This window comes from Rattus norvegicus, chromosome 7 (assembly GCF_021556685.1).
Source record: "Rattus norvegicus strain SHRSP/BbbUtx chromosome 7, alternate assembly SHRSP_T2T, whole genome shotgun sequence".
NCBI classification, from domain to species: domain Eukaryota; kingdom Metazoa; phylum Chordata; class Mammalia; order Rodentia; family Muridae; genus Rattus; species Rattus norvegicus.
The window spans coordinates 99405499-99477587 of NC_141540.1; the positions used below are offsets into that span (position 1 = coordinate 99405499).

Here is a 72089-nt window from a genome sequence, read left to right on the forward strand (position 1 = left end):
TTTGTGTTTTAGGTCTGGGAGTCCTGTGTGGGTTTGCCAAGAGGAATTCTATAGACTGTTAATGTCCTAAGAGCTTTGCTTTTTAACTCCCAGTACTTGAATGTGAGGCTCTGGCCATGACCTAATATGGATATCTTGCTTGCCCTACTTTCTCTGTTGCCACCCCACCCCCCAAACAGCACCAAAGATATATCATTTCTACTCCTCTCCCTCTCCCTCTCCACCTTCCATATCCTTCCTGTTTTCTGCCAACCAATGACAGTGACCAATACATCTTCCTTTCTTTTTCATCCTTCAAATGATTCTTCAGTTGTGCCACATACCATATCCAATGACACCATCTGCAGGCACCTAATAAATATTTCAGAAAGCTGTGACCTCACGCTTGGGGTAAGGGTCATTTTATGATGTAAAGGCAGATTGTTGCCTGGGGTGTATGTATGCTATCTGACGTTGGGTACTGCTGCCCATCCGTAAGATTGGCTAACCAGTTTATGCTGGGAGTTTAAAGCTGGCAAAGTTGATGGACCTGTAAACTCCAAGGTCCCAACAACTTCCCATCTCTGAACAGCACAACAGAGCAGTTGTAACAGGCTGAGGACATGCGAAAGGCCACGATCCGCTAACCTCAACACTGTCACTCAGAATCACTGTGGCTGGCCTGCCTGCCTGCCTTCCTTCCTCCCTCCCTCCCTCCCTCCCTCCCTTCCTTCCTTCCTTCCTTCCTTCCTTCCTTCCTTCCTTCCTTCCTTCCTTCCATCTACACCCTACATTCTTAATGTAAAACTGATTCTGGGGAGAAGAGTCAAAAAACCAAAATCAAACAGGAAACTCTTATCTGTTACGGTGTTTGTAATCTCCAAGGCTCAACTTTAGACTTCTAACTTTTCTATATAAAGGAAATCTTGTTCCTTTACATGTTCCTTTTCTCATTACAAACCTTTAAATTCAACTTAATTTCCCAGGAAATGGTGCTGAAAAAAAACCAAACATGGAGAACTTGTGGTGTAAGCACAGCTGTGAGATCCTGCCAGTCAGGGAGGCCCACAGTCTCCATTGGCCCGTACAGTACCGACCCGAGGGCGCTCTAACCACCAAGGAAGAGTGTGGACTGCCCCTGCCTTCTTCCTGCTCATGCTCGGCCATCTTTCCTCTCCTAGGACCACCCCAAGCATCAGTGCTTCGGTCACACCACACCTTCACATTTACATGGAACAAACGCCTATTTCTGCTTATTTTGCCAAGGGCATGCATAGTGGCAATTTTATTTGGAGATTAAAAAAAAAAAGCAAATACAGTTGCAAATATATGTACATTGTAGAAAAGCAACACTCTATAAAAAGTAAAAAATGAAAACATTTCCCCCACCCCAGGAATTAACTCCTTAAGCCCTGAGATCTCCTTTCTTCCACAGTGTTCATGTCTCTGCCTCGAAAGAACCCCTGGGATCCTTTTTCTTTTAATTTTCTTTGTTCTAACTCGGTCCCGAAACAAGCTTAAGACGAACACGTCTATCTGGCCGGAACTCCAGGCTTTCTTTTAAATCACGCCTCTGTGAAAAGTCCCAGTTCAGGATGACCCGAGTTTAATGTTGGACCTAAAGAACAGACAGAGCCTCAGCTCACTGCCCCGCCCAGGGGAAGCAGCCGCTGTCAGGATGCTTAACTGACTAGTATGAAAAAAACGTGTCTCTCAGGCCTCAGTTCACAGACTCCACTAAAGGTCCCAGATATTCACTTATCCATGAAGACACCCAAGAAGCCCAGACAGGCCCAGAAGTTAGAAGTTAGGAAGAAGGAATTGTTAAACTGGGAGTGTTGCAGAGCCTAATTCTCTCTTCATGGCTTCTGCTGCTCTTTAACTGGTCTCCTGGTTCCCAACAGGAGCTACACCATGGAAGGAAAAAAGACGAAGGTACTGAGAGGGGTTGGGGGATCAGGAAGTCAGAACGAGACAGGGCTCTTTTTTCTCTCTTTCTGCCAGCCTTCCCAGCTTAGAACACTTTACAGAGTATAGAACTTACATGAAACACAGACTTTGCCTGCTAGATAATGTATGTTGCCAGAGAGCACGCTATGCTTTTAGAGGTAGACCATTGTGTGGCATCTTCATAGGCTAAGGACTCAGGCCCGTGCAGATTTCAGGTGGGTGGACTTCTTTGCCTCTTCAAAGCAAACCCCGAATCCAAACCCGAAGCCCAAGGGTTTCTCAATCGTAGCTTCCTTCTCCTTCTCCTTCTTCCTTGTTTTGTCCCAACAACATTTTCACATTATAAAGAGTGTTCCATCTTGTCCTTGAGTTTTGCCTTTTTCTTCCTAGGGAACTTAAGAGGACTCCATGTTCATGGCGGACACAGAGTTCTTGCCCTTATAGTCTTGCTTGCAAATTGTTAGGGGTGGGGGGGGTGGGGAAACGTCTATTTACAGTATTTTTTGCTTTTCTGTACCAGTTGTAATGTGAAATTCACATTTGTAAGTTTCCATTGGCAACCGCATCTCTTCCCACCGTTGTCTTCTCCATGACGTATCCCAGCAGTTTCAGGCCAATGCTTCAAATGTACACTATTTACAAACGAAGTGTCCAGACTCCCAACCATCCAATCAGGGGCCTTCTGAAGTGTTGGCGTGTGCGTGTTCAGAACTTGAACAAGTTAATAAAGTCTTGGGGTGAAAGTGAGACGGAGCAGCTCTCTGGGTTGTTGGCCGTGCATGGATGGTCAGTGCCCTAGAAAGAGCGTCATGGTTAGAGCTGAGTGCTTGGTGGCAGTTCGCTGGTGCTGTAAAGCACTACCCAGTCTTTAACAATTCTCTGTCAAGAATGCCACTGTAGGGGCTGGGAAGACAGCTCAGTGGTTAAGAGCATGTACTGCTCTTGCAGGTGACCCACATTTGGTTCTTGTCCCTGGGTCAAGAGACTCACAGTCACCTGTAACTTTGGCTCCAAGGTAGCTGATATCCTCTTTCAGGGCTGGAGTTACTGATCTCACACATGCATAACCACGCTTAAATGTGTATGCATGTGCGTGATTAAAAGTACCAATACATCTTAAAAACAAAAGAATGCCACGGAATTAAGGGGCTGGGGAAAGCAGTTAGTGGGTCAAGTGACTGGTGTGTGAGATCACAAGGATCTGGGTTTGGATTCCTCGTACCCACACCAAATCTGGGCATGGAGGTATGCATCTTGAAGCCCTAGCACTGGGGGAGATGGGTAGGGTCAAGATAGGTGGGTCTCTGGAGTTCATTGGTTTAGTCAAACTGTCAATTAGTCAAACTAGTCAAAGAGTCTAATTAAACTGGTGAGCTCCAGGTTCACGAAAAGCAAAAAATTAAAAAATTGAAAAGTGGAGAGCTATTGAGAAAAACAGGAGACTGTGACCTCTGGCCTCAGCATGAGTATGTGCTCACGTGTGCATATGTGCACCTGTACAGATATGTGTATACACAAACAGAGCACATTCAACGATTGACACCCCCCCCCCCCCAGAATTCCAAGGCTCTGTGAAGCTAAGGAATTAGTGCTTGCCTACAGTGCATACAAAGACAGATGGTGAACAGGTCTCAGAGACAAATCAATATAAGGGGTAGAGGGGATGAAAGTCTTTGAGTTTCCTTCCCTGTCCAAGTATTGAATGAGTTTTACTCTCCTCATAAGTTGGGGGCTGAGATAGGCAAGAACAGCCAGCCTCATGTTGCTGGCACTGCTGCCTCAGGGTCTGGCTCAGGGAAATCAGGGCAGGAACTCAAGGCGGGAACCTGGAGACAGGGACTGAAGCAGAGGCTTCACCCACTGATTACTGGCCTGCTCCCCATGGCTTGCTCAGCCTGCTTTGCTATAGCACCCAGGACCACCAGCCCAGGAGTGGCACTGCTGACAGTCAGCTGGGTCCTTCTACATCAATCACCAATCAAGAGACTGCCACATGGACTTGCCCACCAGTCAATTTGGTGGGGACATTTTCTAAATCGAGGGTCCCACTTCCCAAATGACTTTAGCTTGTGTCAAGCCAGCACAGACCCGTACCTTCCAGGAGAGAATGTGGCAGTGTTTGCAAAGCTGCAGGGTGACCCCATACTGTTCTCTTCTTGGGTAACATCGCACAAGCTTAAAGTACATCTTCTTCCAATCCAGCTGCCCTTTGTCAGACAAGATCAATCGCTTGCGGATCTAAAAATGAAATGGAGAAACACTCAAGTTATAAAGCCACACTTCCTTAGCTCTTCCCACTCACAGTACTGCGTACCCAGCTCTCCAAACAAACAGGTAGCTATGATTTCTTTTTCCTACTGACTGTATTTATGATGCTTCTGGCTGCTCCTTCAAAGCTTAGGTCACGCCCAGAAGCCAATTCAATATTTTCTTTGCTGTAGACCTGAGTGATTATTTCTACGAAGACATGGTTATTAGCACCGTGGCTTTTTTTACATTGAAGTACCAGTGGAGTCATGAAAAGAACCCACTGGATGAACGCACACATATGAAGAATTGGAGAAAAACCCTGTGGCAGCATGAGGAAGAACACGTTGATAGGGTGTCCACAGGTCCAATTCAAATGTTGCATTCTGAGAGTCATTTCAATAATTTGAATACACTGGTCATTTGTGGCCTTGGTCTCTTCGCCTGGTAGAAGTGGGCATGACAATATCTACACTTCCTTGGTGGGTGGATAAAAGGAAGTAATGTTTATAAACCTGCTTGAATGTAAAGCAGCATAAAATGTCCTTTTTTTTTTTTTTTTTCCGGAGCTGAGGACCGAACCCGGGGCCTTGCGCTTGCTAGGCAAGCACTCTACCACTGAGTTAAATCCCCACCCCCACTCCTTTTTTTTTTTTAAGGAAAAGAGGAAATACTGATTTGTGAAATTTCGGGGTGATCCATAAAATATAAACTGGGTTAGGGATTTCTTTTTCCTCTATTAAGACAATGATGGTAACAACAAGGAACCAAAAAGTAAAAACCTCACATTGACTTAGAAACGCCTCGGACCAATGGTTCTCAACCTGTGGGTCCCGACCACCCAGGTCAAATACCCCTTTCACAGGGGTCTCCTAGACCATCAGAAAATCCAGGTGTTTACATTACGATTCATAATAGTAGCAAAATTACAGTTGTAAAGTAGCAATGAAAACAATTTTAATGTTGGGGGGCACTGCATGCTGGAGAGGGATGGGTCAGGGCAGGGAACACAAAGGGACAGGCCACTGGGTTTCACTGACCTGCCGCTCTGAGAAGTGGTACTGGCAGAGTCTCTTCCACAGTAGCCGGTCTTCACTGAGCACATGCAGGTCTGGGGCTGCCTGGCCCAGGCTGACCAGGTCCCGCCCATCGCTCAGCCTCTGCATGATGTTCAGTTGTAAGCACACAGGCAGGTCGGTGATCGTGAGACCTTTGAAGGCCGGCTGCAGAGAGAAGGGTGGATGATAAGCAAAAAAGTGCCATTTTCCAGGCAGCTTGCTCCCAGAATGTCCTGCTCTTCCAATCTACTACTAGATTCCTAAGCAGTAATGCTCCCGGTTCAATGTAGAAGCGGGAGCCATGGCAGGGTCTCCCAGAGAACAGCCTGGAGTGGCTTGGATGATGGCTGCCAGCAGGCTTTCCTTGTGTTTGCAAGCTTCTGCTCTAAAGAGCTCTCTAAATAGCACATGATGGAAATATATATATATATATATATATATATATATATATATATATATATATATTTGAGGGGGATAGGTGGGGAAAGAGTTTCTCTGTGTAGATCTTTCTGGCTGTCCTGGAACCTGCTCTGTAGACCAGGCTGGCCTTGAACTCAGAGATCTTCCTGCTTCTTGCCTCTTGAGTACTGGAATTAAAGGCGTGTGCCAGCACAGCCTGGCTATACTTTCCTTTATTCTTGAGAATTTCATGGATGTATAGAATGAAACTGTTCATCCAATTTCCCTCCCCTAACCCCCTGGTATCTTTCCCTAACAGGTCCCTCCCCAACTTCAAGTTGATGATTTGTTTTTATTTTCTGTGTATGTGTCTGCATGTCTGTAACTGCACCACATCCATGCTTTGTGCCTGTAGAAGTTACAAGAGGGCGACAAAGCCCTTAGAACTGGAGTTACTAATGGTTATGAGCTGCCATGTGGATGCTAGGAGCTGAACCCAGATCCTCTGCAAGAGCAGTAAGCACGCTTAACCACTGAGCCATCTCTCTATCACCTCATCTTTTTTTTTTTTTGTTTGACAACCCACTAAGTCCAATTAATTCTGCCCATACATGTATGGTGTGTAGCCATCCACCGACCCTATGCACAAGGTGTGTGGCCATCCGCTGTGATGGTATGGGGCCATCCACTGTCTTCATGTGTATGGTGTGAGGCCACCCACTGTCTATATATACATGTTGTATGGCCATCTACTACCCATATGTGCATGGTGTGAGCCACCCACTGTCCATCCATGCGTGGCATGGGGCCATCCACTGCCCAGTGCATGGAAACATGGCAGATTCTTATACTTCATTCACTTCACTATTAAGCTGCAAGACTCGCTACCTTCCAAAAGTGCTACTGCCCAGGACGGGTGACCCGGGCAGACCCTTGGCCTCCCATCTCACCATCCTCTGTGACCTCAGATTGTTCCATTTCGGTATATTCTCTGGCACCCAAACCACATCTCGACTACCTGTGCACAGTGCCCTCACCCCTCCTGGCCGTCTCTTGTCTCAGATTCACTTCAAACCCATTTCCATCGGGCATGGTGGCACATGTCTTTAATCCCAGCACTTGGTAGGTAGAGATAGGAGGATCTCTAGGAGTTTATAGAGAGTTCTAGGACAGTCAGGAGCTATCCTACACAGAGAGAGACCACGTTTCAAAAATCCAAACACCAAAGAAAGCAAAGCAAAACGAAACAAAAAGCAACCATTTCCTCTGATGACCATTTCTGTGTATGTGTTTCCCATAGGTCTCCTTCACCGCACCTTCCTAAGAATTGCTAAAAGCTCCTCCATGGCTGTCTGCAACTCTCTCTTCTGCACAACCTCTTCCCCTTAAGAAACACCCAGTTAATCTCATAAAACTGCAAAGCTTCTGTAAGGCAAAGGACACTGTGGTTAGGACAAAACGGCAACCAACAGATTGGGAAAAGATCTTTACCAATCCTACAACAGATAGAGGCCTTATATCCAAAATATACAAAGAACTCAAGAAGTTAGACCGCAGGGAGACAAATAACCCTATTAAAAAATGGGGTTCAGAGCTAAACACAGAATTCACAGCTGAGGAATGCCGAATGGCTGAGAAACACCTAAAGAAATGTTCAACATCTTTAGTCATAAGGGAAATGCAAATCAAAACAACCCTGAGATTTCACCTCACACCAGTGAGAATGGCTAAGATCAAAAACTCAGGTGACAGCAGATGCTGGCGAGGATGCGGAGAAAGAGGAACACTCCTCCATTGTTGGTGGGATTGCAGACTGGTACAACCATTCTGGAAATCAGTCTGGAGGTTCCTCAGAAAATTGGACATTGAACTGCCTGAGGATCCAGCTATACCTCTCTTGGGCATATACCCAAAAGATGCCCCAACATATAAAAAAGACACATGCTCCACTATGTTCATAGCAGCCTTATTTATAATAGCCAGAAGCTGGAAAGAACCCAGATGCCCTTCAACAGAGGAATGGATACAGAAAATGTGGTACATCTACACAATGGAATATTACTCAGCTATCAAAAACAATGACTTTATGAAATTCGTAGGCAAATGGTTGGAACTGGAAAATATCATCCTGAGTGAGGTAACCCAATCACAGAAAAACACACATGGTATGCACTTATTGATAAGTGGCTATTAGCCCAAATGCTTGAATTACCCTAGATGCCTAGAACAAATGAAACTCAAGACGGATGATCAAAATGTGAATGCTTCACTCCTTCTTTAAAAGGGGAACAAGAATACCCTTGGCAGGGAAGAGAGAGGCAAAGATTAAAACAGACACAGAAGGAACACACATTCAGAGCCTGCCCCACATGTGGCCCATACATATACAGCCATCCAATTAGACAAGATGGATGAAGCAAAGAAGTGCAGACCGACAGGAGCCGGATGTAGATCGCTCCTGAGAGACACAGCCAGAATACAGCAAATACAGAGGCGAATGCCAGCAGCAAACCACTGAACTGAGAATAGGACCCCCGTTGAAGGAATCAGAGAAAGAACTGGAAGAGCTTGAAGGGGCTCGAGACCCCATATGTACAACAATGCCAAGCAACCAGAGCTTCCAGGGACTAAGCCACTACCTAAAGACTATACATGGACTGACCCTGGACTCTGACCTCATAGGTAGCAATGAATATCCTAGTAAGAGCACCAGTGGAAGGGGAAGCCCTGGGTCCTGCTAAGACTGAACCCCCAGTGAACTAGATTTTTGGGGGGAGGGCGGCAATGGGGGGAGGATGGGGAGGGGAACACCCATAAAGAAGGGGAGGGGAAGGGATTAGGGGGATGTTTGCCCGGAAACCGGGAAAGGGAATAACACTCAAAATGTATATAAGAAATACTCAAGTTAATAAAATAAAAAAAAAAAAAAGAAACACCCAGTTAAGTATTCCTTTCAGATCCTAAGGACCTCTGGACAGCAGGAATTTTGCTTTGTTTCCCTATTGTGTTTTGGTGTTTGTAACATCATAAGCACTTAATAAAAATATTAGTGCAATGGACTAAAAATCCAAATAGTTAAACAAGAATAACGCAGAGACACTGTGTTTGTGCGTGCGTGCGTGTGTGTGTATGTGTGTGTGTGTGTGTGTGTGTGTGTGTTTGTATGTGTGTATGTGGGTTTGTGCATGTTTCCGTTTGAGTTTATATGTATGCATGTTTCTGTATATGTTTGTGTTTATATCTGTTTGTACACACTGGGAATGGTTGGCCCCCAAACCCTTTGAGCTAAGCTATGCTGTAACTGAGGCAGTCCTATTCATATCACGGAACATTTAATTTTTTAAAAACCCCTTTATTTATTCTACATGCATGAGTGTTTTGCCTGCATGTATATATGTGCAGCCCATGGAGATCAGAAGAAGGTATCAGATCCCTGCAATTGGAGTTCAGATGGTTGTGAGCCACCATGTGGGTGGGTGGTGGGAAGTGAACCCAGGTCTTTTGCAAGAGCAACAGTGAGAGAGCTCTCCAGCCCCTGCAGGGAATGTTTTAAAAACAGCTCATCTACATATAGTATTCACCTGCAATCAACCAGGAGCTTTTGAAGGAACCTCCTCTATACCCCCAAGCTTAATGCAAGACCTTTCTTATTTTAAATTTTAATGATCTCAAGATACCTCACCTAGACCTACAGCAGGTGTACCTTGGAGGCCTTAGAGACTAGTCCAGTACAAAGAGCCCTTGTGGCATTTACTGTGACCAGGTGCAGAGCTGTGCAGGGGAAAATAATGCTCTGGGAATAGGGATTATTTTTCTCATCCAATTTCTGGGGGGAGAAACTGTAGGAAGCAGAGCAGAGCCCGATCACATGGGAGACTCCAGGGTTTTCTTGGTACCAGCCTCACTGTGTCAGTGTCAGTGTCATTGTCTTGGCAATCATCTGAGTCCCTGGGCAGTCAGGACAGGTACCAGTGGGAAGCCACAGAGGGGCTTAAGCGGGTAGTGAGAAGAATGGATGTCACATGGGAGGGTGTCACGTGGGAGGGTGTCACGTGGGAGGGTGTCACGTGGGCAAAGAGCAGATGCAAATAGCATCTTGAGGAGACTGGGTCTCAGTCTACCCAGCTCCCAAAGCCTGTGTTTAGAATACTGCCAACGATCCTTCTAGCTCCCATGATCTTGGACCTGCAGTGGACTCAGGCCTCCTGTTTCTTCAGAAGTGCCTGTGACCTGACAGTTTTTACTGCTCTCTTATACCCCAGGCTGTTGGGCTCAACTTTCAATTGTTTGTAACATTTAGGGCTTGGTATTGCTGCAGAAAGCCCTCGACCTCTCTGCCGTTTATCATCTGCTGTTGATCATAAGAGCTAATAAAACTGCCATGGGGTTTTCTTTTTGTTTCCAACACTTCAAAGCCTCGACTTTTTTGGTTAAAACTCCCAGGCCAATTATTACATTAACTCCCATTAAAGGCACACTTGCTTGGCAGAGTTTTGCTCTGTCAAATTTTCAAACCTGAACTTTTCCAAAACCCTTGCCCAGACCTCGTGCCAAGCCCTTACTCCTGATAAATGGTTAACTGCTTGCATGCCTTCTTCCTTTTGAATATAAACATATAAAAGGAAAAGTACGTCACTCTTGCAGCCCCAGTCAAGCAGTTGGCTAAACTCCATTTGTGTCTACCCCAGCTCCCATTTTCCAAAACACTGCTTTGCCCACAGCACCATAATTATATCTTATTTTTCCTACAAACCAGAGCCCTTAATTTTGTCCTTCATCCTTCATTATATAAATTATGTCTGCCAATAAAAGTTGGCTTGAAAGAATTAGATATGAAGATTTCTAAGGCAAACAAGGTTATGTGCTGGGACAACGGTGGCAGGACTTGGGCACAGAGGAAGCATTTACTACGAAAGACACTTGAATATTTTCATGGATTAACATACTTCTCTTTCTGACAAATATAAAAACAGTCCAGACTGAAGTGGAGGGTTCTCATTTTCTCCCCACCCCCTGCCTTCCCTCTCTCCCCTCCCATGACCCACAGGATCTCATAGCCTAGGCTGGTTTCAGATTTGTTAGTAGTTGGGGATGGTCTTGAACTTCCCGTTCTCCTGACTCCGCTTCCCAAGTGTGCTGAGATTACAGGCCTGAGCTGCCATGCCCCTTAAGAGCGGGGATTTATGTGGGATGCTTTTCTTTAAGCTCTCAGAACAATACAGCTCAGAGCCCCCTAGTGGGTTCAGGGGAGGACAGAGTGTAGAAAGGACCAGTAGTTAAAGGTGTAGCTTCCTGAGCAACCTGGAGTCTGATGCCAGACCTCCTGTGTAGAGGCCCCAGTGCAGTCACACTCTGCTCTCCATGTTTTTGGTTTCCATATCCTTGAACTCAATAAGCCACAGATGGAAATACTCATAAAAAGATGCATTTGTACTGACTGTGTGCAGGCTTTTTTTCTTGTGCTCCTGTCCTATGTCCAGAGCATCCTACAAGGTTTTACAATGGGGCTAGAGGTGATCCCGCAGTGCCGAGGAGGATGTGTGCAGGCTATTGCATGGTCATTAGCCACTGTGTGCTGTGTGCAAGACCCTTGCATCCAGGGCATCCTCGGGTGCCTTTGAGTCTATCCCCTGTGGACACTGAGGATGATTTTTCTCATTTACAAAACAAGGGAAGGAGAATCTTGAAATGTGGCTGGGTAGAAGCGATGAGGTCATGTACAGACACACTCAGCACAGTGGCCAGTAAATTTCATTCATTTATCTTAATTACAATTAATTACTGGATAAGTTAATTATCACATGGGAAGGATTTACTCTGTGTGTGTGTGTGTGTGTGTGTGTGTGTGTGTGTGTGCAGGCAAGCCTTTGATCATAACACCTAATGCATCTATAATAATGCTTACCACATACCAGGCCCTGTTCCAGATGCTGTCTGTACACTAGTTTATGCAAACTCATGTTAAATCTCACACAGGGCTACGAGATGGGCATCTCAGACTCTGTTTTCCAAAGGTCGAAAGCGAAGCATGGGGAGACTGAATACTATGTCCAAATCTTGCAGTTGCTAACTTATCTTTGTCATCCAGAATCTAGGATGATATTCTCCAATCCTGCCCCTCCGAGCCCTGAAAATGAACTTCAGCAGGCAGCGGTGGGGAGCTGCCTCTTCAAACAAACATTCACCTCTTTGACTGAAATCAACTGACTGCCTCTGCCAGGTATAGAGCAGGAGATGACAGTGTCTTTTCATCTGAAAACTATAAAGCAGTGGGTAGAGACAGACGTGTATGTGCACGAGATCATTTTACCTAGTCAGAGTGGTTCTGGTTCTGAAGAATGAGTGATAGGGGCTTTAAGAGTTGGGCTGGGCCAGGAAGGCTAGGAGCTAAGGGACCCCGATGTAATGTGTAGAGGTGTGGCGGTCTCTGAAGCATCTAAAGCAGATGTTGGAGGAGACGCACGTTAGTGTCGATCTCTTCTGTAGAAGACTTCATTGGATTAAAGAGGTTTTTTTTTTTTTTTAAATAAGCTGGATCAGTGGATAAATACATGGAAGGGAACTAGACGGGGAAACGTTTGGAAGCCAGTGATGCTAAGCACACTTTGCCATTTTAGGAATAAACAGTCCAAGCTTCTGACCTCAGCTCTTAGCCGAATTGCTGTGTAGGCTGGGAAGGTCACTGGAACCCTCTGGTCCCCACTTCAATGCCAGCCTCTGTAGGGTAATAGTAATTACAACGGCTGCTTTTCAAGAGTGTTTGGGCATTAACTAAAGAGGGTTTTAAGGAAGAAAGGACACAGAAGTACAAGGAATGGGCTATCAGTGTAGGTGACATGCTCATCTGAGGTAGCCAGAGGGAGCAGAGCTCAGGGCAAGCATGAGTATCGAAATGGATGCTCCAAAGTTGCTAGAGGGCAGCTGTCATTAGGACAAATGGGCCTTGTTCATTTCTGTCACTGGCTGGAAATTTTCTTTGGGAAATACTTCTTTGGGGAAGTATTCAGTGCAGGCCATAGAGAATGCTAGAAATCATGTAGCAGGTCTGCTCCAGTTTTTTTGTGTGTGAGATGGAATTCTGGTCTTAAATGTACAATGTTAAGCTCTGCCTTTCTTTTGGGGAGAGACTGGGATAAATCATTACATCACACTGTTCATAATACATGCTTAATTTTCTTAAAACAATGCGACAGTGGGGCTAATTTCTGAAAGGTGCCCTACATTCGGGCTCTGCTCTGTGCACGCATGTGTTTGCAGGCATGTGCATGTGTGTGCGTGCATGTGTGTGCCTGTACGTGGATACGTGGGTGCTCACAAGTGTGGGTTTTAGCCTAAGTGACTCTTAGGAAGCCACGTAGAGGTTTCTATCTTTCAGAATTTAAGAAACCAAGGCACAGAAAAATCATTAGTTGTAAAGAGGGAATGCTTTTTTTTTTTTGGAACTGTCACATGGCAACTATTTACAACAGACCATACGGCTTTCTGCAGGTCACCTTCACCTGATACATGGTACAGTTCCAAACTGTATGGGTCCCGGAAGCCACTTACCCAGCCCAGGGTCTGATAAGATAAGTAAGCTAAGTGTCCTGTGAGGCTCCCGAGTGTGCCTGTCCACCGGAGAGACTGAGATCACACCAATAGCAGTCACAGGTTTCTGTATGTCTCAAGTCTTCCTGCTCACCATTAAGACGACGGGAGCCAACAATGAGGTTTTAATTCGGAAAGCCGAAACAAAGGTCTGATACATGTGGCCCTATGCCAATAACTTACAGGCTCTGAGTGAGTCTGACTCAGTATTTTCTTACATGTACGCTCAGGCTTGCTTCAAAGGCATCCCTTGTCATCACTACCAATAAATGGAACTGAGATTTTAAAAGGCCGGTAGTACCAGTTCTCCAAGCCTGTCTTCTGGGGACTAACCCCAATCCACAAACAGCTCATTCTTTCTGAGGAAAGGAGAGCTCCCCCAAGCCACACTGAAGACTTCAGCAGGACAGCCAGCACCCTGCCCCCAACGTCGTTCTGCGCGATGCTCCGGTTGTCTGTTATCCTTCACATTCCTTCCACCTACTTTTGCCAAGTTTCTCTTCCCACTCCCCTCCCTCTGGATGCCCCTCATGCCACCCTCCGGGACGAGGCATCAAATCAGAAGTGCCTTAGCTCCTGTATCACTGAGTCCTGGACTTCTGCTCGGTGGCTAAGTGGAGGGAACCATGGCATGGGGGGTGGCTGGGTCACTTACCCTGCTGATCTGGATGCTGTTCAGCTGCTGTTGCCAGTGTAGAATGGTCTCCATTCGATACACCCACATGTTGATGTTGCCCACCAGCACGGACTTGCCGACTCTCTGGACCAGCGTGCATAAGGATGTGTAGAGGGTCTGGAGAAGTTCCCGTATGAGTCTTATGTTTTGCTGGTCTTCAAGAACTTGAGTGGAAAAAATGAAATCAAAGTTATGTTACTGAAGCCAGGCATATTACAAGTGGGCTTTTCTTCTCCCCTGTGGGCTCCTGTTACTGAGTGCTGCCTCTGTCTTTCTTTCTCGCCAGTGTTTATTCTACACTCGGCTAATGGGTAGAGTTTCTCTCATCTGGGTCCCTCTTTGTTCCCTTCTCCTGGGTTTCTAAAGAACTCGTTTCTGTTTCCATTGCCCCACCAGTGCCAAGTGTCCACCTGAGCAGAAAGCGGTGTTTTTGTTCAGAAGATGACATCTTTCTAGATCAGTAGAAGACTGCAGTTTTGGGGTTCAGAAGGTTGGGTTCTAACCCTGTCTGTCACTTCTCTAGACAACCATTTCTCATACGCCTCAGTTCCCCTATATGTGACATGACTCAGTCGAGCCAGAGGTCTTAAGGTTCCCTCTAGTTCAGTTTATGCCTCAATTCTGCTTTTGCGCACAGCTCCATTTCTTGGGAAGATAGAAACTCCATGGTGCAGGGTGAGGTTCATGTCCTCATTGAGAAGCCAGCCAAACTCGAAGCAGGGCAAACATATGATCCTAGAGGAATGACAAGGGGGCAGTGCTCTTGCCCTTTGCCAAGGGCATGGGTGGCACCGCTTGTCTGAGCTGGAAGCTTTACTCCTGAGGTTCAGCTGGCAGTCTTCACTTCCATAGGCGCATGTGTCTTTAAACCCAGTGACATCTACTTGAGATGCCTATTCCCACACCTAGAAAAAGGGCCGAGAGAGGGCAGGGGAAGCTCACCTTTCAGTACTACTTTTTCCAAAATGTTCATGAAGTTCTTTTGGGCGATGCCACTCAGGGATGTGAGCTGTGACTTTGCTATCAGCTCCAACAGCTGTGGATAAAAATAGAAGTTGCCAGGCTTAGAATACAGAGATATTTTTTTTCCTCTAATCTTCACTTTTGAGTCACATGACATGTAGATACAGACTGATGACTGATGGGGGTGGGGAGAGAGAGAGAGAGAGAGAGAGAGAGAGAGAGAGAGAGAGAGAGAGAGAGAAGGCAAGGCCACCAGGAATTAAAAAGCAGATGCACAGAGTGAAAGACAAATGGGTGGAATTCAAAACCAGGAGTCAGGCTGAATATTTAATTGCTTTTTTTTTCTTTTATATATCAAGGGTTTGGGGTTTAGCCAGGGCTGATCCATTCTATTCAGCCCACTTTGGAAAGGAGAGCTGACACTATTCCAAAGGGAACAGAACCTCTCATGACCTGTGAACAGCAGAGCTCTGCATAATCACCCCCAGGGGGATCTGTCCTTGTCCGACTTGAACCTTCGTCCACTTCTCTCAGGGCACAGCAAAGCTCACGTTTGGTGTATGTCCCAAGGAGGGGATGATTCTTTTTTAGACAGTACCTGCTTTCCATGTTCAATAACCTTGCCTGATTATTAGATTCCTCTCTCTCTTTTTAAATAGATGTCAAGGAAGAGAAACAGGGTGTATAGTGCATCTGCCTCTCCACAGAGGCTCAAAGAAGAACCCTAGAATCTGTCAGCTCTGACACAATCTTTTTTAAAACTTTATTTTATGTGTGCAAGTATACCATGTCTGCCTTGTGCTAATGGAGGCCAAGAGAGGACATTAGATCCCCTGGAACTGGAGTTACAGACAGTTGTGAGTCACCGTATGGGTGCTCAAACTGAACCCAGGTCCTCTAGAAGAGCAGCAAATGCTCTTGCTAGCTGAGCCATCTCTCTAGCTCCCTGCAATAGAGCCTTGATTGGATAAATTCTCAGCTCTTTGATTATGGGCATGCCTCTAAATATATTTTTCTATGTGGGTTCTTTATCTTTATGAATAATGTTCAGGGTCTTTGAGGTGGTGAGCTTTCAGTGAGAGAGTATACAAGGAACCCTCACCAAAGGACCCCATGTGAGTTAGATGCTAGGTACGTTCAGTTTGTTGTCAAGGGCCTATGTTAATTTCGATTACTCCCATTATTCCCAAACAAAAAGAAAAGACATTATAACACTGTACTGGCATCGTAGATACCATATCGGATGCTGGAATCAAGGCAGGCAAGGGAAGAAACAAAGAAGAATCTAAAACTCTGCCGTATAAAAACAAACTGTATGAGAACACAGGGACTGAAGCAGGACTGCAGGGGACTCACTTTGGACCTGTGCCCTACACTAATGGTTCTCAACCCATGGGTCATGACCCTTTGGCAACTCTCTGTCTCCAAAAATATTTACATTACAATTCATAACAGCAGCAAATTACAGTTAGGAAGTAGCAACCAAAATCATTCTATGGGTTGAGGGTCACCACAACATGAGGAATTGTTTTAAAGGGTCGCACACAGCGTTAGGAAGGTTGAGAGCCACAGCCTTACGTGGTTCAGAGCACCTCCATTGTCCCAGGCCCTTATTTAAAACATTTGTCTTTATTGAGTCCTTTGGACCGTTGTCAAACACAGACAGACCTAGTTCCTTGAATATAATTTTACTTTAAATTGAAAACAAAAAGTTCTGAACCTTGCGTGCCTTCGTGCTAGATGTGGTATCTTTCACATGTTCAGGGGAAGGAGGAGGAGGAAGAGAAGGAGGAAGAAGAAGAGGAGGAGGAAGAGGAGGAGGAGGGAGAGGAGGAAGAGGAGGAGGAAGAGGAGGAGGAGGAAGAGGAGGAAGAAGAGGAGGAGGAAGAGGAGAAGGAGGAAGAAGAAGAGGAGGAGGAAGAGGAGGAAGAGGAGGAGGAAGAGGAGGAGGAAGAGGAGGAGGAGGAGGAGGAGGAAGAGGAGGAGGAGGAAGAAGAAGAGGAGGAGGAAGAGGAGGAAGAGGAGGAGGAAGAGGAGGAGGAAGAGGAGGAGGAGGAGGAAGAGGAGGAGGAGGAGGAGGAGGAGGAGGAGGAGGAGGAGGAAACACTGCTGTGTTGTGCTTAGTGCTGGAGACCTAAACTTAGAAGTCAGGAGCCAACAAGAGTGATGCTGACAGGCAAGGCATCACAACAGTCCCCGGTTGTGGCGTGGGGGTTGAGGGGGTGGGGAGGCTCTGTCCATGCATAGTGACCGCAGGGCTCTGTGCCTGCCTGGTTCAGTTCTGCCACCAATCAGCGTGTGGCAGTGGAAAAAGAACACAAACCTTTCATTTTCTCCCTGAGCAACAGCAGGCTTAGAAGGCCAGGCTGATGGTTTATTAATGCCCAGAGCCTCACTCACATGACTAGCATAAAGCGAGATGAAAGACAGAGAAAGCCTGGAGGTCTGGAGCCTGCTCCTGCAGGGCGGGCGGCTGAGAGCTGTGACTCATCCTTGGGTAGGAGGTGAGGCAGGGGGCAGCCTTCAGATCAGCCAGAAATGCATCCAAAACACGGGTGCCATGTGACCCCCAGCTCCCCAGAGTGTCAGTCTTAATCTCATCTAAAAGGGCACCAATCACAAGGAAAAAATAAAATAAAAAAGACTGTGCTGCAGGCCCTGCCTGTACAGCTAAGAAACCTCTGCCACTCTACGTTTAGGGGAAGCAAAGAGCTCTTTGTGCTGAGCTTATCACCTGAGGAGGGAGAGGGACAGAGCAGCAAACTAGCGGGTGACAGGAGGGTGACAGGTGATCTCCTCTCTGTTTCACCATATCTTCAGGGAAAGCTTTCATTGCTAGGCAGCTGAGGGGCCCTGGAACAGGAGGATGGGATCCTCTGTCTGGGTGACCTTTCTATAACTGTCATTCATTTAGCAAGAATCTCCTGTAGCACTGAGGCAGATGACGGGGATGGTGAAGCGCCATCTAGCTTGTTCCTGGGTTTCTAATGCCAATAAAAAGACTCCCTCAGGGAAACACAAAACAACAATAAAAAGACGACTACCTACAGGAAACCCAAACCTGAACGGCAACAGCAAAAACTACCTCAGGATTGTTATGAGAATCAAGCGAGATACAGAGAAAAACAAAACTTGCTGTGAGTACCAAACATAAGGTGTTATTATCACTATTAAAATTATTCTCCTCCCCAATGCCGGGTCTCTTAGGGAAGTTTAAGGTTGACATCTGGAGTAGATGAACTTTCTAGAGGGCCAAATAGGAACTGTTTTGTTGTTGTTGTTGTTGTTGTTGTTTGTTTGTTTGTTTGTTTGTTTCTGTTGTTTTAAGGAAGGAGTTCTCTATGTAATAGCCCTGGATGTCCTGGAACTCACACTGTAGACGAGGCTGGCCTTGAACTCACAGAGATCTACTTGCCTTTGCATCCCCAAGTGCTAGGGTTAAAGGAATGCGCCACCATACTTGGCCTCCAAATAGTAACTATTTTAAGATCCGTGGGTTATACAGTCTTTATACTAAAAATGCTCTGCAGTTGTAGTACAAAAGCAGTCCTAGACAACATGTAAATTAATGTGCACACTTGTGTGTATCAATAAAACTTTATTTACAAAAATAAATGAAGGGCCAGATGTGGTCCTGAGGTCCCTTGCGATACACATCATAGAGAGTATAACGAAGGTCCCAGAGTCAAACTACTGGCTTCATTTTTTCCTATCTATAAATTTTGTATAGTGATATCCTTTCCTTAAAAATTGTTGTGAAGCTCAAATAGATCCACTATCAAGCACTCACAAGTGCTAGGTACCAAGAATAAACTTAGCATTATCACAGCTTTTTATCATAATACAGAAAAGACAGCTTGGTAAAATCATTGCCGGGCAGAACATAGGGAACAACTAAGGTAAATTATAGCTCATTTAAAGACTATATTTCAGTCGTACCTGTCGTCAACTAAGTGAGTTCAGGCTTTAACATTCCTCTGACATCGTTACTACATTTGTGATGCATTTAACAGCTCTCTGCTGATACGTGTCATGACTTGTAGAGATGCTTCAACCATGAAGTCATACTTTGCTAAAGACGACGGATATTTACTGTGCATAGAGATGGTGCCACACAGTTCACCTATCTGGTCTCAGTTTTCAACGCCAAAGAGGTTAAGTTCCCAGTTGGCAAAACGAAGACTCTGAGGCTCAGGGCAGTTAAGCAGCAGCAGTAAGTTGGTGAGTCAAGACTTGAGCCCAGATATGTCTAACTGGGAATATGTATTTGGATAATCAATAATTCAGCACGTAGGGCCAAATTTTTATCCGAACAATTGCGGGAACATCATGACTTGTTACAATCTGCAGAGAGAATCTGGAAATTTTACACCAACACTGTTCTGTGCCTGGAGATCAGCTTCCATGCCGAGGTGAAATAATGATCAGATAATATTACGGACGCATTTAGGAAGAGGCAATGGTTTTGGGTTGCCTAAGGAGTCTCCCTCTTACACCAATACAGCTTACTGCCAAGAGCCAGCATGGCAGTGCCACGTGATATTAATGATGGGAAGAATCTGTCGGTCATGTTTGTTGTTGAGAGCTGTTTGCCCCAGAGAATAGATCGTATCCAGTACTTTGTTTACCAAGACGACTGAGCCAACTACATCCTTTGCCCTTAGCCACAGGGAAAGGAGAGCAGAGGAAAATGTTTGGAAGTGGCTGTTTTCTCCCAGCAAATTTTAGCTCAGGTGCCAGTAATTTGTGGCTGTGTTGAAGGAGAGGCAGAGGTGTGGGAACAGGGGAGTCAAGCCCTAGGCTGTCCCTGGGGGCCATGGTGTCCCTGTGAGTAGGCAGTGTGGGGATCTGCCATTGTGTGCAGGGACTCACTGTGCAAAGAAAGAGCGAAGCTCTTCTACCGGAGGGAGGAGGTGGCCACGACTTGCCCAAACCACATCCTGCCCTTCAGCCTCAGCTCGTGCTGGCTTTGGAGATGATGGAGCGGAAAAAAGTCTAGTTGCAAGCTGTTATCCCAACAGCCAACTGTGGCAGATCTCAGAGTGCAAGAGTGCATATCATCTACAGTTTGATGTGATGATTGGAGAGTCACTGGGCAAAAGCAATTAATTACTTCCCACCATTCTTTACTGGAAACAGGTTTCCTCTGCAATTCATCCTAGTATAGCACTTAAATTTATTAATACACACACATACGTGTGTGTGTGTGTGTGTGTGTGTGTGTGTGTGTGTGTGTACCATCGTATGTGAGTGCACATGAAGAAACACTGTATGAGAGTTGGTTTGGTTCTCTACTGTTACCTGTATGTGGGTTCTGGAATTGAATCCGTCAGGCTTGGTAGCAAGTGCCTCACCAGCTGCACCATCTTGCTAGCCTAGCACTAATATTTAAAAAAAAAAATATGTCACTTCCCCACTCAAAATCCTCAGATGCTTTTCCTCTGCATGTGGGAAAATCCCCAAGCTCCTTTTCACAACTGACAAGGTCCTCCTGGACCTATTTCCTGTCCTCTCCCAGTCTTTTGTACAGTGGCCCCCAAGTTCATTCTGTCTCTGCTGTACAGTCCGACGGCGGCATTCTGTGGACAGGTCAAGTTCATTCCCATTTGTGGGTCTCGCGTCTCTTCCATATCTTTACATGCTTGGCTCCATCTCATCCACAGGTCTTAGTTCAAATGTTGCCCAGATGGAGTTCAGAGGTATCACCCCTGACATCTTATTTGAAGCCCCTCCGCCGCCCTCCCCCATCTAACTTTCCTGACCCTTCACTGTTGCTTAATGCACAGCTTCCCTGAGCGTCACACACTTGCTGCTTGTCCAATCAGAAGCTCTCCCTTAAAACCCTAAAAGGAACCAGGTTTACTATTTCACCTCTGCCTAGTTCATGCCAGTCACTTCCACACGCACTTGGTTTTGTTTTGTTTTTTAAATACATTTGTCTTTGAGAGTCAAAGAGTATGACTTCTGGAAGGGATCGGGAAAGAGTTGGCCTGGATGTCTTGTTGCTTGGGATAGTTAAATGACATGATTCTACATTTCATGAACTTTCAGGTTAGAGGTCATCCTGGGTCAGAATGGCGATCCAGGTGCTGCACAGAGGGCTGAGAAGGAAATTACCTACCATGGGGAAAAAAAATCTCAGACACTCGCTGAAGGACAAGCAAGCCCCACCTCTACAGGGAAGCTGACTGTCAAGCCTTCAGGAGTATTGGTAAAAATAGCAGCTTCTGTTTCCTGTCAGTTTAAAAGGCCAAATCCAAATGGAGGTCAATCATATACATTCTATCTCTCAAGACATATTGTTAAGACTATATAAGAATGTATTTGTGTTTTTGGCTGGGTGTGGTGGTGTGTGGCTTTAATCCTAGTACTTGGGAAGCAGGGGCAGGTGAATCTCTTGGTTTTGAGGCCAACCTGGTCTACAGAGCCAGTTCCAGGACAGCCAGAGGTACACAGAGAAACCCTATCTCAGAAAATTCAAAAAGACTATATAAGAATGTACTTGTGACTTGGCTAGGTGCGATGGGACGCTCCTCTAATCTCAGCACTCGGAAGGCAGATCAGGTGGATTTCTGTGAGTTCAAGGCCAGCCTGGTTAACATAGAGACCCTGTCTAAAGACAAACAAGCAATCAATAAGAGAAAAGGATGGAGTTGTGTCTACACTCCTTCGTCTCCCGGGAAGAGGAACTCCATACCTTGCATGGAAAATCTGCCAGCATGATCAAGGGCTATGTCTCACGTGCTCAGTGCCCAAGCTGGGTGTCCACTGGAAGGCAGCGTCATTTATAACGAGCCTTCAGTTACACTAGGCAGCGCCACTGCCTGCGCTGAGTACCGTGTACGTCCAAGATCCTTATTTATCCAATGGATAACACAGATCGCATACCTGGAAAGTTTTGCCCTGACTTTGAGCTTGAACACTGGCAGGTTGCAAGAAGAAAAATTTCAGCCACATTAATAATCTCCAGGCATGTCAAGATTTGGGTAAATATTATTTGCAAGTGAAACGGCTCTTGAACTAAGAGAGTTAAAATGGGGAGGAGGGCCAAGTTTATGTGAATTAGTTGTATCCTCAGCCAAGAGAAACCTGTCTCTCCACCTTTCGACTGTCTCAGAACTTACAAAGGGTCCCTGATTTCTGCTGTATATCTCTGAGCAGCCATGGTTACCACTCATTGCCACTGGTTACCCCGAGCCTCCCCAATCCTTCCAGCATAGCCTCATTTAGTCTACAATGCCCCACGTCTCCCTATGCTCCCGTGAGGCCGGATGTGATGTCTTCGGCCTCAAGTTTCTACCACTCTCCTTTGCTTCCATCCCAGGTTTCTGCACACACCTTTTGTTCCTGAAAGCCTTCTGCCTGCCTCTCCGTCTGGCCAAATCCTGGCCAAACTTGAAGGAAGCATCTCAGGCACTCCTTCTGTCTAGAAGTTCTGTGTAGCACTCCTGGACAGCACCAAACCCAACCAACCAATTGCTTACATAGTTGTAAAAACACCTGACAGCAGAGGCAAGGTCCCGAGAATTTCTCAAGGGCCGAGGCGCACTGGCACGTGGTGGGTTCAGTACAGAACAGGGCTTCAAAAGTATTCACTTGAAGCATTTTGCCACGTCCAGAATGAAGCAGGGGCATGACGTCAACTCTTTCACCCTTGTCATTGGAGACCTTTCACAGAATCAGGAGGCTTCGAATTCTAAGTCACGTATAGCATCGGTTCCTTCACAAGCATCCTTCTTGGATGGGCACTACACTCGCACTTAAAATTCAGTTCGCCTGTTCATTCTGAGGTAAGTATTGACTCAACCTAGAATCCAAGGTGGACTTCAATATAAAATATATTTCTAAGACCTATGTTCCTATGTGTTTAGATTCTGGGTCCCCACAAAAAAGAACATGTTTTTGAGCCAGTAGTTCCGAAAGCAGGCTAAGAAAAGTCAGTCAGAAAAATATGGAAGCACGGCCACTCCAATCATTTCTGAGAGTCATTTCCAGAGAGAGTCATGTTGCTGCTCTGTAGCCTTGCTGCCCCTGCAGTGGCTGGCCTCCTTCCTGCTATGTCAGACACCAGCAGCTTTAAGGCCCTGATGGCTGAGGCCCCCTTCCACCTCAGGAAGGCCGCCAAGTGTGTAAAAGCACCAATTTAAGCCAAGGTTACTGTGGCCGAGGGACCTGCATGGAGAGCCGGTCTATTATGCATCTCACAACCCACTGAGGCTTGGCAACCGCATGCCCTTAATTTCAGTACTGGGTTTAAATTTGACTCATTGGCTCGTAGCTGGTCTTCTGTTTGCCAAACCACCCATCGACTTAAACTGAAACATGTTTTTTGGAAAGTGCATTTTTGGGGGGTTGAAGGAATGCAGCAACTTGCTAGAAATATTCAAATGGACTTAGGGTGGTAAAAAGAATGTGCTTTGAGCTGGGGATGCTCTTTGCTGCAGAGGGACACAGAGAATGTAGGGTGATAGGCTTTCTTTGTCCTTCCTCTATTACTAGCACACAGGGGCTAGTTTACCCCAGTCAGGAAGTGGGTATTCAAGTTCTGCATGGCCTTCCTGGGTTGATAATTGCAGCTATGGTTGCCAGGCGGCTGGTCTTGTTCATCCCATAGAAGAATGGAGACCGATGGTCAAACTTATTTTGGCCTCGTGGTTTTTCCCTGTGAATGTGTCCATGTGCATGCAGACAGTCGTGTGATATAAGAGGCAGAGGGAAGTGTGAGGGTGCAACAGGTAAACATGCTTGCGGCACACAAGCCTGCTGGCCTGAGCTCAATTCTGGAACCCACGATGCAAGGAGAGAACTACTGCTCAGAAGTTGTCCTGTGGCCTCCATGTATGCATTGTAGCAGTACATGTCTGCTCTCATATGCACACAGCACACGCACACGCACACACACACACATGCACACACACACACCACACACAGACATACACACACACACCAAATTAAAGAATGGAGACTCCATTCTGAAGTTCTCCATCTGAGCATACAGGTGGACAGCACCAAGTTCAGGACCACAGGACAGAGGATCAGAGTTGGATGCCCTGCGTCTCTTCTTGGCTAGGCCCACCTCGTACAAGTCACTTGATTCCCTGATGTTTGCTTTCCCATCTTCAAGATGAGTTTAGCATATCTGCCCACTGAACAGCCTGACCTCATCAGAGAAGCAGATGTACAGGGTTGGAGTCAGAGGACTGCCGGGAGATAGCTGGGAACTAGTTTAATGTCAGAAGCTGCTCTAAATCATTACTTACTAAAATAACCTTTCCAACATTCTCTATTCCCTGACTTTCTTCCCCACAGATCCTTCCTGGCTACCAGATGACATCACATAAAGAAGCCTCGCACTCAGAGCCTCTTCTCAAATCCACCTCCTGGTTTAGACGTATTTCCCTGATGCATCATCGCCATCCACTTCTTAGGGATGATGGACTCACACATTATCTGCTTCCACACTAGTTACAGTTCTGAGAGGGTGGGGTGTCTATGACCATCACTCCCATTTTACAGGGGGGATGACAGAGGTTTGCCCAGGAACATGTGTAAACCAAGCAGGCCAACAGCCTCCGCTGATCCTGTCTGCCGGCCACTTTCACCCAGATGGAGTATTCTACTCAGTAAGCTTTGGACAGACAGGAGCTCTGCTTGCCTTCTCCAGGCTCCTTGAGTTTTACTGCTACTCAAAACCCATTCAAACCTCACTTACTCCTTCCTGGTTGTCCTTCTTGGATGAGCTGCTCACAAGGATCCTCCTTCCTGAGACTTAACAGGCTACCCCCTGTGTGCTACCGGCGTGCTCACACTGTCTTGTGAGGACAGCTCTGGTGAGTGCAGTATGTACTTCCCAACTCACCAACTAGATGCACCAACAGAGGGCAAACATTTTTAAAGGACACTAAGTGTTCCAGGCTTCCAGGCCACAAGAACTGGACTCTAACTGGACCCTAATTCAACTGACTTCAGGACATTTACTTTGAGCCCTTGCTTACAAAGAACCCAGGGAAGCAGACACAAGTATGAGCTCTTACGGATGCCCACTTTTCATGGCCACATTTAGTTCCTTCTACAGTCCTGTGACATCGGGTAAGTCAGTTGCCTGGCTGTGCCGTTTGTTTACATGGAAATGGCATAAACAGTCACAATTCACAGGAACACTGAAGAGAGTAAAGGTGACAAATGGTTGCTGCTGTGTTCTACTCTGGACCCTCTGCCTTATGTCTTCTGAAAAGTAAAGTAGGTGGGGAGAAAAGCCACCTAAAACCAGATCATTCTGATGATCGATTTGTAACATGAAATCAGATCCGAGAGTCTCCTTTAACACAGATGATGGAAACTAGTCATATTCTTAGCAACAGAAGTTTCCAGATCTCCCCGGGACCATTTCCAATCATCCAGACTAGTTTGCAGGCATTGCAAGGACTAGGTGACCTCTCTAGACCAGTGGAGTCGTGCTGAATGACAGGGACATTTTGCCCAAGAAGGGTTCTTATTTTTATCTCTCTTGGACTGAAGAGTAGCTCAGCCAGAGAGTGGACAGAACAGGCCATACGTCATGGACTCAGCCCAGGGCTTCCAATCTGCTGCTTGAAGGCCTGGCCTTTCGCCAGGTCACTCTGTCCAGGCAGCCTGCATCTGCCCAGATGACAGGTGAATGAACCAGGCCTCAAGGGGGCTTGAATGTCATCCCTTTGGCTGAGTCTCTTCAGTCATCTGACTGTGTTATGGGCACCGAGAAGCTGCACAACCCAGAGAAAGAAAACAAAAGCTAAACCAAGCAACCCCCACAGGAGAAAATTCCCCTCTCACCTAACTCAAACAGCTGCTTCCTCCCAGGGTGAACCATCAGTAAAAAATATCCAATGGCGTGTGTGCGTGCATGTGTTCGTGAAAAAACGATCACCCAGATAGACTCAGTAGCTTTACAGTCACGTTAAACTTACTCTTGCTACTTCATTAACATTTTCCAAAGGTTTGCAATAGAAAGCAACAGATCACAGAGGAGGTGTCAGCTTAGTGTAGATGGAGACTTAGTATGAGGTGGGAGGCATGGGTGGGCCGCACCGAGGGGCGTTGAGCTCAACTATTTTGTGTCCTAAATGACTGATGTGATCCAGAGTGAGCTGAAGCAGGAGAGCGAGAACAATTAGGTTTCCACACAAGTTTAATTTGGGGTTTATTTCCTTAGGCATGATCCTTCACCGATGTTGCTGCCTTCTACTTAGATGGGGTAGGTGTGAGAGGACCAGGAGTGGATTTTCACTTGGGGTAGCCTTACCCATGGACAGATTCACTGAGAAATTATGGCACACCATGTCTGAGGGGGTCATCTCAGAAATGACAGCACAGCTACCCTCAAGTATTGGGGTTTGGGGAAGTTGTTTTCTGCTTGTCCTGAAACTCTTAGAACTCTTGGGGCCATGAAAATCAATCAATCAATCTCTCCCCACCTCAACCTCCCAGGACAACACGAATGCTAGCAATCCAATTCAAGAGTGTGGTAAGCTTGGGCTCTTGAGACTCACCCTTACTACGTAGTTGAATCTTCTGGAATCCAGGATGGCAGTCGAGAAGTCCAGTCTGTTGAAAGCTTCCCCCAAAGTGCAGTATCCATGGCGCTGCACATGAGAGAGACAGAGGCATATGTTACGCCTGCCACACAGAGGCCATTCTCCAGTACAGTCCAGAGGACTCCACTGAACCACTGGCCACTCATCAATCAGGCTTTGCCTTTCCTCCTGCATCTGAGTCCCAGGAGACACAAGGTGGGTGGTACCGCCCACATCTTCATCGGTTGGGAACTGACCTGTGGATACCCCTCTTCATGATTAGACCACCCTAGCTCTCTGCGTACACTAGTCTGGAAGTGCTAACAAACTCGAAGTGTGTCAGAACTGAGTACAGGCTATTTGGGTTAAACAATGAGTTCTACTTGCCTCCCCTGCAGGCCACACCACAGCCCCTGAGAACCCTGTGCTTTGTGAGGAAGAAAATAAGTTTTGGACTTTTAGTATAGAGGTACAGAGAATTGGGAAGACAAGTTTTGGCATATCATCTTGTCCTGTCCTAAGTTTCTGGGTAATTCGTGTTTGCCACTGATCTCTCTTTGTGTCTGATGTCACAGAGAAACAAGGTGTTTTCCATGGTCCCCGAGAGAAACAGGGATGCCGTCACTCTATCATATTGCCTCCTGTCCTAGGGATCAAATTGTCTGCTTTATCAATCACGTGCCATAGAGGATGATTTTAGGAAGGTCTTGTACCTACCTACAGCTCAAAGAGCAGGTACTGAAAAGGCTTGCTGAATTTAATAGCTAGTTCCCTCAAAGCTAAGCTCTAGCCAAGCCGAAGTCCAAAGAGCTCTCTTCTGTCTCCTCTCCCCGACAGATAGCCGACACCCTCCCATCTTCTGTTGGAATTAAAGGACTGTTGTTGCCCAATTCTCTCTTAGGAAGGTACAGCATTACTAAGCATGGGGCTTTAGTAAATGGATGGTGACTTACCTCCTTAGTACTCCCTTTGTGAACATAGATCCACTTCTCCTGATGGAAATCTAGAAGCAAGAAAAAAAAAAAGGAAAAAGAAATATATCAGAAAACTTGGTAGCAGGCCTACCAAGAATTTAAACATGACTCATTATTTTATTAATTCCAAAGTTCGAATGTTTTGACAAAGAAGACCTCGCCAACAATCTAAGAGAATAAAAATACTCAATATCTGTGGGGTCTAAATATTGGATCTGTAACTAGCAATCTGAATCTTTGATATCAGACGTAGTGTTCCCAAACCTCCAGATTAAAAAGATAATCTAACACTCGAGTGCCTTTGTTTTAAATGCCAAGCCTAAAACTCACACAAGACCATAAAAAGTGGATACAGAACAGGTGACATGAGGGAAATGCAGACGGAGTGGATTCAATTAGAATAATTTATAATTCATGTTTTTAATAGAGCCTTATATCCTCTGCTAATATAGAAGTATCTAGACCACGTGAATACCATTTGTCCAAGAGGGACACACCTATTTCCTTCTTCCATCCTTTTGTATTTTGAGACAGAGTCCATGTATTATAGGTTGGCCTCAAACTCACTGTGTGGCTGATGTGATCTTGAACAATTTTAAAACATCTGTTATTTTGCCACCCCACACTTCTCCAACTCCCTGGAGCTGAGGACCGAACCCACCCATGGCTCACTGAGCTAATCCCGAACCCTTTGTTATTTTATCTTTTTTTAAACTTCTGATTCTCCCCACTTCTAGCTTCTGAGAGGAGAGCAGAGCAGAGAACCACAGCGCCTAGTTCATTCAGTTCTGAGGATGGACCCAGGCCTCAGCCTGGGAGGCCAGCACTGAGCTATATCCTTAGTCTCACAATTCTATTTCCAAAGCCTCACAGCACAGTTGAAAAACCAAAGCACTGCTGGAATGAACTCCGCTGGTCGAGTTCCTGTACCGTAACTGTCTTAGGTCACATGCAAGTGACAAGCAGGATAAACTCAACAAGCAACGACTTTTGAGCAGCAAAGAATATGCTGATCTTGCCTGGAAAATGCACAGTCAAGAAACCTCAGTTAGTGAAGTCAGAGGCATCAGGGCAGCTAGCTGTCTAATAAGAGAGGCACTAGTTTGTTTTTCAAGAACCATTCATAAGAATCGTCAAACAGCGGGGCTGAAGAGATGAGGTTTAGATCACTGACTGCTCTTCCAGAGGTCCTGAGTTCAATTCCCAGCAACCACATGGTGACTCACAACCATCTGTAATGAGATCTGATGCCCCCTTCTGTCATGCAGGCATATATGCAAGTAGGGTGTTCATAGACATAAATAAATCTTTTTTAAAAAGGAAAGAACCATTAGACAGCCTTTCCTTCTCTTTTGAGGCAGCCCCAGGCTGGCTTTGGATTTGCTTTGTAGCAAGGATGATGGCCCTGAACATCTGATCCTCAGGCTGGGAGGACAGGCCAGAGCCGCCATGTCTAATTTATGCAGTACTCAGGGACTGAACCCAGGACCATTTTGCTTCCTAGGCAGGCACTCTTCCAAGTGAGCTCTGTTCCCAGACACCTTTCTTCTTATATTCAAAACAAATGACTTACACTGAGTTTTGGTTTTGCTGTTCTGTATGTCTTTCTTTCTCTTCTTGGCTGCAACATCGTAGTTCAGGCTGTTGAACAGATTCTCCTTGTTGCAGTAACTGTGATGGGAGAGGAGAGGGCAGCAACGATAACTCTAAAGAGCTATAAATAACTCACTGGATTATAAAACACACCAACATATATGTCTCCCAAACAAGACCAAACAATAAAATCATCTAAAACCAAACCAAACCAAACCAAACCAAACCACGCAGACAGACTTCTTTCTACTGGTAAAAATACCATCACCTCCATGTGGAAGGCCGGGATAGGGGCATGTGTTTCTTTTGAATTCTCTAACAGGGCTTTCCATTATAATTTGATACAGAGCCCTATACTCTCTAAGAGCAATGCAGGCCATCACAACATCTCTTTAAACAAAAGGGTTGAACAGGGGGTGTCACTGTGCCACACAATGCCTGCATTCTGCAAGACACAGAGCGTCTGCACCAAGCTGCTTCTTTCTTCCCTCTCCCTAATCCTCCCTCCATCCCACTCTTCTTCTCGCCTCCTCTTTATCCTCCTTTCCCATCATCTCCAACCCTCCATCCCTTCCCTCTTTTTTGAGACAGGTCTCACTATGTAGATCAGGCTGGCCTCAAACTCATGTAGACTCACTTGCCTTTGCCTCCTCAGCACTGGGATCAAAGGTGCGTGCCACTGTGCCCAACTTGAGCTTTCTGTTCTTTTCTTTCTTTCTTTTTTTGCCCCTCCCCCTCTTCTGTTCTTTTCAAGATAAGATTTTACTACGTAGCCCAGGCTGGCCTTGAAATACTACATAGTACAGGGTAGTTTTGAACATAGTGGTCTTCAGCCTAAGCCCCCCAATACTGGGTGTAGAGAAGGCTAGGATTGTGATGTGTGCTACCACATCCTGCTCTTTATAAATGATTTCACTAGGCTATAATTCACGTGTTATACAATTCATCCATGTACTGGATAACCAGGCTGCTAAACTAGCATGTTCCTGTCCTGTCTTTAAAACGTGATCATAATTACAAACATCTGACTTACAAACTCCCTTTCAAGCAGGAATACGATGCTAGTTGTTTAGGTTTCTGACCTAAGACACTAGGACTCAGGCTGGAGGGTTAAGATGTTGGTTCCTAACAGAAACTAGAAATTTTTTAAAATTTTATTTTTCTTGGATATTTTATGTATTTACATTTCAAATGTTATCCCTTCCCCCCTTCCATATCCCCTCCTCTCTCCCCCTGCTCCTATGAGGATGCTTCCACTCCCACCCACCCATTCCAACCTCAACGTCCTGGCATTAACCTACACACTGGGGAAATGTGCCTTCACAGGACCAAGGGCTTTTCCTCCTATTGCTGCCCAACAATGCCATCCTCTGCTACATATGCGGCTGGAGCCATGGGTCCCTCCATGTGTATTCTTTGGTTGGTGGTTTAGTCCCTGGGAGCTCTGGTGGGAAACTTAGCGGGGCTAAAAAGATGTCAAATATACTAATCCAATTTGTAGATCATTGAAGGATGGGCTAGTCCAACTTTGACAAGCCTACTTCCCTTAGCAAGCTGAGGTGTCATGGGAATAAGGGCTCCAGTCTCCTGATTTAGGGGACCTCTCTGAATACTTTCTACAAAAATGATGGGGAGGAAATACTAAAATTTAATGGGAGAATGGGTTCCCTGCCTCCTTCAATCCCAAGAGGCAGGCAGGATTTATAACAGCAACCTGTACAAATTAGGTGTGTGCGTGTGTCCACTAATGTATTAAGAGACTTTAAGTTTTTCTGATGTCCTCTGCAGGATTTAAAACGTGATTTGTGCCTTTTTTTATTTTTATGGGGATGGATATAGTAAGCATATATGCTCTTTTCTGTTTCCTGCTTTGTGTAAATGATAGATGGGAAAAGAAGACTGGAAACAGTGCCCAGGGTTCTTTCATTGCAACTGGTGTCTCAGTAAGGAAGACTTGCCTAAGTGTCTTCCTGAAATGCCGATCACAACAGATACCCGGTGCTGCTTTTAGAACCTACAGGGAGAAACTTGATGAACCCCCAGTCAACCGTTCATTTTCCTTCTCCCAGCCATACCTAATACCGTTTATTGAGTTCCCTAATGTTTTTAGCCTTCTCTTTTTCATTCAGGGAAACAGGGTATTTTTAGGCTTCAGACTGGGTGTCACAGAAATGACCTCTCTCAGAGGCACTTGCTTAAGTGAGCCAAGGGTGAGTGTTTTGGGTCAGGCTTTGTACGACTCCCGGGTATGTCTGCTTGCATGGCTCTGTGTGTGTGTGTGTGTGTGTGTGTGTGTGTGTGTGTGTGTGTGTGTGTGTGTGTGTGTTGGGGGTGGGTGGGTTACAAAGTCACTGACCAGGGATTATCTGTTTCAGGACAGCAGGAAGAAAAGGGGCAAAACAAACAGTAGAACTCCGAGTCTCAGAGGCTGTCTTAAAGAATTTTAATCAAAGCTGAGGCAGAGGAAAAGATGGAGAGTCAGTCGAGTGGCCCCTGATGTCCCAGAGCTTCAGAAAATAGAGATAGAACATTCTGTGTACAAAATACCCAGGAAGGCTTATTTTTAAAGAAATATACACAGAGATGCACAGCCTACATCACCATACTACATGGTGGTGTAGTTTGTATGGCCTATAAACTACGGTAAAAATTCCATATGTAGGGAAGTACAAAACAAAGCTATCTTATTTTGATCCATATACATATGGGTCTGCAGCAGCTTTAGGCACAGATAGTGACCTTATGAAGGAAAGCGTTTAAGGGGATTTGAGCTTTGGCTTTCTCCATGGATACAAGAAGGAACTGCTTTAAGTTGGAGTGACGCATTTCAAAAACCAATGTGAAAAGGATCTCCAACCACTGCTGATGCTGTCTTGATGCAGCGGGTAGAAAAGTTTTAAGCACAGGGTTTGAATTCTGGAGGCTTGGGAGCCAGGCTGTAAAGTTTATTTGTGTTGTCTACTTATGTTTTCTTTTAAGCAATAATATATTCAGTGGCTATTTTGAGACTTCAGTTATGTCTCGATCCAGGAAATGCAAAATCAATGGAAAATTACAACTCAAAAATTTAACAGGAAAAACAACCACCACTTACAAATCATGGCACATAAATATATATAAATGCATTTAAAATAAGCAAAACCATGTCAAGGGGGCTGGTTTCCTCCACCAAATGCAATAGTAGTTAAGGAGTTGTTACTTTGTAACTACTTACTAATCCTCGAGTTTTTACTTTGTAACTACTAAAGTAACCACTTCTTACTATTCCCCGAGTTGTTACTTTGTAATTACTTCTTACGAATCTTGATGTTTACAGGCACAGGCCAAGAATAAGGAAAAAGTCCTCCCCCACAACACCCACATCACCATTAACACATATAAAATACTATAAGGCAACTGTAGAAGTGGTGGAAAGTTTTCAAAGTAAGACAATAAACTAAGGAACATTTGTGCAACAGACAAAGGAGGGGATGGGAAACATGAGTTTTATTTTGTATTTCATTTGTAATTAAGAAAAACACTTAAAACCATTTCCTGACCCAAAGCAGTTATACCACCCTGATTATATCCAGTGAAATTTTGATGCTCAAAGTCATATATAGGTTGCCAAACCTGAATAGGCTACTTCCTGGATTGCTTTGGGGGAAACAGGCTAGCCCATGAGGCTTATTACAATACTGTCCTGCACAGGGTAAGTGCTTGTAAAAATATCTCTATTATTTTTGTTCAAGGTATCAAGGCCAACTTCCTCCTTCCTGGGCCAGTCTTAGCAACAAACAGTATGTAATGCTGGGATGGGCTTTTAACAGCAGAAGTGCAGGCTTGGCTATGAGAGTTGAGATTACTCATCCTGGAGTTGGGGCGGAGCAGGGGTGGTTGGGGAGGAGGCAGTGTGGGTCATCTCAACCACCACTTCCTTGAAGCATTCTTGGATGGCTCCAGCTCATAGAGTGCTCCTTCCTTGAAATTCTAATCTGCCACACAAACCTAACACTGGCCATCTCTTCTTTATCTTACAGTTTCAACTTTTTGTTTGGTTTTCGGAGATGGGGTTTCTCTGTGTAGCCCTGGCTGTCTTGGAACTTGCTCTACAGACCAGGCTGGCCTCAAACTCAGATCTACCTGCCTCTGCCTCTGCCTCTGCCTCTGTGTGTCTGTGCCTCTCTCTGTGCCAGGATAAAAGGTGTGCACCACCACAGCTAGGTTCAGTTGCAACTTTTTAAGAGGTCAGCTTTAAGCTTATCTAAAATTTTCTACTATGTCAGGAGGAATTTGGCTACTGAGACTGTAACATTTGGCTGTTGGAGGGCAGCGCCCTGGACCACAGAAACAATGGCCAGTGGAGTCTATAACAGGTGTACAGTGCAGACAAGCCATGGTTTCCTCTAATCAATGATCTCACCAGACTACGCCTTTATTCTTCACTCTTGCTGGGCAACTTTCAGGACGGTGCATGGAATTAGAGAAGCCTCAGTGGTTCAGTTTACAGTCACTCACCCTCTTTTATGAAGGACCTGCCTTTTGTTTTCTTAGAATAAGAGGCCATTCAAGCTCACCTGTGCAGTCAGGCACTGGGCCCAAACCTTACATCACAGGAAAACCAAGACGGAAAACAGAGAGCTATCTGCGATCACAAACCCAGACTCAGAAGGCCACTGCTTTTGAGAAGTTGGCAGGCTCTTCTGCTATGGAAGGAGGGCATTGTTTATGGTTGCTGGGGGGGAAAATCCCCTGCAGACAGTCAGCTGCTTTGCTGAGGCAGATGACCAAATCATTCCTCAACTGTGACTCAGCAGAGAACCGCAGGTGGCTTTGGTATTGATCACTGTTGGGACCATGATGACTGAGAGTGATAGCTTCAGCTCACAGGTGTGACACTCAAGAAAAGAAAGGGGATCAGGGAGGGACAAAAGGACAGGGTTTCTCTGTGTAGCCCTGACTGTCCTGAAACTCAACTCTGGCCTCGAACTCAGGGATTCAGCTGCCCCTGCCTCCCAAGTACAGGGATTAAAGGCCTCCATCACCACCAGGCCTCAGAGGCAGGTTTAACTCCTCTTCAGATCTTTTGGATTAGGGAGAGTGAGGTGTCCCTATTTCTGTCTCCTGGAGCAAGGATGGAGTGAGCGACCAGATGAACTGGGATTTCTCCATTTTAGTTCCCAGCTTGCTGAAACACAGTGGGCTGTTATCCTGTTTTAGTGGGACAAGTCATTGTGATGCAGTGGGCTGGACCCCTGCATCGTCACCCTGGAAAGAACCTAAGCTTTTTTTTTTCTTTTTCTTTTTTTTTTTTCCCCGGAGCTGGGGACCGAACCCAGGGCCTTGCGCTTCCTAGGTAAGCGCCCTACCACTGAGCTAAATCCCCAGCAAACCTAAGCTTTTTATACAGGAACAAAGAACTGGGGTATTAGATTCGGGCTCCTAAGATGGTTGGTTCCAAGGAGGAGAAAGCTTCTGGTGTATCCCCTACTCACTTAGTCGAGGAAAAAGTATTAGGTATAACTGTTGACTTCATTCGCTGGAAAACAGTCAGGTGAGACAATGATTGACTATCTGATTTTCTGTGAATAAGATTTCTTTATTCTTTATAGTCTTTATAGTGTTCTAAACTTCTCTGGGACTTCCTCAAAGAACCTAACACAAGGCTAATGTATTTGATTCTCCTGGAAGGCCCCAAGTACAGTGATTTGTCTCACCTCATTAAGAGACAAAGGGAATTCAAGCATTACAAATCACAAACAAATGGGAGACAGTGGAGGTCACGCTGCGCACATAACCACAGTTTCTTGACAATTGCCAAAGCTTTATTCAAACAACCATTGGCAAATCTCACTCAGTGGGACCTGGCCCACTCACAGAAGTCTCTGCTGAAGTCAGCTTAGGGATGCAGGTGTGTGTGTGTGTGTGTGTGTGTGTGTGTGTGTGTGTGGTGTTAGCCAAAGGACAGTGGGAGGGGAAAGCACCTAAAGGTGACCTCAACTGCAAACAAACTTCTACCAGTTCCTCAGGTGTCTCAGGGAGTCAGCTGTTCAGGTTGGGAATTGATTCTCGACCTCATAATTTATGAGTGGGCACTTGTGACCTCAGATTTTCCACTAGATGACAGAGCTCAGGTGAGACTTCAAGTCTGGGTGGTCTTTCTGCGGCTGGCAAGCACCACTAAGGAGGGGAGTGTGCTCACCGTATAAAGACTGACTGGAAAGGGCTAAGGAGGAAACAGGTGCAAGTGTCTGGGCCTTCCTGAAGCAGAGCATTGTTCTCGCATTTCTTTCCTGCCTCCCTCAGTAGCCCCTAAGCTTTACCCCAAAGACCCATTCCACAAGTCTGCCCAGGAGGGCTGTTGTCCCAGGGTTCATCCTCTGCCCCTCCCAGTTACTCTTTTTTTTCTCGGCCCACTCAGCCGTCGCCTGTGCGTGGGAAGAGACTTCATGCACTCAGGGTAGGGCTCACGACCAATCCCATCATCCGGCTGGTGACTACTACGGTTCTTGTACTCTTTGGGTCCTGTCACAGGACAGTGAAAGGCAAACAGTCAAGTCGCTAGCAACCGCTTAAAGCAGTAACTGTGCGATTCTGGGATCTAAAGGAAGAGTCTGTGAGTTGTGCGCCTGTGTTCAAGTGTTTAGGAACATAATCCCCGATTGCCAGATTGAGGGGTACCAGGTTCTGTATGGAATCTTTTCTTCTGGGTGACACTGATCTTGATCAGTAGGAGACACTAAATTACTCATCTCTCACATTCTGGTGACCTTTGCAGAAATCCCGGCCCCTCACTCCTATCCCTTCAGCCGGAAGCCCCTACTTTATTCTGGCCCAGAGCTGCTTGCCCTTCTTCACCTGCCCCTGAGGTGCGCACCTCCCCCTTGCCCCCCCCCCCCCCCAACAGCTAAGATCGGTTTTGTGGAAGTCCTCACCTGCTGAGGTCGCTCACGAAGGTGCCGCTTTTCTCATCCAAGAAGCGCTTCCAGCCGTCCGCCGTCTTCACCCAGCTCTGGCCCGGGGACCGCCAGTCCTGACCAAGGAACGGCATGGTACCGAGAGCGGACGCGACCGACGGATAGGACGGATCGACAGCCAGGAACCGGCCTGGCTTGCCCAGGGGATGCGCCGCTCTGGGAAGACGCTAGGGAACGCAGGCGGCAACTGGAACAAGAGTCGGGGAACTGATGTGGAGGGTTGCGGGTCCTGGGTGGGCGCGAGGGTCCTTGCACTGGCAGGGGATCAGGCGCTGAGGAGGGTCGCGTGTCGCGTCCTGACTTCGGGAATGCTGCGCGGCTGCCGGAGCGCAGTATTTATCCCGGGCCGCTGCCCCGTCTCTTTGTTGCCGGAAGAGCCTCCTGCTCTTAGCCCGGCCCCCCCTGCGCCCCGAGGCCACGTGGCTTTGTTTATGGGCTCGCCTTGTTTTCCGAGGCGCCCGCGGCTCTCGCTCTGCTCGCAGTTGCACAACCTTGCGCCCGTGGAAACTTGAAGCTGCCTGGCTAGGCCAGATGTCCCGCTGACCCTCGGTGCCCTGGCACCTCTTGCACCTCCCCTACTCCCCTGTCGGGCGTAGCTGCCTTCACTAAGATCCTGGCTTTGCACTCAGCACTACGTCCCCCCCTACGGGTCCCGGACAAACTAGGTGCAACCAGGAAACAGACATAGAAAGTTCGGAACTGTCAGTCCCAGGGGGTCTGGAAACGGCGGGACCGATCTTTGCTGGCAGATCAGCCTTGGGGGAGGTCAGAGCGTCTGGGGCTGGTTAGGGGCGCAGTCTGTGAACCTCTTTCACTGCCAGTACCAACTCCAGGCGCCAGGGTGTGCTAAGTGAAAGAGGGGATCCAGTACGGCAGGAGTGGGGAGGGACTGCCCCCACCCCTTCCGCCTTAAAGCTGACATTTGATGCGCTTGCTGTCAAACTCGACTCCCCCAGTGGCAAAGGAGGGGGAAAAAGAGGCCCCGAGGAGTCTAGACCCCATGTTGTGGAAGTGAAGAACTGAGATAGTCTTAGGTCCCACTCTGAGGGACCCTGAGGAGGCAGCGCTGGCGTCAAGGCGCGGGGCCCAGAACTAACCCTCCAGGGCCGGAGTCCGGAGTCCGGAAGGAGTCTCTGGCTATGCTCACTGTGCTTGCTCTCATGCCCCAGGGCTGGGCTTTTATCCTGTGGAACTACAGGAACCCTCCTCTCTTTTCCTTTACCCAGTTCAATTCCTGGTGTCCTCTGGCTTCTAGCTATAAAATCCTCCTGGGTTTCATGTCCACTTCAGACAGGGAAGAGAGCCTGTTATGTACTTAACTCTCCTAGCACGAGGGGGTTGCCTGTCTGGCTGATACTCTGGTTTTCAGGTGAAAGGCTGTCGGGTCCTCAGAGGGGGTTAAGTCTATGATTACCTAGGGACTTATGACGGCTTCTCAACTCAGAGCGATCCTCTCTGGCATGCAGAACATAGCCCCCCCCCCTTTATTCTAGAGACATCTCAGCCTTACCACCAGGGTCAGAATTGGCCGTTCATAACCATCCTGTCTGTCTCCCTCCTCTGAGTGTGTGTGCATTTGGGCGCATGTGGAGACCAGAGGTCAATGTCAGGTGTCTTCCTTGTTCGCTTTTGGCCTTACTCTAATTTATTTTTGAGACAGACTCATTGAACCTAGAGCTAGCTGTTGGCTACACCGGCAGGCCGATGAACCCCTAGATTCTTCGTTTTTTTTTCTCCCAGCACTAGAATAAAGATATAGGTGCTTTAATGGGTTTGTTTGTTTTTGTTTGTTTACGTGGGTGTTGGGGATCTGAACTCAGACCCTCATGACTGCTCATCAAGCACTGTGCTCATGGAGACATTGTTAATTCTGTTTTGCACAAAAAACAAAATCAAAATAACAAACAAACAATTCCACCATGATGAGGCAAATTTGAAGCAAGCTTTAATTAAATACTGACCAGGATGAATTTTGGTCAGGACCTCTCTCCAGAATTCCCAGTTTAGCGGCTCCTAGACGCGTATTACAGAGGCTTTTAAGGCCATCATATTTTCTCATGTGACTTTTGTTATTTTCCAAGGACTACAACTCCCAGCATTTCAAGAAGTTACCTAGTCCTTGTCTTTGGGCTGGTGGGGCTTGCCGGTTAATTTTTGGGTCTTATGACATCTCCCTACCAAATCAACTCACCAGCCTCTCCATAGCCAATTCTTGTGTGAACTACTGCATTAGGGTAGCTTCTGGCCTCCCACCATCACTAGTCAGACCGGGAAGTCACATTCATTTGGATCTACATGGCACTGGGCAGTAGCAGAGAAACAAAAACTTCATGCTAGAGAAATAGCTTCCAGTTCTTTTCTTCCACACCCCTGCCTCTGGCAGTGTCTCTTCCACTGTGCATTGAGGCTGGGTAGGCAGAGGAACTGAGTGTGTCTTGTGGGCTCTGTGTTGCAAGGGGGAAGGAGATGTTTTTAATAAAGTCTGTCTTCAAGTAGCCAGGATTTTCTGATTTTGGTTTCCCACCATAAATAATTTATTTGTGCAGCAATAATAAAAATGGCTTGTAAAAGCCCTGCAGACGATCCCAAACAAATGTTAAAACACCAAGCAGGCTAAGAGATGAGGCAATGTTGGGTCTGAACTTTGTTGGGGGGAGCTGATATCTGCAAGAGAACACAGTTAAGGGATGCAGTTATTAAAGATGCAGGGGGCTACCTCCAGGAAGAAACCACAGAGGTCCGGAAGGCAGAGGAGTTGAATCTAATTCTGCTAAAGCGGCTTGCACTTCGTTGGATAAACAGCAAGAGGCTCCAGGTACTGAAGGCGATGTTGTTGGAGGGCAGAGATGCCTGCCTGCCTTTCAAATTGTTTAGAACCCATAGTAGTTGTGGTTATTAGTGCTGTTTCTTCTCTTCCCCCTTTGCTGTAGGAATATGTATCTACACTTTTGAACTGGCAAATTGCAGAGGAGAGGAGGAAGCCTTGGGTAAATGTGTAAAGAGCAGATGAAATTCTGAGTATACATTTTGGACATGTTTACAGATATGCCATGGACCCAAGTGCATTAAACTCCTGGGAGAGGCACAGCCTTCTCCAAGTTCAGCTCTGGGAAATAGCAAACTCTTGTTTGTTTATTTGCTTGTTTGTTTCTATGTTGTGTAACAGTTTCCTCCAAGATTGAAACATTTCATCTTGCACAGAAGGCTTTTGAGGAGGGAGGTGAGCTACTCAAAATAGCTTAAGGAAGTCCCTAAAACTGACCAGATTCATTAGGCCCCTCCCTGCCAGAGTAAGCAATAAAGATTACTGAAAGTCATTCTCAGAGAAGACAAGTTGCAAAGGAGATACTCAGCCAAGCCAAGCTGTAAGAAAGACTCTGAGACCAGACCAGCTGCCAGGAAAAAGCACAGACCACCTACCGGCCTGGAAAAGGTCTGGACAGAGTCACTTGGAAAGGACATTCTCCAACCTGAAGAGCTGCTATAGGCTGTGAAGTGTGCTTCAGGTTCCCATCCTGTGAGCTGTCACCCACGGTGGGTGGGCCTTGGTGATGTAGCTGTCTCTGAGTCATTTCTTTTTCTTTTTCTTTTTTTTTTTTTCGGAGCTGGGGACCGAACCCAGGGCCTTGTGCTTGCTAGGCAAGCGCTCTACCACTGAGCTAAATCCCCAACCCCTCTGAGTCATTTCTGCTCCTGTAAGTAACCCCTCACCCATATTCCTGTAAGTAACCCTGACAACACTAGTTGATTTACCAAGCCGGACTTTGGTGGTATTCATACTTTGGTCTGTCATGAGTGCTCTGTCTAGGGTGAGTAGATATGTATAGTGTCTCCCCAGAAGTTTTGTTACATATCACTATGGTCCATGGATGGATATTTATGAATGACTGACCAGTGTGTATAAGAACTATCAACTGCAGCTCCCTCCTCTGTGAAGACTGCAGCCTGAGACGCCTTGCCTACAGAGACCTTCCACTGAGACTAGGTAAACCTGCATACAATCTACCTGCCTCCTTGAGTCAGAGGTATAAGATAAAGGCTGGGTTTCTGGGCTGCTCCTGTTGTTGATGTAGAGTGCATGGCCAAGCACACCCAATCCCAGATTTTCCGGGCCTATATCCATTCTCTTATCATCCCTGTCAGGTTTCCAGAACCAAAGCCATGCAGGCCATGCCAGCATCTGGGTGAGCAATATGCACCTTTTGAGTTATTGGCCACGTGACTTGCTTGGGCCAGTGGAATACCAGGACATCTGATGAGGACAGAGGTTACTTGCCTGTGGGCTTGAGTTTCCCTTCTTCTACCCATCCTTACCCTGGCTAGTCAGTAGTCTTTGAACTGCTTGTGTGGCACCAGATGTCCTGGTTGTGACACACAAAGCAGGTATCCCTGCTCTCCTACATATATTAGCAATAAATGAGTGTTTCTTTTAGAACGAGGCTGAGCTTTGCCCCACAGCATCATCTCAATAGATGACTGTTAGCAAGAACCAGGTGGCTGAAATTGATGCAAGATTTTTTTTTTAATCTCTAAAATTCAAACAAAAGTAAAGCAACCAGTTTTTCTCCTCCCTCTTTTCTTTCCTCCCTCCCACCTCTCTCTTTCTCTCCCGTTCTCCTTTCCTCCCTTCCTCCCTTTCTTTTTCCCTCCCTCCCTTCCTCCCTCCCTTCTTTTCTCCCTTATTCCTTTCTTCCTTTTTGGCCAAGAACTCGTCTCCAGAAGCCTCAGTGCTTGTCTTGAGTCTTTCAACATTCTCCTTTAATCAAGCATTTCAAACTTGACAGAGAGAGAGAGAGAGAGAGAGAGAGAGAGAGAGAGAGAGAGAGATTGTATACTCTGTGTGTGTGTGTGTGTGTGTGTTTTGGAAGAAACCAGAAGAGCATGTTATACCCCTTGGAGCTAGAGTTACAGGCCATTGTGGTGTGGGTACTGACTGGGAACTTAACTCAGGTCTTCTGGAAGAGCAGGCTGTGCTCTTAACCTCAGAACTATCTCTCCAACCTCAAGCTCACTCTTCCTTAAAAAACAAAACAAAACAACAACAACAAATGACTAGCATGCTTGAACTCAGATGACTTTGAAAGTATAGTCCCACTGCCTTAGATTTCCTCTACTATCAAAACTAACTGGCCCCTTCCTCGAAGACAGGTTTCAGTTAGGAAGGCTCACAGTGCTGGGCCCTTGAACATGGGAAGCATGTTGGCTGTGTCTCGTTGCTGCTCAGCCACCTTCACATTTGATGCTGGCCATAGTGTGTAGAGACTGTGATGGGCAGCCATCTTCTACCTGCACAGTTGAGCATCACCAGAGCAGAGCTATGGATGCTGCCATGCTAGGCTGAAGATAACAGAGGTGGATGCATGCTGGGAGGCTCTCACCAGGCACAGTCCTGCTAGGACTTGGTATCATTACCACAGTACCTGCCGTGCTGCATGCTGCATGGCTGGCAGCCAACTATCAAGTCAACAGATGTCGGCCTGACCTGGAGGGCTGCTCTTTCCCTGGCTTCCACCTGTGGTCATTTTTATCAGGGACACTGGAATAATGTCCTATCCTTGACCCCATAGATACCCGTTTCAAACAAAGGTGTCTTATGGGTGGATTGGTGAAAAGAAGAGAGATTGCTAAAGATGGCTTCTTAGAGAAACCCATGTGAATGTGTGATCCTGCTGACGGCTGATGCTGGCTGGGATGAGAGCAGTGCTGAATACTGTGCCAACCCTGTCCTGCATAGTCCTCCTTGCAAACCTGTGATCTAGGATGAACAGATCTAGACGACTGTCTTGTTTTTCCCGAAGCTTTTGTGGAGTGACTTCTCACTAAATTGCAATTTTTTTTGTTTTTTGTCTCAGTTTCTGAAAGGGTATTTTTCTTTTTAAATGTGAGAAATACTTATCAGCCAATGCTGTAAGTTAAAAATAACTTGCTGGTTGGGTGGGGCAGGGACAAGAAACCACCAGATCTGTTCAAGTTAGTGACTTTTACAGAGAGGAGCTGCATGAGCTCAGGGAATTAAGCTTGACCTGCTGTCAGTGTCACAGGAATGTATGTTTAATGTCACAATAATTTGCATATGGCCTTACAGCCCATCGGTCTAGGGAGGGGCATCCGTAAAGCAGTGTGAAATACTTCTTTGGAGTGTATTTTAGCGGGGCTGGCCAGCCTTGAGTTATTTTGGAGACTTTGGCGGCTGTAAGCCTCGCCAACTAAACTCACGTCAGTCAGACATATGTCACTGAAAATATCCTCGTTACTTTAATGAGGATCACTTGGCATTCCTCAAGTGTGGGCCTGGCTCCGTTTATGAGAAAAAGTCAAGAGTGGTTTTGTTATAACTCTTTCTTTCACAAGACAATTGCATATTCTTTTGTTGAAAATTATTTTTACTATTTAAACATCTTTACATAGATTTATATATACATATACATACACATATATACACATACACATACACATACATATACATACATACTAAGGCCCAAGTATGGAGGTCAAGAGGACAACTCATGAGAGCTGGTTCTTTCTCCTATAATTTGGGTCCTGGGGAATCAAACTCAAGTCATCAGGCTTAGTGGTAAGCACCTTTATCTGACAAGTTCATAGGTAGTCAGAAAAGACTTTGAGACAAGGCTAATTCTTTTTTTTTTTAATTTTTAATTTGAGAACCAATTAATTTGACTGGGATTACTCACAGGAATGTGGATGAACCAATTAATGCTATTGCGACTTATTTATTCACAGGATTATGGGTGAAGGATTACTTACAGGAGCAAAGATGACTAAAAGACACCACCAGAGGCAGGTGTGTATAACCTAAGCTACCTTGTGTGTACCTTGTGTGTAAAGGAAGTAGATAAGACTGAAACATCACACTGAGGGAAGGACAAACTTCCATCAGTAACTTGTTCTCCTTCCTTTAAAATTAGGTTATGGGGGCTGGAGAAATGGGTCAGTGTTTAAGAGTACATACTCCTTGTGGTTGTTTGAATGAAAATGGCCCCCATTGGCTCTTAGGGGAACATTATTTGAAAGGATTAGGACATGTGGTCTTGGAGTAGGTGTGGTCTTGTTGGAGTGGGTGTGGCCTCATTGGAGTAGGTGTGGCCTTGTTGGAGTGGGTGTGGCCTCATTGGAGTAGGTGTGGCCTTGTTGGAGGAAGTGTGTCACAGGGGCTGGGTTCTGAGGTTTCAGAATCTCAAGCCAGGCTACCTCCCTCTTCTTGCCACCTGCTGATCCAGATGTAGAACTCTCGGCTGCCTCTCTAGCACCATGTGTGCCTTCATTCCACCATGCTTCCCACCATGATGAAAATGGACTAAACTTTTGAACCTATAAGCCAGCCCCAATGAAATGTTTTTCTTTATAACAGTTGCAATGGTCATGGTGTCCTTGCACAGCAATAGGACCTTGAGCAAGACCGCTCTTGCCATAGACACAAGTTTGGTCCCTAGCACCCATCTTGAGTGTCTCACAACTGCCTGTGACTCCAGGTGCAGAGGGATCTGATACCGCTGGCTTCTGATACTTCTGTGCACATAGCCACACACATACATATACCTAAAAATCAGATAAGTCTTTAAAGCCTCTGTTTATTTATTTATCTATCGATTTATTTAATCTATTTTTGAGACAGTGTTTCCTGTAGTACAGACTAGTCTTAAAAGCCAATCTCTGTGTAGTCAAGATTGGTTTTGAGAACTGAACCTTAAGCCTCTATTCTCACTTGTTGGGAGTGACATGTGGGCACTGCCTTTTCCCACTTAAAACTATGTTTCCAAATAGAGTTTGTTTTGGATATTAAGTTTACTATGGACACACTGCTTTCAATACAACATTGATGTGTGGTACTGATTAAATTGAGACTTGATAATCCTCCGAATGGCATTTGGAATTGTTGGACAAAAAGACGTTGTAGTTCTGAGATCTCACAACCACAAATACAGCTTGCACTGACGTTTATGTAGACACAGTGTCTGGTGGCTTACTTAATTCCCAAAATATTCACATAGTTTTGCTGGTTAGCTGTCTTTACCCCCAACCTTACAGAGGAGGAACTGAGCCATAGGTGTGACAGCGACTTGACGGTGTTCGTAAAAATCAGAGCAGCATCTGGAGACAAACTTTGGTCCCAAGAAGTGCTGAGGTCCCCAGAACACAGATTCACTGTGACTTCACAGCAGCCCTGGGAGCTGGGTGGCCGTGACTGAGCCCAGGGCTCATGAATGCCAGGCAAGCACTCTTCGAATTGAGCTACACCCCCAGCCCTGCTCATTACTTTTGACAAATTCTTGTCATCACTGCCTATTTCGACTGGTTGACCTTGGTGAGCCTTTAGTGAGTCAGGTTAAATGTGTTTCCTTGTGTGAATCAGCTCCATGTTTATGGAATTCCAGAGAAGTCATTTGACCTGTTTGTGGTTCTAAGTTCATGTCTACACATACGTACGTGTTACAGAGGTGGTTGTATGGCTCTTGGACGACACCATCAGAAGGCCGATTATTAACAATTAAAATTTTCTTTTGCCAAGAAACAAATCATCATTGTCTCCAGTTTCCCTGGTTGTGTTGTATCGATCTTGTACATATCTGCTGCCTGTTGTATCTGTAGTTTTTCAGTCAATAGGTTCACCTTGCTTTCTGTTGTATGCCAGAGGCCTACAGGTATGTGATTTGGAGTGTTTAGAATTTGCAAGTTAAGCTTGGCAGTTGCAAGCTGTAAACCATTTCACTGTCTTTCCCTCAGATGATTCGGTAAACATAAGAACAAAACAAACCCAAGGTTTCTTTCAGATGACAGTGAATTCACTTAAGAAAGAAGAAAGTAGAGTTTACAAAGGAGTATGGAACATTCGTCTTCCTTTCCACCCTGACTTCACCCTGAGAATTCAGGTTCCTGAAGGGATATATTATTTTTAACCAGCCTTTACCGCCCATAGTAATTTAAGAAATAATTTAGTCTTTTAAACATCTGCTTTGCTAAAAGTGGCGTTCTATAAAAGCCCGATGCCTTTTGTCCTCTGACTGTGCATTTATTGATGAGCTGGGGCTCACCAGAGTCTCCTCCCCAGACTCTGTCAGCCAAGCAGAGGGGTGATTATGTTGAATTCTTGTCTCCATCATTTTACAGGTAGTAAAATTTATCACAGGGTGTCATTCATTCCCCATCCTGCTGTCTGTGTTCCTGGCAATGTTCCAAAGGTTCTCAGTAAGAACAATCACACAGAGTTTTAAGGCTGTGTAGATCTGTGTATCTAAAGTGGTATGATCTGAGCGGCCAGAGGATGGGTCCAGGTGTTACCAGAAGACACCCAGAAGACTTGTCATGGTTTAACTCTTTCCTGCCCCCCCCATAGACTCATGTTCTGTTTGGTCCCCACATTGTTTTGTTTCAAGACCGTGGGACCTTTAGGAAATAGGAAATGACTCGTGGAAATGGGGCTTCTGATGGGCCTTTGAGGACTGAACCCTCACTCCTGATTTCTGACCTATGCCCTCTGCTTCTTGTTCTACTAGCACATGAGGGAATTCTGCCATATGCTCACACTGCCATGAACTCCCCATACCGTGATAGACTGAAATCCTTTTAAAACCATGATCCCAAGCAAAACCTCCCTCTTTTGAGTTGTTTCTGTCACAGTGACATGAAAGGAACTAATTTAGGGACAAATCAACTGACCAAGCCTGAAACCATAAGAGAAAACTTGTAGTATTTGCTCTTGAGTTAGGGCTGCAGGACAGGCTTGGAACTGCCAAGCAACTGGAGGCAGGATTGGGAAGGGCATTGGCATTCTGGGTAGAGGCACTGGGGACAGTCAAGCATGGGCATGGTGAAAGTGAGGGTGTCAGGCAAGGGATGAGCATAGCTGGCAATGGAGGTACCGTTAGTGGGACACTCAGAAGGCCTATGGGCCATGGCAGAAAGGCAGGGTTTTATGGGAAGCAGTGAAGCCCCGGAAGAGCAGTGGGTAGGGGTAGCCAATGGGTAGCCTATCGGAAGATCACTCATGGGGGCTGGAGGGAGGGATAGAAGCAGCCTATGGTACAAGACAAGAGACAAGTTAGGAGCCTGGGCACCAGGTTTAATTAAGGAAGGCTAAGCCTAAATGTGGGTCAAACCCCTCTGAGCCGAGGTCCTGGATTGAATAGAAAGGGGAAAGCTAGTTGACCACCAACATTTACCCCCTCCCTTTCCTTTTGCTTCCTGGCTATGACTAACTGTGTCAGGTTCCTGTTGCTACATTCTAGAACACCCACGATACAATATATCCTCAAATGGATGCTTTTGCAAATGTGCTGATCGGTTTTGCCCACATGTCACAAACTAGAGCCACCTGGGAAGAGGAACCCCAACTGAGAAATGGCCTCCAACAGACTGCCCTGTGGGCATGTTTATGGCAGTATTTTTTTTTGATTGATTGATTGATTGATGTGGGGAAGCCCAGCCCACTGTAGATAGTGCCATCTCCAAGTGGGTGGTCATGGACTGTATAAGAAAGCAAGCTGAGTGAGCCATGGAGAGCAAGACAGCAAGCAGCTCCTTTGTGGTCTCTGTGTCAGCTCCTACTCTGATTTTCCTTCATGATGGGCTGTCATTAGGACTCATGGGCCAAATAAACCCTTTCCTTCTCAAGTTGATATTTTATCACAGCAACAGAAAGTAGCTAGTGTATTTTGAAAAGTAACCAATATAAACAGGTTTCAAGATTTGGTTTTATTTAGGTAAAAGAAAAATTATATGTAGGATGTTATGCCCTCCCTCCCTCCCTCCTTCCTTCCTTCCTTCCTTCTCTTTCTTTCCTTCCCTTCTTCCCTTCCTCTCTCCTTCCTCCCTTCTCTCCACTCCTTTCTTTCAAGTTTCTATATATAGCTGGGTGTGGTGGCACACACTTTTAATCCTTTAAGCAGGAGGCAGAAGCAGATGGATCTTAGTGAGTTTGAGGCCATCCCATTCTACATGAGATCCAAGACAGCTAGGGCTATGTAGAGAGACCTTGACTCAACTCCCCCCGAATCCATATATATGTACTGTATTTATATCTTCCCTCCATTCTTCCAATTCCTACATTCCTTTCTTGCCCAAATTCATGGCCTCTTTTTCTTTAATTATTATTGTTATACATATACATGAATTACATAAATAAAACCCACTGAGTCCATTTAGAATCAGAGTGCTGTTCATTTGTGTGTGTGTGTGTGTGTGTGTGTGTGTGTGTGTGTGTGTGTGTACACATGAGGGGAGCTCATCCCTGGGGAAGACTAATTCTCAACAGAAATTATTAATTGCCTGCAGCTCTTCATCCAGGGATGGTTTCCCGTCTGTGTTGGCATGCCAACTGTTATTGTCATTGCTCGTGTCTTGCTTAGGCAGTCATGGTTTTGAGATTTCATGGCTGCAGCTTTAATTTCACATGTAGAAGACACAACCTTAAAGTAGATATCCTGCTTCTCTGGCTCTTATAGCCTTTCTACCCTCTTGTCTATGGTATTCCCTGAGACTTAGGCCTAAGGCTTGTATTGTAGATGTAACATTGGAGGTGGTACTTAATACTCAATATTAAATAAGTAAGCAAGCAAGTAAATAAGTAAGTAAATGAATGAATGAATAAAAGACATAAAGGATTGACTTTAAAAAGAAAAAGGCAGAGAGACAGAGCCTTAGAAAGAAATTTCTTCTATATAAATGAGAATTGGTATTGGTCATACACCTGCTATTGAGCAGCCCAGAGGAGCTTTGATTGTCTTGGTTTCCCCCACAGTACCACCACTAAAAGAACAAGAAAACATAGTTTTCCATGTAACTCATCTTCTCAGAACATTTTAGATCATGAATTTCCCAAGAGAATCTGGTAAATGCCTTAAATGATGGTTGCTGTCTTATAGAATAGAATTAAAGTGTTTCTTCTACCACATCACATGGACTTGGAGATGGGTGTAGTAGGTCCTCTCGGTCAGACCGTTCTGCCTAGTAGCTGACTTTGAGCACCTTGGGTTCCCATCATCATAACTTCAGGTCCTAGTTTCTACAAAGCAACACAGGCATCATTTCTATTAAGCCCGAAGCAGAAACTATTGCCACCAAGATGTTACTGTATTCACTGCAGTGATGGAACTTCGTCATTAAGGAGAATTAGTTTGCTGCTACTCAACAATGACTATAAAGCCAATCCCAGATATGGAGGACCCACTCCTTATCACGTCTACACACAGTTGTAATGCTCCATGGAAAGCCATGATAACTCAGTAAATGCATAGCTCACTGGACTTAGAGCAGGGCTTATTCTACCAGGTCAAAATGTCAACCTTCTGATGTGCTGAGGAATGGATAGGGAAGAAAGACACTGTAATTTTTGATCTTGGTCCCAAGGCCAGCTTCCTAAGACTCTTACCTTGTTTGAATTATTTTGCAGATGTTTCTAGGAGGTTAGGTTCTGATGAAACCATCCAAAGTTGAAAATGTCATTAAGTCAAACTACATGTAAACGATCTAGTCTTCCTAAGGTCATAGCTGTTTACCCCAACTAAACAAGCATGACATCCCATATAAATCCTATTGTATGATAAAGTGCTGAGCACCTCATATTGTCTCTTGAGTACAGTGCACCTTGTCTTGGCTAGATGGCTGAGAACTACTACCTTACCTAGATTGTGCTAAATAGAGCTAGCTTTGGAAATCAAGGAGAGTATTGCTTCTACATTATTGTAAAGTTATGTTAAATTCGGTTCTTAGTTTTTAACTGACTAGAGCAGTCTCCACTCCCCAAAGGATGTGTAGTAGTCTATACCAAAAGAGCAAGAATTCTTATGACATTTAAATATCTGATTTACATGCAGGTCTCCCTGAGAAATTCATACTAAGAGTAATATAAAACAAGGAAGGAGCTGTTTCAAAGATTTAATTTAGCTCAGAAACTTAACCAAATGAACTTGACTCTCAGGTCAGTTATAACCTTAGTTAGGTCATAAATGAGAAGATTGGTTTTTGCCAACGTGGAGAGGGTACCTGCTTTCTTCACTTTTCTCAGTTAGTTGACTGGCACTGTACTGTGATCCTGGAGGATCTATGGAACCCAAGCATTCATCTATTTCTCTAAGCTTTTATTGAGGCCATACAAAGACTCTGCAACTGAGTGGCAGATTGTGATACGTGGCCCTTACCAAGTGTACCCAGGGTGCTGTGTGAACAAACCTAAGTGTAAATTCAACCCGTCACCAGTGTGATTATGTGCAAGCTCAACGAACTCTCTGCTTGTGAGGGTTCTTGTGTGAAAAAATAAGATTAACTTGCATTAATTTGTCCCATAAATATTTGTTGCTTGTTTGCTTCCTGTTAGTGTTGGGGGACCAGAGCTGTAAAGTTGAGGGGAAAACAAAAAGATCAAGCTAAAAACCTGAACTAAATCCAACTCCTAAATCACAACAGCTAAGCAGAAGCAAAACTGGTCCTCAGAAAACCTACTCAGTACGTTGCTTCTATAGTTAGACACTGTTGGATCTAGAAATCTACTTCACAGAGTTGTAGTGAGAATGAACTGTGGTTTTGAGAAAGCAGAAGGCACACTGTACATGTTTTAGAAATGCTAGAGACTGTGATCATGTCTTGCAGAGCTAGACATGTAGCACTAAATATGATGTGTGCAAATAGCAGATGAGGGCAGAGAAGATGGGATTTATTGTAGTATTGGAGAATTGCACGGTTTTCTAGAAGAACAGAATGTATAGAATGGATCTATCTATCTATCTATCTATCTATCTATCTATCTATCTATCTATCTATCTCTATCGACTATCATCTACCTACCATCTATCTATTGTCTATCATCTGTCTATCATCTATCTATATACAATCATCTATCTTTTGTGTCTGATCTATCAATTTCTATCTATCACCGATCTATATATCACCTATCTATTACCTACCATGCATCTGTCTCTATCACCTATCTACTTGTCATCTATCTATCTATCTCTATCTATCTATCTTCTATCAATCTTTTATCTACCATCTATCTTTTATCTATCATCTATCTGCTTGTCTTTCTCTCTACCTATCTTCTATTTATCTTTTGTCTATCATCTATCTGTCTCTTCCTATCATCTATCTTCCTGTCTCTATCACATCTCTCTCTCTCTCTCTCTCTCTCTCTCTCTCTCTCTCTCTCTCTCTCTCTCTCTCTCTCTCTCTGAGACTTATTAGGCTGGCTTATAGCTGTAATCCAGCTAGTCCAACAGTGGCTGTCTACCAGTGGAAGGCACAAGAATCAAGTCATTTTTCAGTCTACAAGGCTGCATATCTCAGCCAATCTTCAGTATGTGCCAGAATTCCAAAGAAATAGGCTCTAATGCCAAAGAAATAGGCTCTAATGCCAGTGAAGGAATGGACTTGCTAGCCATAGCAAGCAGGCAAAGAGAGAGCAAACTTCTTTCTTCTATATCCTTTATTTTTTTTCTTTTTTTTTACATTTTATTTTTTTTTATTAACTTGAGTATTTCTTATATACATTTCGAGTGTTATTCCCTTTCCCGGTATCCGGGCAAACATCCCCCTCCCCCCTCCCCTTCCTTTTGGGTGTTCCCCTCCCAACCCTCCCCCCATTGCCGCCCTCCCCCCACCAGTCTAGTTCACTGGGGGTTCAGTCTTAGCAGGACCCAGGGCTTCCCCTTCCACTGGTGCTCTTACTAGGATATTCATTGCTACCTATGAGGTCAGAGTCCAGGGTCAGTCCATGTATAGTCTTTAGGTAGTGGCTTAGTCCCTGGAAGCTCTGGTTGCTTAGCATTGTTGTACATATGGGGTCTCGAGCCCCTTCAAGCTCTTCCAGTTCTTTCTCTGATTCCTTCAACGGGGGTCCTATTCTCAGTTCAGTGGTTTGCTGCTGGCATTCGCCTCTGTATTTGCTGTATTCTGGCTGTGTCTCTCAGGAGCGATCTACATCCGGCTCCTGTCGGTCTGCACTTCTTTGCTTCATTCATCTTGTCTAATTGGGTGGCTGTATATGTATGGGCCACATGTGGGGCAGGCTCTGAATGGGTGTTCCTTCAGTCTCTGTTTTAATCTTTGCCTCTCTCTTCCCTGCCAAGGGTATTCTTGTTCCCCTTTTAAAGAAGGAGTGAAGCATTCACATTTTGATCATCCGTCTTGAGTTTCATTTGTTCTAGGCATCTAGGGTAATTCAAGCATTTGGGCTGATAGCCACTTATCAATGAGTGCATACCATGTATGTCTTTCTGTGATTGGGTTAGCTCACTCAGGATGATATTTTCCAGTTCCAACCATTTGCCTACGAATTTCATAAAGTCGTTGTTTTTGATAGCTGAGTAATATTCCATTGTGTAAATGTACCACATTTTCTGTATCCATTCCTCTGTTGAAGGGCATCTGGGTTCTTTCCAGCTTCTGGCTATTATAAATAAGGCTGCAATGAACGTAGTGGAGCACGTGTCTTTTTTATATGTTGGGGCATCTTTTGGGTATATGCCCAAGAGAGGTATAGCTGGATCCTCAGGCAGTTCAATGTCCAATTTTCTGAGGATCCTCTAGACTGATTTCCAGAATGGTTGTACCAGTATGCAATCCCACCAACAATGGAGGAGTGATCCTCTTTCTCCACATCCTCGCCAACATCTGTTGTCCCCTGAGTTTTTGATCTTAGCCATTCTCACTGGTGTGAGGTGAAATCTCAGGGTTGTTTTGATTTGCATTTCCCTTATGACTAAAGATGTTGAACATTTCTTTAGGTGTTTCTCAGCCATTCGGCATTCCTCAGCTGTGAATTCTGTGTTTAGCTCTGAACCCCATTTTTTAATAGGGTTATTTGTTTCCCTGCGGTCTAACTTCTTGAGTTCTTTGTATATTTTGGATATAAGGCCTCTATCTGTTGTAGGATTGGTAAAGATCTTTTCCCAATCTGTTGGTTGCCGTTTTGTCCTAACCATAGTGTCCTTTGCCTTACAGAAGCTTTGCAGTTTTATGAGATCCCATTTGTCGATTCTTGATCTTAGAGCGTAAGCCATTGGTGTTTTGTTTAGGAAAATTTTTCCAGTGCCCATGTGTTCCAGATGCTTCCCTAGTTTTTCTTCTATTAGTTTGAGTGTGTCTGGTTTGATGTGGAGGTCCTCGATCCACTTGGACTTAAGCTTTGTACAGGGTGATAAGCATGGATCGATCTGCATTCTTCTACATGTTGACCTCCAGTTGAACCAGCACCATTTGCTGAAAACGCTATCTTTTTTCCATTTGATGGTTTTGGCTCCTTTGTCAAAAATCAAGTGACCATAGGTGTGTGGGTTCATTTCTGGGTCTTCAATTCTATTCCATTGGTCTATCTGTCTGTCTCTGTACCAATACCATGCAGTTTTTATCACTATTGCTCTGTAATACTGCTTGAGTTCAGGAATAGTGATTCCCCCTGAAGTCCTTTTATTGTTGAGGATAGCTTTAGCTATCCTGGGTTTTTTGTTATTCCAGATGAATTTGCAAATTGTTCTGTCTAACTCTTTGAAGAATTGGATTGGTATTTTGATGGGGATTGCATTGAATCTGTAGATTGCTTTTGGTAAAATGGCCATTTTTACTATATTAATCCTGCCAATCCATGAGCATGGGAGATCTTTCCATCTTCTGAGGTCTTCTTCAATTTCTTTCCTCAGTGTCTTGAAGTTCTTATTGTACAGATCTTTTACTTGCTTGGTTAAAGTCACACCGAGGTACTTTATATAATTTGGGTCTATTATGAAGGGTGTCGTTTCCCTAATTTCTTTCTCGGCTTGTTTCTCTTTTGTATAGAGGAAGGCAACTGATTTATTTGAGTTAATTTTATACCCAGCCACTTTGCTGAAGTTGTTTATCAGCTTTAGTAGTTCTCTGGTGGAACTTTTGGGATCACTTAAATATACTATCATATCATCTGCAAATAGTGATATTTTGACTTCTTCTTTTCCGATCTGTATCCCCTTGACCTCCTTTTGTTGTCTGATTGCTCTGGCTAGAACTTCAAGAACTATATTGAATAAGTAGGGAGAGAGTGGGCAGCCTTGTCTAGTCCCTGATTTTAGTGGGATTGCTTCAAGTTTCTCTCCATTTAGTTTAATGTTAGCAACTGGTTTGCTGTATATGGCTTTTACTATGTTCAGGTATGGGCCTTGAATTCCTATTCTTTTCAGGACTTTTATCATGAAGGGGTGTTGAATTTTGTCAAATGCTTTCTCAGCATCTAATGAAATGATCATGTGGTTTTGTTCTTTCAGTTTGTTTATATAATGGATCACATTGATGGTTTTCCGTATATTAAACCATCCCTGCATGCCTGGGATGAAGCCTACTTGGTCATGGTGGATGATTGTTTTGATGTGCTCTTGGATTCGGTTTGCCAGAATTTTGTTGAGTATTTTTGCGTCGATATTCATAAGGGAAATTGGTCTGAAGTTCTCTTTCTTTGTTGTGTCTTTGTGTGGTTTAGGTATAAGAGTAATTGTGGCTTCGTAGAAGGTATTCGGTAGTGATCCATCTGTTTCAATTTTGTGGAATAGTTTGGATAATATTGGTATGAGGTCTTCTATGAAGGTTTGATAGAATTCTGCACTAAACCCGTCTGGACCTGGGCTCTTTTTGGTTGGGAGACCTTTAATGACTGCTTCTATTTCCTTAGGAGTTATGGGGTTGTTTAACTGGTTTATCTGTTCCTGATTTAACTTCGGTACCTGGTATCTGTCTAGGAAATTGTCCATTTCCTGAAGATTTTCAAGTTTTGTTGAATATAGGTTTTTATCGTAAGATCTGAAGATTTTTTGAATTTCCTCTGAATCTGTTGTTATGTCTCCCTTTTCATTTCTGATTTTGTTAATTTGGACGCACTCTCTGTGTCCTCTCGTTAGTCTGGCTAAGGGTTTATCTATCTTGTTGATTTTCTCAAAGAACCAACTTTTGGTTCTGTTGATTCTTTCTATGGTCCTTTTTGTTTCTACTTGGTTGATTTCAGCTCTGAGTTTGATTATTTCCTGCCTTCTACTCCTCCTGGGTGTATTTGCTTCTTTTTGTTCTAGAGCTTTTAGGTGTGCTGTCAAGCTGCTGACATATGCTCTTTCCTGTTTCTTTCTGCAGGCACTCAGCGCTATGAGTTTTCCTCTTAGCACAGCTTTCATTGTGTCCCATAAGTTTGGGTATGTTGTACCTTCATTTTCATTAAATTCTAAAAAGTTTTTAATTTCTTTCTTTATTTCTTCCTTGACCAGGTTATCATTGAGTAGAGCATTGTTCAATTTCCAAGTATATGTGGGCATTCTTCCTTGATTGTTATTGAAGACCAGTTTTAGGCCGTTGTGGTCCGATAGCACGCATGGGATTATTTCTATCTTTCTGTACCTGTTGAGGCCCGTTTTTTGACCAATTATATGGTCAATTTTGGAGAAAGTACCATGAGGAGCTGAGAAGAAGGTATATCCTTTTGCTTTAGGATAGAATGTTCTATAAATATCCGTTAAGTCCATTTGGCTCATGACTTCTCTTAGTCTGTCTACATCTCTGTTTAATTTCTGTTTCCATGATCTGTCCATTGATGAGAGTGGGGTGTTGAAATCTCCCACTATTATTGTGTGAGGTGCAATGTGTGTTTTGAGCTTTAGTAAGGTTTCTTTTACATATGTAGGTGCCCTTGTATTTGGGGCATATATATTTAGGATTGAGAGTTCATCTTGGTGGATTTTTCCTTTGATGAATATGAAGTGTCCTTCCTTATCTTTTTTGATGACTTTTAGTTGAAAATTGATTTTATTTGATATTAGAATGGCTACTCCAGCTTGCTTCTTCTGACCATTTGCTTGGAAAGTTGTTTTCCAGCCTTTCACTCTGAGGTAGTGTCTGTCTTTGTCTCTGAGGTGTGTTTCCTGTAGGCAGCAGAATGCAGGGTCCTCGTTGCGTATCCAGTTTGTTAATCTATGTCTTTTTATTGGGGAATTGAGGCCATTGATGTTGAGAGATATTAAGGAATAGTGATTATTGCTTCCCGTTATATTCATATTTGGATGTGAGGTTATGTTTGTGTGCTTTTATTCTCTTTGTTTTGTTGCCAAGACGATTAGTTTCTTGCTTCTTCTAGGGTATAGCTTGCCTCCTTATGTTGGGCTTTACCATTTATTATCCTTTGTAGTGCTGGATTTGTAGAAAGATATTGTGTAAATTTGGTTTTGTCATGGAATATCTTGGTTTCTCCATCTATGTTAATTGAGAGTTTTGCCGGATACAGTAACCTGGGCTGGCACTTGTGTTCTCTTAGGGTCTGTATGACATCAGTCCAGGATCTTCTGGCCTTCATAGTTTCTGGTGAGAAGTCTGGTGTGATTCTGATAGGTCTGCCTTTATATGTTACTTGACCTTTTTCCCTTACTGCTTTTAATATTCTTTCTTTATTTTGTGCGTTTGGTGTTTTGACTATTATGTGACAGGAGGTGTTTCTTTTCTGGTTCAATCTATTTGGGGTTCTGTAGGCTTCTTGTATGCCTATGGGTATCTCTTTTTTTAGGTTAGGGAAGTTTTCTTCTATGATTTTGTTGAAGATATTTACTGGTCCTTTGAGCTGGGAGTCTTCACTCTCTTCTATACCTATTATCCTTAGGTTTGATCTTCTCATTGAGTCCTGGATTTCCTGTATGTTTTGGACCAGTAGCTTTTTCCGCTTTACATTATCTTTGACAGTTGAGTCAATGATTTCTATGGAATCTTCTGCTCCTGAGATTCTCTCTTCCATCTCTTGTATTCTGTTGGTGAAGCTTGTATCTACAGCTCCTTGTCTCTTCTTTTGGTTTTCTATATCCAGGGTTGTTTCCATGTGTTCTTTCTTGATTGCTTCTATTTCCATTTTTAATTCCTTCAACTGTTTGATTGTGTTTTCCTGGAATTCTTTCAGGGATTTTTGTGACTCCTCTCTATGGGCTTCCACTTGTTTATTTATGATTTCCTGATATTCTTTCAGGGATTTTTGTGTCTCCTCTCTATGGGCTTCTACTTGTTTATTTATGTTTTCCTGGAATTCTTTCAGGCATTTTTGCGATTCTTCTCTGTAGGCTTCTACTTGTTTATTAATGTTTTCCTGTGTTTCTCTAAGGGAGTTCTTCACGTCTTTCTTGAAGTCCTCCAGCATCATGATCAAATATGATTTTGAAACTAGATCTTGTTTTTCTGGTGTGTTTGGACATTCCATGTTTGTTTTGGTGGGAGAATTGGGCTCCGATGATGCCATGTAGTCTTAGTTTCTGTTGCTTGGGTTCCTGCGCTTGCCTCTCGCCATCAGATTATCTTTAGTGTTACTTTGTTCTGCTATTTCTGACAGTGGCTAGACTGTCCCTATAAGCCTGTGTGTCAGGAGTGCTGTAGACCTGTTTTACTGTTTTCTTTCAGCCAGTTATGGGGACAGAGTGTTCTGCTTTCGTGCGTGTAGTTTTTCCTCTGTACAGGTCTTCAGCTGTTCCTGTGGGCCTGTGTCTTGATTCACCAGGCAGGTCACTTGCAGCATACAAGTTGGTCTTACCTGTGGTCCCGAGGCTCAAGTTCGCTCGAGGGGTGCTGCCCACGGGCTCTTTGCGGCGGCAGCAACCAGGAAGACCTGTGCCGCCCCTTCTGGGAGCTTCAGTGCACCAGGGTTCCAGATGGCCTTTGGTGTTTTCCTCTGGCGTCCGAGATATGTGTGCAGAGAGCAGTCTCTTCTGGTTTCCCAGGCTTGTCTGCCTCTCTGAAGGTTTAGCTCTCCCTCCCACGGGATTTGGGTGCAGAGAACTGTTTATCCGGTCTGTTTCCTTCAGGTTCCGGCGGTGTCTCAGGCAGGGGTCCTGCCGCTCCTGGGCCCTCCCCCACGGGAGCCCAGAGGCCTTATACAGTTTCCTCTTGGGCCAGGGATGTGGGCAGGGGTGGGCAGTGTTGGTGGTCTCTTCCGCTCTGCAGCCTCAGGAGTGCCCACCTGACCAGGCGGTGAGGTCTCTTTCCCACAGGGTCTGGGAGCAGAGAGCTGCTGCGGGCCCTTCTATATCCTTTATATATATAGGCTGTCCCCAGAAGATATGCACCAGTTTAGAGGTGGGTCTTCTCATCACAAAAGATTTGGATTAAATATGTAGTTTCCCACCTCAAAGATTCCAACTTAAAAGTGGATCTTTTCCACTTCAAGTGATTTAACTAAGAAAAGGTTTCTCACGGGTGTGCCTAGCCATTTGGGTTTTAGTTGTTCCAGATGTGGTCAAGTAAATAATTAAGAATAGCCATCACAGAAATCACAGAGGATCTCAATGGAAGGAAGAGCCCTGTTCTCTAGTGTCTTGGGAAAGGCACCAGTGTGGCTGAGGGACAGGCTGTGCTTTGTACACAGTGGATCTCTGAGTAAGAAGACAAGTTGGGGCTCATTGCAAAGACTTTCTGTCATGTCATGTCTTTGCTGAGGACAGGGGCAGGATGCCCTTGGGGGTCAAGGCAAGCCTCTTCTATGGTGTTTGGCTTCAGAACATAGGAGACACGTTGCAACCAGTGTATACTCATCCTTGTGGGTAGAACACTCTATCTTCAGCTTAAATTGTGTTGAGGGTTGAGGTGTATTAGCAGACCTAAGGGAAAGAAATCTGTTAGCTTCTGGGCTTGGTATATATCAGATCAACTTCTATTTTGCCTTTTTTAAAGAAAGGCAGTGAGAGGCTGATGACTCTTGAAGCTGTGTTTTTTTGAGCTCATACAGCACACCACACTCATTGGCAGCTGTGGGTGAGGCAGAACCACTGAAGAGTGAATGAGCTTCGCCTGAAGTGAAGGACACGTCTCTGCCCTGAGGAATATAGGTATTCCTTTGAGGCTCTCAGAGGCAGAGTCTTGTTTGTTTCTAGTGTGGCGTTTCCTAGCTGGGATATTAATCAGGATGCCTGAAACAGACGACATCTTCAGATGGGCAGCTCAGTACAGTATGGTAACAGGATGCTGATAAAATATGGGCAGTGTAAAGGAGATGGGGTGCATGTGAACGATTTTGGTCTGGGCTAAAGGACAAGTGGAGGGAGAAGTTCAGGAATCCTGTAGAGGGATCCTCATAAGGAGGGTGAGCTGTGATCTGCGCTAGAATGATGCAGCCATATTGCAATGACAGAGAGGAAAGGAGTCAAGTGACCTCACCATTATTCTCCTTCTTGGCAACTTCCTGCTGGTGCCTCCACTGGTACAACCCACCCAGGAGCTGGAGGTCCAATAAGCCCACTCACTCGTATCATCAGGGTCAGCCTCCTGTGTATACTAGAGGCTAAGAGGGTACAATCTGAAAAGGCATTGGGTCAGAAGAGGCAAACGACTATTTGGCTCTGGTTCATGGTGCTTGCCTTTCCTGTGCTGCCACACTGAAGGCAGCAGCTGCATGTTTCCCATGCAGCCTGCACAGTTGCCCCACAAGGTAACAGGCACAGTCTGCAGAATGGGACTACATGGAGTGATGGATCACAGACCTGTTGTTTCTGGCTATTCTGACAACCATTCCCCACTCCCTTTTTAAGCAACATTTTTTCTTGGTTAACCTACCCCTTTTGGGTACTTCCAAAGTTCCTTTGCCAAGCTGTGTCATTTGGATCTTGTATCTATGTTCCAGAACGATTTCTTACTGGGAGGGTAGTATCATTTTGAAATACGGCTACATATATGCAGTGTTAGATATATGTTAAAGTTGTGATAAATATCATCCCAGAGTCACACATGGGTCAAATGACAGTGATAAAATAGTAACAGTGCCCAGAGTGTGGGCTCTGGAGTAAGTATCATGTGACCAGTATCGAAGTACCAGGCTGAAAAAGCCTGGGGGAGAAATGTTTAGTTTAACTCAGTTTCATTGGGGCTGCAGTCCATCATGGAGGAAGGGAAGAGTGGCTCAGTCAGTGGGAGTGGATATGTGGGGCAGTGGCTGACCACACTTTCCCAGGCCAGGGAGCAGACTAAGAAGGCTGGGAACCAGGAGGCAGGTTGTAAACATCAAAGGCCAGCACCTACTGACCCAAACTACCTCCACAAGGCTCCATAGCATCTTAGAATAGTGTCACAACCTGGGGACTAAATACTCAAAACATGAGCCTGTGAAGCAAGGATAGCGAAGGTGTTGAGCACACCCTATCACTGATTGTCTTAGTGTGGGGAAGAATTCACAGCAGGTGGTCCAAATCCAGCCACTCAGAGGAGGAATGCCCATGTTCAGGAATTTCACGGAGGGTGGGCCACAAGCCTATATATAGTCTTTGTTAGTAGGGCTGCCCAGGGATGCTGAAGTTAGCCTAGAGACCGGCACAGGAGTCGTAGACAGGTTTATCCCACTTTACCTGGGATCCTACTGATTTTGAAACTTGAGTCACTCAGCCTAGGAATCCCTCAGTCCTCAGACCAGGACATCTGGTCATCCAGACTGGAAAGTGAGAGTGTGTCCTGTTAACATTATTGGAGTTCTCAGATCCAGCCCTGTCTGTGAACTTTCACTGGTTTCAAATGGGTTCTCTGGGAACAAAAACATCTGTGTGCCCTCCCAGCCAGTTCTTGGATTTTTTTTTTTTTTTTTGATCTTTGAGATGAGTAGCTGGAGTATTTTTCACATTCTCTTCCAGTCCCATAAAAGCTATGTATCTGTATCAGGCTAGCTTTGCAACCTCCTCTTCTTCCAATTGCCCATTAAAAAAAAAAAAACCAAACCCACAAACACCCAAAAACAAAGAAGAAAAGAGCAAATCTGTGCAGAGTGTTCCGAGATGCAAGCAATGAATCCAAGCTGATTTTATCAGCTTGCAGCTCAACTTTACCTAGATGAAAGCAAGGGCCATTAAAATATCTGCTTGGAATGTTTTTATATGAGACCAAGGCACGAAATGCTATTTATCCTGCTTGTGATGCTCAACAGCCGAGAGCCTTCAAGAAGTTGCTCCCAGGAAAGGAACTCTCTCAAGGCTGAGCCTCTGCAGGGCAGAACTTGGGGCAGGATGCTTTCTGTACCCTCGGTCTCCAGAGCAGAAAAGGAGCTACCCTGGGAGTTCTGGGTCTTAGAGTAACAGCAACATAGCTCAGGGGTTCAGAGCTGATGTCTGCTGTAGTCCTATGTATGATGGTGTGTATCGCATGTAGGGCTGTCCTTTACTCCCACTGATCATAGCAGTCTTTCTCAGTATTGTACTTCCTATTTCTATTGGTTCCTCATGTTGTATCTTATGTATCTTTTTTAAAAAAATGGGTCTCTGTATGTAGCATGCATGTGCATATGTGTTTACATGTATGTGTAGCTGTGTGCATACACATGTATACATGGGCCTTAGGCCTGAGATTGAAGTTGGGAAGCTTTCTCTATTGCTTTCCACCTTATTTACTGAGGTAGTGTCCTTTCAGTCCAGCCCATATGGCTAGTCTCAGTAGCCAGCTTGCCCTGTCTCTGCCTTCCAACGTCGGAACTGTGGCCATCGTGCCCACGTGGCATTTCCCTGGGTTCTGGGTATCTGAACGACAGTCCTCTCAGGCAAGTGCCTTAACTGTAGATCCATCTCTCTAGCCCTGAATCTTAACCACCTTTAGGGAGGCCTTTCTGACTGTGAAAGAGCCTATGGCAGATTGAGATAAGCCCTACCTCATCTCCCTTCTTTCTCCTTGAGGAATTTCCTCCTTTTTGGTGGAGCTGGTAGGACTGTTTCCCACAGTGCCCATTTCCTACCCCATTGCCAGGTAGCCAAGCAAACCAGTCTTTTTTAGTGTAGTAACTGGTTTATAGGCAGACATGTGAGCTAAGCAGGGTCAGTCCTTGGGATTGATCTAGTGGGACAAGAATAATGGGAGGGTCTACTAAGTAAATAAATGAAAGATGGTGTGAACCACAGTACAGACAGAGTCTGAGTAAATTAGTTTATTTGAGGCATGTAACTTGTCTGTCTGCTGTAGTCCTAAATATGAACAGTGGAAATCAGCTCTAGATGTCTTGAAGTGTCAGAACTGCTGAGCTGGAGAGTGAGTACCCAGTCACCAGAGGAAAGCAGTCAGCCTTAGGAGAGAGAGATGGCCTTCCATGAAGGTGGGCAATTGTGAGGGGGAAAAGAAGGATGAGTCCTCTTCACAAATACCCCATCTAATGATAAAACTCTTCCCTTTAAAGTTTATGCTTTGTTGGCCTGGTGTTTGCTTGTTTGTTTCTTTGCACTCATACATTTGTACAAACATCACTACTATCATTCTTAGGACATTTTCGCCACATCCAGCCTTTATCCATCACTCTACATTCTGTCATTTCTCAGACCCTGAAAACTAGTAATCTCTCTCTGGATTTGCTTATTCTGATCATTTCATATAAATGGAATCATGTGCTTTGTGGCATCTATGCCTGCCTTTATAGTTATAAATTGTTTCCAGGATGATTTGTTTGTTGAACTTTCCTATCTCACTATAAATCTGTGAGTGCAGTGTCTAGCACTTAGTAGATGTTCAAAAATTATGTATTTTCAGAGTAAATAAATGACATCGTGATATCACAGTACTGACAGAAAGAGTCTGAGTAAATTAACTTGTTCGAGTACATAACTTGTCTGTCTGCCATACTCCTAAATATGAACCATGGAAATCAACTCCAGATGTCTTAAAATGTCATAAAATGAGCTAAGACAAGGAAGGTATGATGGCTGTCTTTGCTTGTCAATTTGTCACACCTGGGAAGTAGGAATCTTAGTTGAGGAATTGACTACATCACATTGGTCTGTGGCTTGTCTTTGGGACCAATTTCCTGATTGTTAATTGATAAAGGAGGGTCCGGCTGACTATGGGTGGTGCCATCCCCTTGAAAGGTTGCTCTGGATTGTATAAGAAAGCTAGCTGAGCATGAGCAGGGAACAAGTGAGCAAGCGGTATTTCTTTATTGTTCAGTTCCCACCTCCAAGTGCCTTGAGTTCCTGCTTCGGATTTCCTGGGTTCAGGCTCCATCTTGGAGGACCTGACCTAAGGTTGAACTCCAGTTAACACCAGGCCTATACCTAGCACTGGTCTCCAGGCCACTCCTTAACAACCACCAATCAGGAGGAAACAACAGTGTACCTAGACATATTTTACTTATAAAAGTTTATGGTTTGGCTCCCAGCACCAGCCATTCATTTTAAAGGACAACAAATTCCATAATATTCCCCCAACCAGATGTGTGCCAGGCTAGAAACCCTGTTGCTTGTTTGCTCGCCTCTATAAATGGCTGCTTGAAACTGGGCTCAGGGCTTCACCCTCCCATCCTGCTGCATCAGTGATGACAGTGTGGCCTGAGCTCAAGTTTGAATAAAAAAAGACCCTTGTGTGATTGCACTGGAATTGGCTCCTTGGTGGTCTTTTGGGGTTCTCGAAATGGGTACAACAGTGGAAGCTTTCCCTTCTGAATTGGTTTTGGTCATGGTGTTTATCACAGTAACAGGAAATAAGCAAGGTCAAAATAGAGGATAGCGGGTTAGATGAGGCTAAAATCATGCTGAAATCAGCATAGTGATGACATTGCTGACACCTGTTGTAAAGCATATACTGTGGCTATCACTGTCTTTGAATGTAGCTGTTTTACTGCTTCTGCTATTTGTTATCACTAGAATATCTGTCTCTCTAATTCACTCTGAGCCTTTGAATCCTTAGCTTCTGATTAAAACTGTGGGTCTAAATGATTGGCTGTGACTTAGCTGCAAGGGAAGCAGGAAGAGTGAGTATCTGACCTTGTTGGTTTCTCTATTTAAAATATATTGAACCCCATTCAACAGTGAGGACTTCTCTAGAGCAGTGAGACTGGGTAGAAAAAATAACTATAGTGACAGAGACAGGGTCTCTCCATACTGAACACATCACAATTGTTTGATGTTTGACCAGATGTCCAGTCCTCTGGAGTTGTTACTTTCCATCCACTTCCCACCTCCAAAAGTCAGGTGTCAAGGCTATGAAATGTTATTATGCACTCAAGAGGCTTATTAATTTCTTAAAGAGGTTTGCCAGAACACAGTACCCTTTAAAATGCAATTGTTGATTGCTTTAAAAGACAGAAGCCAAACGAAAGCAGAAATCACTAGAGAAAACACTAAGACTTTAGCCACTAGTGTGTCTATGCTTATGAGATTTGTCAGCGGTCTAGGAGTGGAGGGAAGAGGGGGCAGGGAGGATGTCTCTCTGATACTTCTGAAGTCAAGAGGTGTGGTCTTATGGCTTAGGAAGGCTAGTATTAATTCTAAGCTTGACAAAATCTAGAATAATTAGGGAGTTGGGTCTCTGAGCATGCCTGTGAGGAATTGTCTTTATTACACTAACTGATAGGGGAAGGCAGGATTACTTCCTGAGCCGGGAATCCCAGACTTTGTAAGTAGAGAGAGGAGCATGCATTCATTGCTGTCTTCTGACCATGGAGGGAACATGTGTGACCACCTGCTTCAGGCTCCTGCTGCCTTGAGTTCCCTGGCATGATGGCCTACATCCTGGAACCGTGAGCTAAGATTAACTCTTTCTCCCTTAACTTGCTTTTGTCCAAGTATCTTATCACAGCAACAAGAAAATGAATGAAGACACAGCCTTCTCATTTCCACCTTCTGTCCCAAAGGGGGACATGTTGAGAAGCCCATGATTCTGCCTTGGCCAGTGCCCAGGACTTCCCAGGAGGGAACTCTTCCATCGTTTCATCTTGCCATCAAGGGAAGCCTGCTATTGCCACGTACCTGGTGCTCGTGGCAAAGGAGATGTGCCACATGAGAGGTACCATCCTGAATTATGCATTCTTTGACTAGATCAGTATAAAAATGCACCCACTCTCCTGGGCCCCTGGGTACATGGATAATTAAGCAGCATAGTTATCCAAACCATTAACAAGATGCCAGGTTACCTGTATTTAAGCCAAGATGCATCGTGTTTACCAGACCATAAGGAAAGGAATTTCAGAGGACAAGGCTATCTCTTATTATTATCTTGGGCATTTGAGTTGGAAGCACTTGGAGAGATTTGTTTCCAACCTCCCACTTAACAGAGGAAGAAACAGGGACCTGGAAGGGAAAGGAACTTGTTTGGAGTCTTTGGTTCATCCTGTATTTTTGTGTGCATGGTATGCATGTGTGTTTATACATGTTATGCAAGCGGGTGGGCACATGTGTGTAGGTGTACATGCATGAGTATTTACCTGTGTATGCATGTACATGTGAAGGTCTGAGATTGATGTCACATATCATCCTCAATTGCCCTTCCACCTTATTCATTGAGTCAGAACCCTCTCAATCAAATGGAGATGTCAACAATGGCTAGTCCTACAAGCCAGTTTGTTCTGGGTGTCTCCTGTTTATCATCTGGGGCTAGAGTTATATGGATGCTACTATATACACACAACTCAGTCCTCACACTTGTATGTCAAGTGCTTTAACCACTGAGCCATCTTTCAGGCTCCTTGCTTGGAAGCACAATATTTGTAGTCTCAACTTTGGCTCTCCATTTCTAAAGGGGAGATATTAAAAATAAGAAAATACTTCTCACCAGCTTGTTATAATTTCAAATAAGAAAATATACATGGAAACACTATTAAAATATTAGGCATATCTAATAGAAATTGAGCAAATGCTTTGTCTTTTTATCCCCAAATTTCTTCAATTGTGTAGTGTGGATAACAACATTTACTCTTTTCAACAGGATGAGTGAGGACTAAATAGCCTGGGCTAGAACTCTGAGCATTGTGTACACCACACCTGTTAGTTGTTACATTGAATCTCACATTCAAAGGAGTCTTCAGTTAGGTTCTGCTATTTAACTAATAAAAGCTAATGAAGTGTTCTAATTGTGCTTCAAATTGTCTTAGTGGAAATTCTTTCAAAAGTTAGATCTCTCTGTCTTTAAAGGATATTTATTTTAATTTTATGTGTATGAGTATTTGCCTGCCTGTATATAAGTGCATCGTGTGTGTCCCTGATGCCTGTAGAGTCCAGAAGGTATCAGATCTCCTGGAATTGGAGTTAAGATGGTTGTAAACGACCACGTGGATGTGGGGAACTGAACTCAGCTCTTAACCCCATTATAAGTTGAAGAGCAAAAGTTAAGCCTAATCCCAAATTCAAGGCCAAATGTATGTGATTTGGATGAGTTGTTTGGTTAATCTGAGCTTTACGTTTTCCATGTGTAGAGTTGATCGATATGAAGATTCAATTAGATAATGACCATAAATTAGTTGGCACTGTTTGTTGCCTCTTGAGCTCCTGGTAGGTACTGGATACCATAACAACCATTGAAAAGTTCTGTCACTTCTTGAGCTCCTGGTAGAAACTGCAGTGCCAAGGTCTAGCCTCAGCTTGGAGAGGGGTTCTGAGGAAGGGGTGTTTGGGAGTGATACAAGCTGACAGCCTATGTTCTGCTCAAGACAGCTTTTTGAAGATCACCAGATAGCTCAGCTCTTACAGACCAAATCCTAGTCTTTTATTTTCATATCAATTCAATCATCCACTCCAGGTTCCCTTTTGATTATCGCACGAATCAGTATTTTATGACCCTAACCCCTTGATTCTCAGAAAGCACAGCTAGTACACATTTTATTTTTTAAATGCAATGAATTCTGCCTGCCTTTGTAAGCAAAAACAATAAGCTAGCTTATTGGCGGGATCCAGCTTTGAGCTCACTATTCCCACCACACCTGGGCCTAAACTCTGTCCTAGGCTGACCTTGAACTCAGGGATCTGCCTACCTTCATAAGCACAAACAATAAGTTTAGCTGGGTGGGGTCTTACCCTGCGGTCACCACTTTCTAAATCTATCTTCTTCCTTAATATCTTTCTGACAAGATGGCTTATAGTGCAGCTGCCTTTGTTCGTTTAGGTCTGAGAAGCCCCGCATATAATTCATATTGCATTCTTATATTTTGCATAGTTGAGAAATTGAACTCATGTTTTCAGAGTTCTTTCCCACAGCCTTAAGAGCTGTCCCAAAGGTCACAGTGTTCTACCATTTTGCTGAGGAACATGAGACACACCCTCACCTCCTGGATTCATGCTACTTCTAATTATCATGGAGTCATTAATCTTAACAGAGAGATCATTCCTCTAAGGAGGAACATGAAAATATGTACATTATTATACAGACAAACCTTATGCCTAGCAATCATTAATACTTGTGGAGGCCCATGCCCTTCTACAGGGACAGAACAGTGTCATGCCGTACCATGCAGGACTCAGTACTGGATAATGTAAAAACCACCAGAAAGTTCTTGCATTTAAAGTGACCCAACTCCTACTATCATTTCCTTTTTTCCATGTTGTCTTTTCTTTGCAGTGAGGTACAAGGTTTTGAGTAACTAAATTCTGCTGGGTTAAATGTTAGTAAATCAAGAACTATCTTTCCTCCTACTTCATTATCCATATGACTCCAAGGACAGAATTTATAAGGAGCCTTCAGGATGTCAGATGATACTTGTCTTTAGCATACTTGCTCTAAGGGAAGGAGTCAATGTGATTTCCCACAAGTCAGTCACCATTCTCTGATCATAACACAAGCTGAGCTCTTGGAGGTCCAGGATAGACAGTACCCACCAGAAACAGAAGCAACTTCTTCAAAAAAAGAAAAACATGCCCAACATTCCACTTTATCTGGTTGCATCAGGGACTATATTTTTCTTGGAGATAAATAAAAAATAAGTGACCACACCATCCATACAAAATAAGTAGTAATAAAATCTTCTGTGAAGATACACTTCTTAATCCCCCAGACCTGGCAAAGTCACAAGTAAGTGCCATTAGATTTATCATGTAAAGACACAAAGTGTGGACAACTTGACTATGGGTAATGACATGTTTACAAGGCTGAGTAAGTGCTTTGAAATGGTCTACTTTTCATGGCTTGGCAGCAGGAAGGCAGCTCTAGATAATGTTCTGTTTGGTCTCCTAGAAAGGAATGGGAAAAAGGTGTGGCAAGAGACAGAGTACTGTTTATCTGATTCCTGAACTTGAGCAAAAGTGTTAGTTCCTTCTCACAGGACTTTAACTCAAGAGTCTTGGTGTTTGTGGGCACTGGTATTTCTGAAAAGGGGGCCTTGTAGAGGTTCTATTCCAGGGTAGGCTCTAGACCACAGAATCCTTGAGACATTGGGAATGGAGGTATTTGCCTTTCATGGCTTTTGAGTCTCATCCATAGCCTTGGTCCTCCCAAACTTAAATCTTGCCAACTGGTGACTATCATTGCTGGCCATCCAGACCTCTAACAGCATGTTTTCATGGGCTTTCTTTCACTGAGTCCTCTGCCCTAGACATTGTCCTATTCATTTAGTTCATTAATTTGTCAGCTAATGACATCATCTTAGTATTAATAATGTCATGTTTAATATGTCCACAGAACTTTTTTTTTTTTTTAAAGACAGAGCTTCACTGCGTAACCTTGGCTGGCCTAGAACTCACTATGTAGACCAGCCTAGCTTCAAACTCACAGAAATCTCACCTGTCCCTGTTGCCTTGCGTGGTGGGGTTAAAGGAGTGAGCCCCCACATCTCCTAGAAATAGTTTTATCTACTTTTTAAAAAGGAAGATGAAGTTTCTGTTTGGTTACTTAACATTCTTAGTCTGTCTGCATGGCTGTATTAAAATGTTTTAGAATGGGTCATTTATAAATAAAGGTAATTTATTTCTCACAGTTAGAGTCTGGGAAATCTAAGATCAAGGGTTGGCAGCTTCAGTGACTGACTGGTGAGCATGCTTCTGCTGCCCAGATGGTGGCTTGTGGCTGTGGTGTCATCATGGAAGGGGAAGTAGGAACTGAGTTACTTATCCCCTTAAATACTCTAATAAAGGCACTAACTCCATCCAGGAGAGGGGACCTCCCCAGAGGTGTAACCTTCTCCTAAAGCCCCAGATCTTGATACTTTGCTTTTCAATATGAATTTTAAGAGAACTCAAATACTTAACACATAATGTTTGACTTGTCTAGAGATGCATAGCTGGTTATATAGGGATTCAGAAATTGTGTGTGTGTGTGTGTGTGTGTGTGTGTGTGTGTGTGTGTATTTGTGTATGAATGGTGGGAGGTTTGTGTTTATGGAATCTATACAAGATAACAACCTTGATATCTTTCCTTCTTTTGAGAAAGATTCTTACTGGCCTGGAACTCATTATATAGGCTGGGCTGGCTGGTTAGCAATTCCCCAGGGTATGCCTTGTCTTTGCCTTCCTAATGCTAGGATTACAATTATGCCATATTTTGCCTGCCTTTTTATTTTCCATCCTCTCCCCTTCCCTCCCTTCCTCCTTCCCTTTCCTCCTCTCCTTTTCACTTCTCTTCTCTTTCCCCCTTTCTTTTTCCTTCCCTTCCTTTTCCTTCCCTCTTCTTTATTTCATTAATTCATTAGTGAGTGTTCTAAGGATTTAACTTAGGTTTTCATCTCTACAAAACAAGGGCTTTACTGACTGAACTACCTCCTCAGCCCGTCTTCAGAGCCAGAATTTAAACCCTAACTCTCTCCCTCTGTAAGAACAAGACTCAATCCCACACTTTGAAAACTCTGTGTGGCAAGAGACTTTTTCAGAATAAAGTCACATAAAAGATAGACAAGGGTGGAGTTCTTGGCGGGGCACCTATCACATGCTTGCAATGAATCATCTACTGCCAGGAGCTGTTAGGTGAGTTTTACTTCTTAACATTTGTTGGGATAGGGTTGGATTTGGGCACATGCCTTATGGTGTAAACAAAACTTTGACCAACTAATTGCTGTTTTGAAAGTTACGGTAGACAGAGCATCCATAGGAGTTTACTAGAGTTAAAGGAGAAATGCTTGAAGGGTATTATGGAAATGGCAGTGATTCATAGTTTATATTTACTTCCCATCACCATGCTAAGATTATGGGACTACTTTCTCATTTCATGAGAGATCTAAGCAGGTACTGGGTTTTTTGAAGCTACCACAATCCAGTTCAGTCTTATAGGTCCTCTAGTCTTCCATGAAGAAAAGGGCCATTCTTCAGGACAGTGCTGAGGCCTTACAGACATGGGTAAATCTGTGGAGAGAGATGCATAGCTGTTTCCTAGGGCAGATAAATTGTCAAAAGGAATTCCAAAATGGGACACTGAGTCTCATAATACCCTGGACAGGTGGCTAGGTAATAACTATTTTTTTTAGACTTTTTTCTCAATGGCTCATGTGTTGGTTTGAATAGGCTTGGCCCAGGGAGTGGTACTATTGGGAAGCGTGGCCTTGTTGAAGTAAGTGTGGCCTTGTTAGAGGAAGCATGTCATTCTGTGTGTGGGCTTTGAGACCCTCCTCATAGCTGCCTAGAAGTCAGTCTTCTCCTGGCTGCCTTTGGATCAAGATGTAGAACTCTCATCTCCTCTAGTACCCTATCTGCCTAGATGCTGCTATGTTTCCTTCCTTGATGATAATGGACTGAACCTCTCAACCAATAAGCTAGCCCCAATTAAATATTGTCCTTTATAAGAGTTCCCTTGGTCATTGTGTCTGAAAATGTCCATTGTCCATTGTTTGAAAACAATGGAAACCCCAAGATAGCTGATTTCACTGAGGGTAGGATTCTGCTGACTGTTGACTGCTAGAAGGAGCTGGTCCAGGAAGCACTGTCCTAGAATGGGGTTGGGGAGAACAGAAATAGCTTTTCTTTCCTCTATTGGGCTCAAAGCAAGCAAGCTATTCTCTCTCAAATTTTGTTTTCCTTTTGTCATGAGCTACCTTATCAATGCCCTACAAGAGATTTGGCAGCCTGTGGTTACCTGGGGGGATTGGTTATCGACCCAAGCAGATGCAAAATGACAAGAGAAGGACAGTTTCCAGGAGTGTTCTCTGGTTACTGAGGCATTTCTCATAGAAAGTTGTAGACATTGTAGATGCCTTTGGACCAATCCTGATCAAAGAAAGCAAAACTGACAGTGTGTGAGAGTCTGTCAGGGATTATAAACCTTGAAGGGCTCAAAGGTCCAAGCTACTCATTTAGAATCACAGCATTTTAGATATGGGATTTCACAGATACCCCAGGGCTCTGAGGAGCTGTGATTTTCCCCTATATACATCTTCAAGGTACCAGTGGAAGCACATGGCTGCATATTAAAGTCAGTTTTAGGAGAAACAAAGGAGCAGAGAGGGTTTATTGGCCCAAGTCCTTGTGAAGAGCAGAGTGGACCTGGGTGAGAGGCTCAGTTGGGTCCTGTGTCACTCTTTCTATTTTCGTTTTAATTCTGGAGAACAAAGAGAGCCACTGGTGCTTCTCCGTTATTACTGTCCTCGGAGCTGGTGATTCTAGAAAAACAAACAAACAAAAAACCCAAAAAGGGTTTTAGTGATCAGATATCTGACAAGAAGAAGCAACTTGGGGAAGGAAGTTTTTATTCTGCTCATAGACACAGTCAGCCACTGTGCAAAAGTTATGGATGGCCACAGAAACATAAGATGGCTGGTGACATTTTACCTACATTCAGGAAGAAGAACGTGTATAGAAGGAGAGTCAGGCTACACAAGTTTGAAGTTTACCCTTAGTGAGTCACTTCCTCTAGTAAGGCTCTGTCTCCAAAAATTCTACAACCTCCCAGTACAGAACCACCAGCTAGGGACCAAGTGTTTGAACATGTGAACCCTCACGGGACATTTTGCATTCAAACCATAACAGGAGGCTATAACAATTTCAACCCAAGCAGCACAAATGACAGGATTGCTCTGGCTTGGGTCATATGCCTGTTACCTGAAATGGCAGCTCCATCCAGAATAATCCTGATTGGCGCCATCTCTGAGATGGACTTGTGCTCTTTGCCCTTCTAGAGTAGTAGAATTTTACTATAGTTGCTTGTGGTAGGTAAGGTAGTACCCCCATACCACAACCATTCTCAGCTCTCCCCCAGAATCCAGGGATGTGTTAAGTTCCATGGCAAGAGGGAGTGAAGGTTGCGGAGAAAATGAATGATGACAGTCAGCTATCCTTAAGATAAAGGGATGATTCTAGACCCACGTGGCTGGTTCAGTATGGTTAAGAAGCTAGAAAAGGCAAGACAGAAGCTGCACTAACCTGAATTTTAACCTAATGAGATGCAGACTACACTGTGGACCTCTGGGCCCACTAGGCTACGTTGACTTGCATTGTTTAAAGCTACCGAGTGGTAGATATTTGTTCAACAGTAATGGGAGACTGACATTAAAGTGTCAGTGCTCAGGTGTCCTCGTGCTCGTGTATGACTGTAGCTGGGTCCTTGGTGCACGTGGAGCAGGCACATGGGCACCTCTAATATTCTGCTGCTGGACCTGGATGCCACTTGGGCCACGGGGCGGAGGGGGTGGTGGGAAGAAGGCGCATGCTACCAGAGGTAGAGGTGTAGAGGTGTGAACCAGGAGGAGCAGAGGCCCAAGACCAGCCTTGCACTTTCTTTTTTTTTTTTTCTTTTCTTTTGTTTTTGGAGCTGGGGACTGAACCCAGGGCCTTGCGCTTGCTAGGCTAGCACTCTACCACTGAGCTAAATCCCCAACCCCAGCCTTGCAATTTCTAACTCCACACTTTGAGAAAGAAGTCAACTTCTATCTTCTTCGAGTTACTGTCATTGGGCTATGTGCCAACCTCACAGCTGGAGCGATCCTGATGGTTATAGAAAAGGCATCGGCACCGAAGTTTGAAGAGTCTCAGCTGAGTCCCTTCCACCCTGAAGGAGGGATCATTTCTATGATGTGCAATGATGTTCCAGAAGCTGCTTGGGTCCTCCCCTGCCCACAGTAGCTTTTTCACTGGATGATCTCATCTTGGTGTTATAACCTTACCTCTGTCTTGTCTCTTGCCCTTGTCACTGGCGTCTGTTTTTAGGCTGCAGCTCTATAGCCATTCTGAAGTGGCTTGACTCAGTGGCTCTCTGGGCTCTGCATAGCCTGGGAGACTTAGCCTTGATCTAGTTCTAACCACATGAAATCCCCTATCTCAGACATTGACTGACTTCCCTACGCATCTTACCCAGAGAAAGAGCAATAAGAACTCTTTCCTTTTGTTCTTTTTTTTTTTTTTTGAGGGAGAGTCTTGATATTCATGTCTCAGGTTGGCCTTGAGCCCTCCATCTTCACCTCCTGAGTGCTGAGATTAAAGATACATGTCATCATTACTTAACAGCATGGAAGACCCTATCATCCAGTGAGATTTCAGATGACTTCATAGTTAACATTTACTGAGCACTTAACTTTACACGGCAAATTCAATGCTTAATCT

At 44.7% G+C, this 72089-nt stretch overlaps 1 protein-coding gene and 1 long non-coding RNA gene across 3 annotated transcripts in view; both read right to left on the reverse strand.

Moving 5' to 3' along the window:
• Positions 1–2436: 2436 nt before the first annotated feature.
• Positions 2437–36244, reverse strand: Fbxo32 (F-box protein 32). The gene is given in 9 exon segments (NM_133521.2): positions 2437–2724; positions 4024–4167; positions 5217–5399; positions 13876–14060; positions 14839–14932; positions 26388–26480; positions 27365–27414; positions 28959–29056; positions 35893–36244. Coding segments are annotated over 9 exon segments (1053 nt in total). The 5' UTR covers positions 36009–36244; the 3' UTR covers positions 2437–2634.
• Positions 36245–66570: 30326 nt separating this feature from the next.
• The window catches only part of LOC102549374 (uncharacterized), an 11239-nt gene continuing 5720 nt past the window's right edge, over positions 66571–72089 (reverse strand). The window contains exons 3-4 of one of the 2 annotated variants that reach the window (XR_015625569.1): positions 69631–70153; positions 66571–66803 (exon numbers count right to left, since the gene is read on the reverse strand). This is a non-coding gene — a long non-coding RNA (uncharacterized LOC102549374). Of the gene's footprint in view, positions 66804–69630; positions 70154–72089 lie in introns of those variants that run through there. The other variant, XR_015625570.1, reaches the window with a different exon arrangement.